The sequence below is a fragment of the Schistocerca cancellata genome, chromosome 2 (assembly GCF_023864275.1).
Source record: "Schistocerca cancellata isolate TAMUIC-IGC-003103 chromosome 2, iqSchCanc2.1, whole genome shotgun sequence".
Taxonomy (NCBI): Eukaryota; Metazoa; Arthropoda; class Insecta; order Orthoptera; family Acrididae; genus Schistocerca; species Schistocerca cancellata.
Window position 1 is genome coordinate 251,757,591 of NC_064627.1, and position 72,089 is coordinate 251,829,679.

The window sequence follows — 72,089 nt, forward strand, 5'->3', positions numbered from 1 at the left end:
AAATGAGAGAATACGTGCTGAGTCCCTCCTACAAGCAAGCAACCAGCAAACCTGCAACACAATGGCGTTCCGAGGCTGGCCACGCTTCACGTACCGTATGCCACAGTAGATACAAGCGACTACAAATCAAACACCGATCCACTCTTTTCTCTTGCATGTTGGTAAATGTTCGAGACAACAGCAACACGTTTTATGGTATGAAGTTTTCCCACAAATTAATTTCCTCTACAATTGTGGAAAATTTTATCGTAATGTATAGCTTATATTTTAAGCTGATCACTAGTTTTTGTAACTGCGACGAACGTTGGCCTGGATTCGCAACAAAGAAATCGCTGACCGATGTACGAAGTTTAGTATTTTATTAATTATCGGCAACTATTGTTCTACGTATCTAAATTGATTCAAATGGCTCTGAGGACTATGGGACTTATCTTCTGAGGTCATCAGTCCCCTAGAACTTAGAACCACTTAAACCTATCTAACCTAAGGACATCACACACATCCATGGCCGAGGCAGGATTCGAACCTGCGACCGTAGCGTCACGCTGTTCCAGACTGTAGCGCCTAGAACCGCTCGGCCACCTCGGCCGGCTGTGTATCTAAATAATCACATTCAGGTGCATTAAAGAAAATAAATTTCTTAACCGGTTTCGGGCACTTAGTGCCCTTCTTCAGAAAGCTGTACAGGAAAGTGCCCACAAATAAGTAGAAGTCAAATAAGAATATTAAAAATGTAAAAATAAAATATGGTTCTTGTATCTGTTGCATTATATGCGAGTGTCAAAAATAAGATGCATACAACAAAATGCTTTGGTCCTAAGAAACATAAAAGCAATAAGTAGTACAATACTGAATCCATTGATACAACAACAGCTAGTAGATAATTAGGCATGCGGTTCATAGTGCCAGTTCAAAACTGGTATAAAGGAGCTGAATAACAAGTCCAGACTTGACGCCATAACTGGAGCTAATCAGCTAATGACATGCGTATCGAAGCTGGTCTCACGGTGGGGGTGAAAGTAAGACAAAATAATAAAACCAAATCGTACACAACTACAGTTGTTACGAGGCAAAAGAAAAATATAAGGTGATATAACCAGCATAGTAAGTAATATAAAACCTAATGATCGAGAAAATAAGTTAATATCAACAAGTGGCGCTATGTGTGGGAAATTTGGGAACTAATTTCCAAACAGCTGTAGTGCGGTCAGTAGCATGCTCGTAGTAGGGAACCTGTCAAAAAAAAAAAAAAAAATGTGTGAAGTGCATCATGAAGCTGGAACTTGTGATTGGAGTAAGTGGAGAGACAATGTTCAATCATTAGCTAATATCAAGTTTCTGAAGATGACTACGGAGGAAACGAAACATGGGCACAGTTGTACTGTATGAAACAACTAGTGCTGGATTATGTGCAGGTCCCAAGCACGTTTCGTGAAAGAATTGTATCTAGCGGCTATTAAACCAATGGTATCTACGCCCGCACGAGTTGCATCAAGGGGCGAGAATCAATAAGTGGAGTAAATGGAGAGACAGTTCCTAGTCAGTAGCTAAAACGAAGACTCAAATTTAACTATAGAAGAAAGGAAACGAGAACATCATTGTATACTTTTGATACAGTGGAATAACTAGCTCAGAAATGTGTACAGTCTTAAATATGCTTCGCGAAGTGTATATAACTAGCGAAATTCATTTAAGATGTATGAAATAAGTACAGTGGGTTTGTCTACCTGATCGTGAATAGCTCATTAACAGTAAACATTAATTGTAACTATAGAGTAAAGCACCTGTAACTTCAAGAATAGAATGTCTGTATGTCAGAGATAACCAGCTATAGCAAAATAAATCACCCCCTGCAGACTGTAGAAGGTTTAGTACCTGCAACAACAAATGGTTACTACCTGGCAATGTAAGTGGATTAGAACTGAAAATGGTTCACTACTTAGAATTGCAGACGCCAAACAACCTGTAACTATTTAATCTGCCAGGAAGTTTCATATCAGCGTACACTCCGCTGTACAGTGAAAATTTCATTCTAGAAACATCCCCCAGGCTGTAGCTAAGCCATGTCTTCACAATATCCTTTCTTCCAGAAGTGCTAGTTCTGCAAGGTTCGCAGGAGAGCTTCTGTGAAGTTTGGAAGGTAGCAGACGAGGTACTGCCGGAATTACAGCTGTGAGGACGGGTCTTGAGTCGTGCTTAGGTAGCTCAGTTGGTAAAGCACTTGATCGCGAAAGGCAAAGGTCCCGAGTTCGAGTCTCAGTCCGGCACACAGTTTTAATCTGCCAGGAAGTTTCATATCAGCGCACACTCCGCTGTAGAGTGAAAATTTCATTCTATGTATTTTATAGGTGATCAATTCACTACAGATAACAAATTTACAAATAGTTAAAGGTGAATTAATAGTAACTTTGAGCAACTGTTTAAATGTGACTTTATGTACGAATAGCAAACTAACAGCAACTAAATGTGACAGTGAATGGCCAATCTATAGTGCATAAAATACTTTCAAAAATTTACTCTTTATAAATAGCAAATTACTGAAAATTTGCGTACAACCACTAACTGCAAATTATTGAAGTTGGCGTGCTGATCAGGACCTACTGACTTCAGTTAACTGAATATAACTGAAACTTGCCAAATGACGATATTCTACCTATAAAAATTAACCCGTTCATATAATTAACTATCTACAATACTGGCCAATAAAACTGCTACACCACGAAGATGACGTGCTACAGACGCGAAATTTAACCCACAGGAAAAAGATGCTGTGATATGCAGCATTCACACAAGGTTGGCGTCGGTAGCGACACCCACATCGTGCTGACATGAGGAAAGTTCCCAACCGATCTCTCATACACAAACAGCAGTTGACCGGCGTTGCCTGGTGAAACATTGTTGAGATGCCTCGTACAAGGAGGAGGAATGCGTGCCATCACGTTTCCGACCTTGATAAAGGTCGGATTGTAGCCTATCGCGATTGCGGTTTATCGTATCGCGACGTTGCTGCTCGCGTTGGTCGAGATCCAATGACTGTTAGCAGAATATGGAATCGGTGGGTTCAGGAGGGTAATATGGAACGCCGTGCTGGATCCCAACGGCTTCGTATCACTAGCAGTTGAGATGACAAGCATATTATCCGCATGGCTGTAACGGATCTTGCAGCCACGTCTCGATCTCTGAGTTAACAGATGGGGACGTTTGCAAGACAACAACCATATGTACGAACAGTTCGACGACGTTTCCAGCAGCATGAACTATCAGCTCGGAGAACATGGCTGCGATTACCCTTGACGCTGCATCACTGACAGGAGCGACTGCGATGGTGTACTCAACGACGAACCTGGGTGCACGAACGACAAAACGTCATTTTTTCGGATGAATCCAGGTTCTGTTTATAGCATCATGATGGTCGCATCCGTGTTTGGCGACATCGCGGTGAACGCACATTGGAAGCGTGTATTCGTCATCGCCATACTGGCGTATCACCCGGCGTGATGGTATGGGGTGGCATTGGTTACAAGTCTCGGTCACCTCTTGTTCGCACTGACGGCACTTTGAACAGTGGACGTTACATTTCAGACGTGTTCCGACCCGTGGCTCTACCCTTCATTCGATCCCTGCGAAACCCTACATTTCAGCAGGATAATGCACGACCGCATGTTGCAGGCCCTGTACGGGCCTTTCTGGATACAGAAAATGTTCGACTGCTGCCATGTCCAGCACATTCTCCAGATCTCTTCCCAACATCTGGTCAATGGTGGCCGAGCAACTGGCTCGTCACCATACGCCAGTCACTACTTTTGATGAACTGTGGTATCGTGTTGAAGCTGCATGGGCAGCTGTACCTATACACGTCATCCAAGCTCTGTTTGAGCACCCAGACGTATCCACACCGTTATTACGGACGGAGGTGGTTGTTCTGGATACTGATTTCTCAGGATCTATGCACCCAAATAGCGTGAAAATGTAATCACATGTCAGTTCTAGTATAGTATATTTGTCCAATGAATATCCGTTTATCATCTGCATTTCTTCTTGGTGTAGCAATTTTAATAGCCAGTAGTGTATGTCTACATCTACAGATTTAATCCGCAAGGCAGCGTACGGTCGTGGCGGAGGGTACCCCGTACCACTTCTTGTCACTTCCTTTCCTGTTCCACTCGAATAGAAAGAGGGAGAAACGACTGTCTGTAAGCTTCTGAACGAGCCCATATTTTCGTATCTTATCTTCGTGGTCCTTACGAGCAATGTATGTAAGCGGCAATGGGAGCGTTCGGCAGTCAGCTTCAGATGCCGGTTCTTCAAATTTTCTCAATAGTGTTTCTCTGAAAGAACGTCTGCTTCCCTTCAGGAATTCCCGTTTGAGTTCCCGAGGCATCTCCATAACACTTACGTGTTGTTCGAACCTACCGGTAATAAATTTAGCAGCTCGCCTTTGAATTGTTTCGAAGTCCTCCTTCACTCAGACCTGGTACGTATCCCAGACACTCGAGAAGTACTCAAGAATAGATCGCATCAGCGTCCTAAATGCGGTGTCAAAATAAATCGAGGTCGACCGTTCGCCTTTCCTACCACAGTTCTTACACACTCGTTCCACCTTATATCGCTTTCCAACGATTCACCCAGATATTTAAACGACTTGACTGTGTCAATCAGGACACTAGTAATACTGTATCCGATCATTACAGGTTTGTTCTTCCTACTCACATGTTTACAAATTTAGGGCTAGCTGCCATTGAGCACACCAACTGGAAATTTTGTTTAAGTAATTCAACTTCGACACCTTACCATACACCACGGCATCATCAGCAAACAACAGCAGATTGCTGCCCACCCTATCCGCCAAATCAGACAACTTATTGGTTTCTATTATTTAAGAAGCGTTCGAACCACTCACATATCTGTGAACTTATTCCATACTCCCATAGCTTCGTTAACAACCTGCAATGGGGCACCGTGTCAAATGCTTTCCGGAAATCTAAAAATACGGAATCTGCATATTGTCCTTCATCATAGTTCTCAGTATACCATGTGAGAAAAAGGAAGGCTGAGTTTCGCATAAGCAATGCTTTCTAAAATCATGCTGATCTGTGGAGCTCCTCAGTCTCAAGAAAGTTTACTATATTCGAACTGAGAATATGTTCAAAGATTCTAAAGTAAACAGAAGCTAGGGATACTGGTTTGTAATTTTGTGGGTCCGTTCATTCACCCTACTTTACTTTCCCGGTCGCTTGGGACTTCGTGCTGGGTGAGAGATTCACGATAAATGCAAGCTAGGTAAAGGGCCAATGCCGTAGAGTACCCTTTGAAAATTCGAACTGGGATTCCATCCGGACCTCGTAATTTATGTGCTTTCAAACCTTTCAGCTCTTTCTCTACGTTAGCTATGCTGATTATCACATCTTCTATACTGGAGTCTGTCCGATGGTCAAATGACGATATGTTTGTTCGATCCTCCTTTGTGAACGATTGCTTGTACGTGAAAATTAAAACTTCGGCTTGCGTTTTGCTGTCTTCAACAGCCTCAACAGACTCGTCAACAAGACACTGAATGGAAGCCTTAGACTCTCTTAGAGATTTTACGTAAGACCAGAATTTTCTGGGGTTCTCTTCCAGATCTGTTGCTAAGGTATGACGGTGGCAGTTGTTGTATGCTTCACGCAAAGATCTGTTCACAGGCGCACGAATCTCTACTATCCTTCGCTTGTCATCGTTTGCGCGTACCGTTTTGAACCGAGAGCGCAACGGCCTCTGATTCATCAGTACCCACCGAATTTCGTTATTAAACCAAGGTGGGTCTTTTACATCCTTTATCCACTTTCTATGCACACAACTCTCCAGACCACGATTTAAAATCTGCTGAAACTTTGCCCATAATTCCTCTACATCCACACTGGAACTAACTGATGCCAATTCACTAAATGGGATACTAATAACTGCTTACTTGCTGTATCTAGCAGAAACATTCTCCTAGCCTTCTTGACTGATTTATTAATTTTCGTGCTCATAGTTGCTATAATGTCATCATGATTGATAATCACCGTTTCTATTGCGACATTGTCGACAATTTACGGCTTATTTGTAGCTACAGGGTCTATGATATTTCCATTGCTTGGGGGCTGCCGAGCGAACCGCTTAAGACAATTTTCAGAAAACATGTTCAGTAGTATTGCGCATGAGTGTCAGTCTGTACCCCCCTCAGTGAATCCATAGACACCGCAGTCTATACTCGGCATGTTAAAGTCGCCTCCAACTAGTATTGCATGATGGGGAATTTACGCGTTGTTAACCGTATACTTTCTTTGAATGATTTTGAACTGTCACAGCAGAATTGGGTTGCCGGTAAAAACATTCAGCAGTTAACTTGGTTTCACCTACACCTGTTATACGAAACCAGATCATTTCACTCTCACACTCAACTTCGACCGCAATAGAGACAATATTTTTGTCAGTTGCAATGAACCCTCCCCCTCCCCTCTCAGAGCTTTCCACTTTGGGTTTCAGCCAGCTGTCGGTCCCAAGAATAAACAGTTCGAGAACTTTCCTAGAGTGCAGTAAATTCGGGAACTTCATCACGAATACTTCGACGGTTTACTGATAAAATTTTGACCGTCAATGTGTCTTTATTCTGAACGCCGCTTAACTTACGTCGTTGCTTATCGACTGGCGACTGTTTATTAGTCCCCATCAAACTGCTGCCTAGCCTAAAAAAAACCATGTGCACCCCACAAGTACTCTGCTACCCGAGTAGCTGCTTCCTTTGTGTATGATGGACCCCTGACCTATCAAGGGAAGTCCTACAAATCCGCACACGATAACGCAGGTCTATAAATGTGCAGACCAGGCCTTAACAGAATCGACGAAGCCTTTGGTTGAGACCCTCCACTCGACTCCAAACCAAAGGATCCCGATCAAAACTGGGAACGACACTGCAAACTGCGAGCTCTGCTAGCACCCAGCGCGCGAGGCCAGCAGTCTTCCCACCTGCGCGAGCCGCCTCTATGAACTGAGGATCGCCTCAGAACACAGTCGCAGGTTCGAATCCTGCCTCGGGCATGGATGTGTGTGATGTCGTTAGTTTAGTTAGCTTCAAGTAGTTCCAAGTTCTAGTTGACTGATGACCTCAGATATTAAGTCCCATAGTGCTCAGAGCCACTTGATTTGAACCCTCAGAACCCACGTGATAGGCTTCGATGGTGCCGACTGAGCTACAACATGCAGACGACTGCACCCTGCACGCTCGATAGCCACAGGCAAGGCCAGCTCCACGTACTGGATAAGGCCCCCAGTAAACGTACCGAGTGCACATTGCCTCTCTTCCAGCCCTGAACGCTATCTGCATAAGGAGCTCCATAATGCGCCTACGACTATCGTTGGAGCTCCCAATAACTAGTAAACCCATCGCCTTGAGCCTACTCTGACCCTGCTGAAGGAGTGGCCAGCTGTCCACTCACAGGAACATCTACACCTAGGGTATCCGGATATATCTACATCTACATCTACATCTACATTTATACTCCGCAAGCCACCCAACGGTGTGTGGCGGAGGGCACTTTACGTGCCACTGTCATTATCTCCCTTTCCTGTTCCAGTCGCGTATGGTTCGCGGGAAGAACGACTGTCTGAAAGCCTCTGTGCGCGCTCTAATCTCTCTAATTTTACATTCGTGATATCCTCGGGAGGTATAAGTAGGGGGAAGCAATATATTCGATACCTCATCCAGAAACGCACCCTCTCGAAACCTGGCGAGCAAGCTACACCGCGATGCAGAGCGCCTCTCCTGCAGGGTCTGCCACTTGAGTTTGTTAAACATCTCCGTAACGCTATCACGGTTACCAAATAACCCTGTGACGAAACGCGCCGCTCTTCTTTGGATCTTCTCTATCTCCTCCGTCAACCCGATCTGGTACGGATCCCACACTGATGAGCAATACTCAAGTATAAGTCGAACGAGTGTTTTGTAAGCCACCTCCTTTGTTGATGGACTACATTTTCTAAGGACTCTCCCAATGAATCTCAACCTGGTACCCGTCTTACCAACAATTAATTTTATATTATCATACCACTTCAAATCGTTCCGCACGCATACTCCCAGATATTTTACAGAAGTAACTGCTACCAGTGTTTGTTCCGCTATCATATAATCATACAATAAAGGATCCTTCTTTCTATGTATTCGCAATACATTACATTTGTCTATGTTAAGGGTCAGTTGCCACTCCCTGCACCAAGTGCCTATCCGCTGCAGATCTTCCTGCATTTCGCTACAATTTTCTAATGCTGCAACTTCTCTGTATACTACAGCATCATCCGCGAAAAGCCGCTTGGAACTTCCGACACTATCTACTAGGTCATTTATATATATTGTGAAAAGCAATGGTCCCATAACACTCACCTGTGGCACGCCAGAGGTTACTTTAACGTCTGTAGATGTCTCTCCATTGAGAACAACATGCTGTGTTCTGTTTGCTAAAAACTCTTCAATCCAGCCACACAGCTGGTCTGATATTCCGTAGGCTCTTACTTTGTTTATCAGGCGACAGTGCGGAACTGTATCGAACGCGTTCCGGAAGTCAAGGAAAATGGCATCTACCTGGGAGCCTGTATCTAATATTTTCTGGGTCTCATGAACAAATAAAGCGAGTTGGGTTTCACACGATCGCTGTTTCCGGAATCCATGTTGATTCCTACATAGTAGATTCTGAGTTTCCAAAAACGACATGATACTCGAGCAAAAGACATGTTCTAAAATTCTACAACAGATCGACGTCAGAGAGATAGGTCTATAGTTTTGCGCATCTGCTCGACGACCCTTCTTGAAGACTGGGACTACCTGTGCTCTTTTCCAATCATTTGGAACCTTCTGTTCCTCTAGAGACTTGCGGTACACGGCTGTTAGAAGGGGGGCAAGTATACACTATATACTAGAGGCTGACGGTACAGCACTTCACTAATAATCGACACTTAATAAGAAAAATGTCAGGCGATGGTGAGGGAGGGGGGAGAAGAAAGAGAGAAGATGAACTATATGTACAAAAATATGTAAGCAGACATACCGCGTGTTTAGGGATGCTTGGGGTGAGTGTTTGCGGAAGGAGAGCCATGATAAGTTGAAAAACCGGATCGGAAGTGGTTGGTACAGTGGGGTGGTGGTGGTAGGATGGAGGGATGGGAGAATGTGATGAATAGGTACAAAACAGGCTTATCACAACTAAATTGCTACAGCTGATAAAACGTCGCAATTGGTCGCTACACTATTATACCAACATTCTACAAACTATTGAAAAGAAAATACTAACTGTAACTTGTCGAGTGCAACTACTCGATTAAAGCTGAAATGGAAGAATTGTGGGAACAATTGTTGTTTGCGGTGGCGTATTTCCTACCCCCACGTAACTGACATCTCTGCGACGTGTTCTTTAAATTCGGTACCATACAACCGAATAAAAGACGCTAGATAATATTCTTTCACGAAAAGTACTTGCGACCTGCTTATATTCCAGTATTAGTTGTTTCACTACACTACAATTGTGTCCACGCTTCTTTTCCTCTGCAGTCCCTTTCAAATACTTAATATTACCTTATGAGTGAGAACTGTCTCACCACTTATTCCAGTCACAAGTTCCAGATCCACGAAGCGCTCCCACGTCGTTTTTTTCGACAGCTTTTCTAGTAGCAGTCTGCTGACCTCACTACGGCCGTTTGGGAGTTAATTCCCAAATTTCACAGCCACAGTGCCACTTGTCGTTGATATTAACTTATTTTATACATCATTAGGCTTTTATATTACTTATAACGTATGTCACCCTACATTTTTGTTTATGCCTTATAACAACTATAGCTGTTGTAACGTTGTTGCTTTATTTGTGGTGTAAGCGGTGGTGATAGACAATAAAAGCGGGTTAAAAGCTGTGAGCTGTCTGGGGAAGTTAATCTTGCATTACTGAGCAACTGTTTCACCAGGTATCCAGTTTAGCTTACCAAATTCCCAACCAGACTAACATGAATTATAATCTTTTAATAGGCATACGATAACCGGTGATATATATATATATATATATATATATATATATATATAAAAGAGAATTTAAATAAAAAGAAATAAATCAGTTTATATTTGAAAATTTATTTTAACATTGATCATTAAAATTTCAGTATATTAAACGTGAGTCATAACTAAGCTGGTGCCTTATTTAGGACTGCGAAAATGTGGGTCTGTAATCTTACGGAACACATCAAATATGGAGCCAAGACTGGGAGACTGCATACAACACTGCATTCATAAAATAACACACGAAGAACGTTGAAACATATGCAAGAGGAAATTAACCACAACCAACCGATTCAATTTTCACCCAAAGAAATTACGTTCGTAGCACAATCCTGTCCGTCAGGTAATTACCACACACTGGTATACTAAATTCATACTAACTCTCTATGAAATCTTCCTAAAAAGAATAGCTGAGGGCTACTTTGATGATTACACCACATGCTTCACGTGGTCAACTTGGTTTACACAAAGCGTATAACTCCACAATAATTTTGATGATTAAAATAAATTAGATCGAAAAGCAATTTACAAAAGAAAAACCTCGAACTGGTTACTAACGTCTTACTATTAACCTGATGGGTCAAACAATTATATAAGCACGTGGTTGTGGTCTCACAAAGTACACCCCACGTGGGTTCAACATAAAGAAAAGTTGCTATATTGAAAAATATTGTCAAGACGAGATGTTATAATCTCACGCACACTCGCATTTAAGATTGATGATCTTAGTTAGAGTTACTGCTCAACACGTGATTCCACTTTACTCACAAAGTAGTAACAAAGCAAATACCGGAAGATATTCTGAACTTCACACGCGAATTACACTGCGTTGCAATTTAAGATAAATTAGCTATTTTAGAGCTAAACCTGAAATAAAGGTGATTAAATTTTCAGTTAGGCTGAACTTAAGAAATCCATTGTCCTACGGACTTAGCAGACACGCGCTTAGCCGGAGATCTTGCCACTTCAGACGCTCGCCACGGACAGACTCACCTGGTCCCTCCTTGAGGGTGGCTCACAAATACAAACGGAAGTGGCCAGAGGGGCAGCTTCCTATACCAAAATGACGGCTGATGGACAGGACCATACTACTGGATAGAAACCTCTTTGCTTTTAGAAAGCGTAGCTACCTGTTCCGACGTTGGTCCTACTGTTCTCTAGCAGACAGGCTTGTCTGCTACCCTCAAGCATGCAACTAGAAATACATTTGCTCATTAATCCTCTCACACAGAAGGGAAGGGGGATGACAGTATCTTATCATATACAGTATATAAAAGAAAGCGGATGTAGGTTCCGTATGAGACTGTGTGACACGAATTACATATAAACTGTGTTTTAAAGTGTAGTAGTGTGATAGATCGTTCTTGTTTATGTGTAAAAGTAACACGTTCCACTACTCAGTCTCCTCCCAGATAGTCAGAAACGCCACAGTAAATTTAGAAGAGGAATTTATGCCGTAAATGACAACAGATTTAAGAAATCAAACATGAAAGGAATCCAACAGAGACCTTTCACTGTGTACGGTTTTGTTTAATTATTTTATCGTACTTTCATACCCACCTTGAGATGAGCTTCATTAACTGATTAGCTCCATTTCTGCATGATGCCTGCGCTTGTTCTTTGGCTCCTTTACACCATTTTTGAACAGGCACTATGAACCACTGTAAGCATCTATGAGCCCACCTGGTTAGCCGTGCGGTCTAACGCAATGCTTTCCGGTCGGAAAGGCGCGCAAGTCTCCGACACGGATCCGCCTGGCGGATTAGTGTCGAGGTCCGGTGTGCCAGCTAGTCTGTGGATGGGTTTTAGGCGGTTTTCCATCTGCCTCGGCGAATGCGGGCTGGTTTCCTTTATTCCGCCTCAGTTACACTACGTCGGCGATTGCTCCGCAAACACTTTCTCCACGTACGGGGGTGGGGGGTGGGGGGGTGGGGGTGGGAGGTGTCCACATGGGGCCGAACCGCAGAATAACACTGGGTTCGGTGTGGGTCGGCGGAGGAGTGAGTGGACTGCTGTAGTCTGTTGTGGGGTTGTGTACCATTAACGCGGGGACGAAGCCTCTTAGGTCCCCAGTTCAATACAATACAAGCATCTATGAGCTCTTATTGTATTAATGGAATGGATTCAGTACTGTATTACATACAGCTCTTTTACTTCTTAGGACGAAGGCATTTTGCTGAAGGGATTTTACTGTTGACGCAAATAACGCGATAGGTATAATCAAGTACAATTTTTTATTTTCAAAGTTTTGAAATTTTTGTGCTTCTTATCCTTAATTTTAATATTATTATCTGAGTTGTATCTGTACGTAGAGACAGATACGGGGAATTACACAACATAAAGAAAAGAGTCTACTGAAGTTGTATCTCTGATTTGAGGTTGCAAGGGAAAGTATTAGGTGTGGATAGATACACCTGACTGAAAGAAGGCGTCAGTAAAAATGTTACATGCAAATTATTGTAAAGCTGTAAGTATTTCCATTGGAACAGTGATGCACCACGTCAGGAAGGCTGTGTTAGCTTAGAACATCTGAAATATCGGATATGTTGGAATAGTGTGGATAATGCATTATCTTTTTTTTATTTTTTTACATAAGGCAATCACTAGTCACAGGTGAGCTAACTAGAGCAAGCTGAAGCACTCGTGAAACTAAGGAGATTCTTGCTTGCTTGATGTGGGGTTCGAGGCGAAGTTTGTTCTTAAGCGTAGGTAAGTACCCGTCCTCCGTGATGGGGCACGCCAGCTAATACAGCAAAGTTCCACGGGAAATCTCTCTTCGCCAGGTTGTGCCTCAGTTTTCGACACGAATACCGGAAAGCGGATACTGAGCGCCCATCCGGCAGAAGCATCCGCGTCAGCTCAAGCTGATCTGAAAGCACCTCATCCGAGATGGCTCTTGACGTAATAATAAAGCTCGACGCAAAGTATCAGCTATTCAGGATAAGAGCTTCATGAACAACGTAACTTTATGGAAAATTCTCATACCGCCGATGAGAATTACGCTGAGAAGATAGCGAAATATCGAAAAGAATATCCGAATTTAGGAAAGGGAGGGAAATCCATTTGTTTCTCGGTAGTCTGTATGCCAATTGATGGTGGTATCGCTTTATTTGTGGATGATAGGAGTGCAAGTATAAAATACGGTAGTAAGATCATAAATGTTGTGCAAATCACGAACGAATAACTGTTATGTTATTTCATTATTTTCAGTTTTTGCTCTTGTACTGTTTTAGAAACGACATTTTCCGGCTGACTGATAAGATACAATACTCCCGTTTCAGCCAAGTTGAACGGTAGCATCGCGATGTGCTGTTCTGTCACCTTAAGACATATATAACGATAGCATACAGACGTAGTAAATGTTCTACTCCTGTCTAAAGGCAGCTTACAACACTCACGGTTTCTACACTCGCAAGTACTTTCAGTACTTCAGATGTTATTCTAGCTTCGGTAATTGAAGCACTTCAACACAACTACCTCCCGAATATCCGCTAGTGACCTCAGATGCCGCGTAATGGATAAAGCTCGGTAAAAAGTGAAGTTACCGTATAGTATTGGTTGCAGCTTTCCTTTTTCGTCAAACTACTTCTTGCGAGTGATAATAATACTGAAAAACACAGTCGCCAGCCGATATGACGAATGGATTGACGTTATTCAACAAATTCACCAAATTTGATCTTTACTATATTTTCGTTCTTATTAAAACTTTTTCTCTTTTAATAATTTCTGTCACTGACGGAACAGCTGAATAATGACTCCTTTCAGAATTGGTCACACGCACACACTTAGAAAGTTTTGGTCCATCAAAACAACGCCGGAACGACAATGATGCCTACTTACGTTTCTGAAGGTAAGATCAGCAACACTGCCTCTGAAAACATGTATTATACACAAGAAATATTTTACGATACTTTTGTTAGTATCGAAATGATTGCAAAAGGTTTTTTATACTTGGTTTTTCTCAGTTTTATTGAAATAGTGACTTCACGTAATTTCTTGGACAGAAGGTCCCAATAACCAAGTTCACACACTAGGTAGAATTGATATTTACTTTAATTTCTTTCAAGGCAATCTACAACTCTCTACATTTACTTTAATGGTTGCACTTGACTGAAAATTTAAATTTACTTTGCAAGAAAAACACTCAGTTGCGCAATAATGTTTCACACCAATGGATTCTCGGTTTCATTCTCTTTACATAGGAGTGATACCCTACTGGAACACTGTAGGTTAAATGATTAGTTTTGGGTAAAAAACAATTAAAATATTATTGAACCAAACCAAGCAAAAAACTTGTCAACACAGCTCGTGTACAGAACTATGGACTGTTAATTTCAGTAGCGTCGTTGTGAGCACACTTGCTGGAGATTTAGGTGCTTTGAAGACACGTACCGTTTTGAGCGACGGAGATTATTACTTGTCTTCGTGGCGTCGACTTATGCGACTTATACCATCGCAAATATGAGTTTGGCTTTTCTGGGGATCTGCGTCATTCTAAGTAATGGATGCCTTACACCATTTCACATCCAGGAACCAACACTCGTTGCATTAAGCTTCACACAGTCAAAGAATATTGTCTTCTGCAGACCCTGCATACACTGCATAGTGTACAAATCTCATTCTTTGCTTCATTACTGAAAAGTCTCTCGACTCTAAAAAGGTCGATAGTGTTACAAAGTACTATGTCCTCTTACACAGATGACAAAAATTAGGTCATGGGCTAGCGATATGTACACACACAAGGGAGGTGATATCGCGTATACAAGGTATAAAGGGACAGTACATTAGCAGACCTCTTATTTGTATTCAGGCGATTCACGTGGAAAGAAATTACCGGGCTTTGAGCGCAGAATGGTTGTTGGAGCGAGACGCATGGGACATTACATTTCGAAAATGGTTAGGGAATTCATTTCGAGATCCACAGTGTGAAGAGAGTGCCGAACATACCAAATTTAAGGCATTTCCTCTCACATTTGACGACGCAGTGGCCGGCGGCATTCAGTTAACGACCGAGAGCAGCGACGTTTGCGTAGTGGTGTCAGTGCTAACACACAAGCAACACTACGAAAAGTAACCACAGGAGTCAATGTGGGACGTACGACGAACGTACCCGTTTAGTTTCCAACTAAATTACATGCTTGGATTAAAAATTAGTTGAGGCAAGGAGAGTGGAAAAAATGCCATATTTCAGAGATTTTACTATAATCTGTCTAAAAAGTATCGGACCTTTGGCTAGAAAAAATATTTCGAATACCTTACGGGGTTGGGACCATAATCCCCAACAAAGTAGGCCCCTTGTGCTTGCACACACTTAGCCCAGCGATCCTTCCACTGCTCGAAACACCTTTGGAAGTCTTCTTTTGGAATAGTGTTCAGCTCCGTCGTCGTGTTCCGCATTACCTCTTCTCTACTCTAAATCCTTCGAATGGCGTCTTGAATTTTGGAAACAGCCAGAAGTCGCAAGGAGCCACGTCTGGAGAGTGGAGAGGTTGGCGATTGCCTGTAATTCCATGTTTGGCCAAGAAATTTTGGATCAAGCGGAAGTGGGATAAATGCGGGGCGTTGTCGTGATGCAGTTGCCAGTTTTTCGCCGTCCACATATCTAGTCTTTTGCGCCGAACTGCGTCACGGAGTCGCCGGATAACATATTGACAGTACTCCTTTGTTACAGTTTGTCCTTCCGGTATGCATTCGTGACCACAGTTCCACGGTCATCAAAGAAGACAGCATCACCTTGATTTTGCTTCGCACCTTCTTCGGCCTTGGAGACTCGGAATGCTTCCATTGCGACTACTGTCTTTGTGTTTCTGGGTCTTACCCGTACACCCATGACTCATCTACAGTTTTCACGGTGTTCGGAAACCCAGGACCAGTGTTGGTGGTGTCCAGAAAGTCCTGCGCAACGTCAAAACGGAGGTCTTTTTTTCCGACGACAACAACTAGCGCACGAATTTCGCAGCCACTCGGTGCATGTTCAAATTATCACGCAAAATTGCATGTGCAGAATCTTTACTCACTCCAACCTCTTGCGCAATCTCCCGCACTCTCAAACGACGATCTGCCATCGCCAAATTTTGAACCCTCTCAGCAACAGCTGCACTCCGAGCAGTTTGGGGTCTGCCAGAACGCTGGTCACTCTCCGCTGTCGTGCAGCATCTTCTCCAAACACCTGCTGAATCTTATGAACTGTTTCGACTTTGAGAATCAACAAGCTTTTGACAAAATTAGATGCAGTATCTTTGCTCAACACGTTCAGTCATCTTGAGAGAATCGGTAATCCGACAAACACGTTGTGTAGCACCTCACAGGCTGGAAGGCTGGGACAAAATTCACGCAGGCGCATAAAGGTCTCTTCCTTTACTGTGTACGGTGGCGTACTTTTTAGACAGACCTCGTATAAATCAGAAAGATGACTGAGAAAACGGTATCCTAGTGTAGTGTGTATCTTAGCACTGAGAATTGTCATCAGCTCCATAAGCGTGTGGTCTCAAACAGTTTGGTAGTATAACAACAGTTGGCCACAAAGGCTATCTGGGTTTTCAGATTAGACATCTTACAATATGTGTCTGAAAAATATCGCCTCCGTAGACGAAGCCACTAATTCACGTCAGTATTGTGTCGCTAAACTCGAAGTTAGCTGGTTCGAATCATACTGATGTAAGAAATATACACCATCAGTACTTTACTGCAAGGGAACCGGTAGTGTAGAGATCCTGATTACTAGACTTAGTGGAAGAATCCTGGATCAACTTACGAACCTCTCCACTGCGATTCGTGTAGGAAATCTGTTGATGAGCCCGTCGGATCGGGGAGTTAAGCTTGGCGGCTCTCTTGGTGCTATTCGGGAGGAGAAAGCTATGTGCTGTCACCGGGTTTCGCTCTCTCCATTCTCTCACAATACAACACAAATGTGACACAACACTACACACTCATCCACTATAGTCACCTAATCTCAACAGATACACTAGACACAACTGTCACACACTACGTCGAAAGGCACGATTTTGCACGAAGAAAATACATTTCCGATTTGGTGGCTCTGGTCTCCCATCTCACCGTGTCACACGACTCTATGTTTTTTCTTTGCATTCGATATATTAATCTAGCGCTCTCTAAGAAATTAATATATATTCATCAGTAGCTGTTCCTGGCCACGAGTTGCTGTGGCTCAATCTGGTTAAATGGAAAGAAGAAAACAGAACGCACACGTTTCTAACACGTACTGGAATTAGCTATACGTCCTAATCTCCTTCTCCCCCGTCCCCCTCAATCACTGTCGATCTCATCTTCTGTTCGTCCATTTCCTCCTCCTTCCCCAATCTCTGTCCATCACCTCCTGTACCTTTTCGCTGCTCATCTTTTCCACCCCATATGTCCTCCTGAACCCTTTTCCTGTCCACCTCCTCCTTTCCCTTGTTATCTCCATTTCCTCCCACTCCTCAGTCATCTACTCCTCTATCTCTGACCCTGAGCCTGTTCATTGTTTTTACATATTCGATTCTGTAGTAGTATTCTAATCATAGGCCGATAAGCCATAAATACAGCTTTTCTGTTTGTTAACAACTTCTAATGATTAGCCTCCGTCCGACCGAATGTTCATTAGGGTATTGCGCAAAAAATTTAAAGTAAATCGGTCAAAACTTTTCAAATTTTTTAAAAATAACCTTTCCCCTTTATGTATTAAATACTTATTTAAATATAATATTTACATATAATATACATTAAAATAGGTCTATAAAACACGCGCGTATCCGAATGCAACGTTTTGTCATAATTTCTAAGCGATGGGTAAAGAACTTTCAGAGATTTAATATTCTGAATGCACGAACATTCACATTTTTATTTATATAGATGTAAACGTTCATTTATGTAAAAAGGATACGTTGTTAGCAAAAATCTCTTGATAGAAAATGAGAGGGCTGGTAGAGTAAGTCATGTCAAGCAAATTTCACATAGCAAATCATATCCGGATGCCTTAGCGTACGGCGCTAGGCCTCGCGCGCCGCCAGGAAAGCAGGCATACAAAGTGCCATCCGAGCCATGATGGTAGCAGGTCTGCAGGGCAACGATTTCACTGTATTTGTGACATCAACGTAAAAGAGATGTCGGGTTGAAGATTTATGAATTTTATTTGCAAACGCTGTAGTCGACATAATTTCGGAAATTCTAGGCGGGACAATACTCCGGGTTTTCCGCCTCTTACTGGGACGTGAACACGTTGCTTTTGACTGTGCAAATGCCTGTTTTGTAGATGTTGCATAGAGGGTAGTACCTGTGCACACGCCCTGCGCCAGTTTGTTGTGATTTTTGTTTTGTGGAGTGGGCAGGAAATGCAGCGCTATTCTTGGGAAGAAAGGGCAGCCACGCACTGTGCTTACGGGCCTACGGATATAATTGCTCACACTGTTCAAAATGTGTACGTTCGGTGGTTTCCGAACAGTCGAGTGCAAGATCCAAGCACATATGCTGCCATCCATGTCGCTACGAGGGAAATGTTCACTTGAGGTACGTTTTCCACTAGCACGTTATCGTAATGGCGCATGTGCATTTAAGACCTACTTCGAAAGCCCGTGTATTCATTTCGTGTCACAGGGGCGCAGGTCTAACGGTCGCAGTCGTCAACACACAGCGCCTACACCACGGCTTGCAGAGGAGGCGTTAGCACTACTGGAAAACACACCCTCATCGAGCACGTGGTGTGTTGCACGAGAAAGAATGTAAGCCGTTCCACAATCTGGCGTGTGTGACATGAAGATGACTTGCACGCCTACCGCGTTCAGAAGGTTCACGCCCTTAACGCAGACGATTTTCCACGGTGACTCGAATTCTGCCAGTTGTTTTCGCAAATGTGTGCCATTCAACTGGACTTCCCCAACCGTGTACTTTTCAAGGATGGAGCATCCTTTAAGTGAGAGGGGTCCTTCAAGAGACACAATCGACACGTGTCGGTACGGAAAAATCCGCACGCCGTCTTTGTTCGTGCACCCAGACCCCTTCGCTGTCAAAATTTGGGTCGGATTGGTAGACGGTAATTGGGTCTGTCCACACACGTTCCCCCAGCGACTGAACGGAAACAGTTACTCAATATTTCTACCAGGAACTCTGCCACAGTTGTTGGAAGATGTTCCACCGAACGTCCGACAGCGCATGTGGTACCAACACGATGGTGCACCTGTGCACTTCTCACATGCAGTGCGAATGCATTTGAACGAAACCATTGGTGAGAACTGGATAGGGCGCGGTGGGCCGGTGGCATGGCTTGACGCCCAGTGATACACCAATTGAGACCGAAGAAGAGCTGAAGCGCTCATTATGGCAGCGTGTGATGCAATTTCGCTTCGCCAGGTGTGTTTGAAGGAGTGCGGCAATCACTCCAGCGTCTTTGTAACCCGGAGAGCAAAGTTTCGAGCAGTTTTGTAACTGTTTTCAAATAAAGGTTATGACACATCACCCCAATTTACCATTTACCTGGATGTCACAAATTCAAATACAAATTTTGCCCGGAAGACCTGCTACCATGAAGGCTCGTATGGCGTGTTGTGTACCTACCCTCTAATGTTTTGTGTCTGCCCGCTATTCAACGACACCAAAGGACGTGACATTGGTTGCTGTGTGAAATATGCTCGTTATACCAGCCTTCTCATTTTCTACATTCATTCCAGATAATATATTCCTCTTCACCGTTTGAACTGAAATTTTGACGCAAAGTAGCATTCGAATGTGCTTGTGTTTTTATTATATATATATATATATATATATATATATATATATATATATATATATATATATATATATATATATATATATATATATATAGTAGCATTCGAATGTGCTTGTGTTTTTATTAAATATATATATATATATATATATATATATATATATATATATATACATATATATATATATATATATATATATATATATTTAATAAAAACACAAGCACATTCGAAATAAAAACACAAGCACATTCGAATGCTACTTTGCGTCAAAATTTCAGTTCAAACGGTGAAGAAACTAAGTAACTACGGAGATTGACGATTTCGTACAAGACGAAAATGTAGGTTTTTATTGATTTTCCTTATAAGTATTACATACTAACTACGCTCCACGATGTTATCTCGTGGTTAAATAGTTTTTTATAGAAAAATTTTAACTCCGAAATTCACTACCTACGCTTATGCGCTATCATAAAAATAATCTTTTCGGGGTACCGACGAGCGAGCCGCTTGCGGCCCGGCAAACCGCGCGACGTCGGAAAATACACCAAATCCTGAGACGATGGGAGAAGCTGACAGAATACACGTCGTTCACAAATCACGCATCTTCTTAAAGAGAAAACTTACCTCTACGAGTTAACTTTCACGGATGACTGTTTTAGTCGCGCTACCTATTCCAAGGGGACAGTAGTCACGTTAGTCATCTCATAGGAACAGTGATTGTTTTTCTAAATAAAAGGTACCCTTGGTGTTAATCAGAGCAAAGGCTATCTCTATTTGAAAGTTCATCCAACTCCGTCCTGCCGCTTCAGCGTGAATAACATGCTAAATGCAGCGTAAATACACTCCTGGAAATTGAAATAAGAACACCGTGAATTCATTGTCCCAGGAAGGGGAAACTTTATTGACACATTCCTGGGGTCAGATACGTCACATGATCACACTGACAGAACCACAGGCACATAGACACAGGCAACAGAGCATGCACAATGTCGGCACTAGTACAGTCTATATCCACCTTTCGCAGCAATGCAGGCTGCTATTCTCCCATGGAGACGATCGTAGAGATGCTCGATGTAGTCCTGTGGAACGGCTTGCCATGCCATTTCCACCTGGCGCCTCAGTTGGACCAGCGTTCGTGCTGGACGTGCAGACCGCGTGAGACGACGCTTCATCCAGTCCCAAACATGCTCAATGGGGGACAGATCCGGAGATCTTGCTGGCCAGGGTAGTTGACTTACACCTTCTAGAGCACGTTGGGTGGCACGGGATACATGCGGACGTGCATTGTCCTGTTGGAACAGCAAGTTCCCTTGCCGGTCTAGGAATGGTAGAACGATGGGTTCGATGACGGTTTGGATGTACCGTGCACTATTCAGTGTCCCCTCGACGATAACCAGTGGTGTACGGCCAGTGTAGGAAATCGCTCCCCACACCATGATGCCGGGTGTTGGCCCTGTGTGCCTCGGTCGTATGCAGTCCTGATTGTGGCGCTCACCTGCACGGCGCCAAACACGCATACGACCATCATTGGCACCAAGGCAGAAGCGACTCTCATCGCTGAAGACGACACGTCTCCATTCGTCCCTCCATTCACGCCTGTCGCGACACCACTGGAAGCGGGCTGCACGATGTTGGGGCGTGAGCGGAAGACGGCCTAACGGTGTGCGGGACCGTAGCCCAGCTTCATGGAGACGGTTGCGAATGGTCCTCGCCGATACCCCAGGAGCAACAGTGTCCCTAATTTGCTGGGAAGTGGCGGTGCGGTCCCCTATGGCACTGCGTAGGATCCTACGGTCTTGGCGTGCATCCGTGCGTCGCTGCGGTCCGGTCCCAGGTCGACGGGCACGTGCACCTTCCGCCGACCACTGGCGACAACATCGATGTATTGTGGAGACCTCACGCCCCACGTGTTGAGCAATTCGGCGGTACGTCCACCCGGCCTCCCGCATGCCCACTATACGCCCTCGCTCAAAGTCCGTCAACTGCACATACGGTTCACGTCCACGCTGTCGCGGCATGCTACCAGTGTTAAAGACTGCGATGGAGCTCCGTATGCCACGGCAAACTGGCTGACACTGACGGCGGCGGTGCACAAATGCTGCGCAGCTAGCGCCATTCGACGGCCAACACCGCGGTTCCTGGTGTGTCCGCTGTGCCGTGCGTGTGATCATTGCTTGTACAGCCCTCTCGCAGTGTCCGGAGCAAGTATGGTGGGTCTGACACACCGGTGTCAATGTGTTCTTTTTTCCATTTCCAGGAGTGTATTATATCTGCACATGCAACAAAGTCATTTGCCCTCTCGTGCGTGTCTGTTACCAGCAGATACGCTAGCATATCATAATCAAATACAGCCTCATGAAAACCCTCCCACGTTCTCTATGTCGTACAGCATTTAAATGACACCGCCATTGTCAGTCTTCAAGTATCTCAGAAGCTATAAGATACGCCTGACACTGAGCTTCTCAAATACAACGAGCTTATATGGAAGTATGGATTAAACGCTTTGAGTGAGGATTGTACAAGCATGATATTCGTTACGTTATGTAGGACATATCAAACAATTAAAGCATATTCACCAGTATCACAGTCTAACGTAACAGTCGTGACACTCAGGTGTTTTTTTTTTTTTCTCTGCTATCGCAGCGCACCAAGCAGCCAGGAAGCCGTACTGTTGAGTTTGGCGTGATCTTATGAAAACGAAAGCGAATCGTAATGGTTTATAATACTCTGTAGAAAAGTTTTTACAAAGGAAGCGTCTGTAGCGCAATAAACTGCAGTAACAAGAAGAAGAAGACATCACTTTTGAACCGCTACGTTACAGAACAGTTTATTTACGATTTTCTTGTAACCTGAAGATATTTACTGGAAAATGTCGTGTTCCTTAAGAACAAAAAATTTGCTAGTAAACAGCAGGAAACTTGACCATGTGCAGAAAGACGTCATAAGGGTACTAAAAAACTTGAAGTTTTCTTCGCTACACATTCAGTCAAATCAGTAAATGTGGAACAAAGGTAACGTATATGGAATGCAACACATGCGGTATTTTTTTTTTTTTACGTAGCAGGTAAGCTACCCAACTATAGCTGAAGGAAAAGCCGCACGGATGAGAAAATAAAATAACAAAAGCAATAAAACTGTATCCCAACTCAGAACAAACTAATTCTACAATTGTTACTGCATCTGAGCCACAAAGGCAAGAATCTTCGACGCTTTCGCTTTTGAAACAAAAGTAATTAAGTGTACAAAAATATTTATGTATTAGATAGTCGAGTGAATTGGAAGACTGTGTGAAACGTTAGGCCCCCTACGAAGTTGTTACATGTCAAGGAAAGTGCCTGTAGTAGTAAGAACAGACAACAATAGAAATATATTCTTCTTCTCTCTTTCCTTGTTTTCTGTGGAGTACGCCGCAATTACACACATATTCGTAAGTATTTCATCATTATTAAGTTGTAGCTTACATCACTGAATTAAAAACATTCGGCTGTTTGTACAGGTATTTCATGAAAATTTACTAACTATTCGGTAAATAAACAGAAAAATGATTTAAAACAAACTTTAATTTACAGATGCCTTCTCGCCGCATGTGGCGCTAGTGTCGCAACAAGTGTCAAATGGTAACACTTTTCACAGCAGTGAGTGTCGCGACTGTATATATTAATTAGACTGCGCCAGTACGATACATTTCAAAAGCCAAAAGTGATTTCGTTTTACGGTCTTCAAATCAAGAAATTCATGTACTACATACTTTTAAAAGTAGGCTATGTGTTAATCAAGGGTATAAGCTAATTCCATTCCAAACATCGTCCAAATATGTCCAACTGTTTCAGCCCGAAGATGTAACAAAACACTCACACAAACTTTCGAAGGAGATGAAGGATACGCTATGCCCCAATGAAGAAAAACTGTTGGTTTCAGTGTTTTTAGAGTGTATAATATTCCCTTAGAGCGCGGTAGTAATACTGGTGAAGCCACATGCACAGTTTATTTACAAACAGAAAAGTGCAAGTACGTCACATGTAGCAATTACATGCTGTTTCTCAATGTTATACAGGTCTGTCTGGGAAGAGCATTTTAGAACATGGCCACGCAGTACTCAGATACATCCAGTGATAGTTTATACTTTCACAAAAAGCTTTAATAATAAACAGAATGCATAGATTAGTAACTAATACAACTAACGCCAAAAACGCACATGCATAGAACCGACGTAAATCACTGCACGCTGCACTATCCTGCTGGAGGGGGAACTGGTTCTTATGTTACTCATCCCGTACTGCAGTTGTAACGTCCTTCCACTGAAGGTCACTTTCTGCATCAGGAGCGTTGCTAGGTGTTCAGTTTACAGGTAGACTTTAGAATGTCAGAACAACCTGCTAAACAGCGGTGCCACTGACTTGGAGAAATCAGCGATTGAGAAGCACTGCATTACAAGCAAGCATAGCACTATACATGACGAGACAATAAATTTTTCAATGCAGCAACTGCAGTTAAGTCATTAGGGAAGCTTCTGAGGTCAGAATGAACAAAAACAACTTTAACAGCGACAGCGGTTATAGAGTCAGTAGTTGATGAAACTGGACGCTCGATGCTGCGAGACTTGAGAAAATGTACGAAGTTACATACTGTGTGAGTCGCTGACAATACTAATGTCTCACCATCGCCGACGTCGACTTAGTCTCTGGAAGCATACGCAAATTTCTTGATTTCTTACCGTTTCAGTCGTGTAAGTTGCTAGACTTACAGTTACAACTGTCACCTCTAAATGAGGACTGAAAAATTGTTCAGAATGGTTCAAATGGCTCTGAGCAATGGGACTTAACATCTGAGGTCATCAGTCCCCTAGAACTTAAACCTAAGGACATCACACACTATCATGCCGGAGGCAGGATTCAAACCTGCGACAATAGCGGTCGTACAGTTCCAGACTGAAGCGCCTAGAGCCGCTCGGTCACACCGGCCGGCGAAAAATAGTTGTTTAATCTATGAAACTGAACGCCAAGCAAGAAAAATCCTAGAGGTAGTATGTTAAGAAATGTGTTCTCAGACGACGCACACTTATTTCTCTAGCAGACCAGTTGATTATCATAAATGAATCTTGATTTTCTAAATAAATTTTTCAGTAGTTTGAAACGCAGCAACTTATGGGGAACAACATCCAGAAACAAATTTTGATGTTGTAATTAAGGTATTATAAATCCATCTTTGCAACTATTTATACTCTGTGTTTATGTTAAGATATACGTTTCGTTTTAACCGAAAACATCGTGCATGATTACATTTTCATTAGTTTTATAGTGGCATTTGGAAGTGTCATCTGCACGTGAATTTCCCAGGTATTTCTACAGACGACACTGGCCTTCTGGCCCGATTTTCACTTTGATTTGCAGTGTTATGCACTGAAGAGCCATCTCGTGTAGGGCCGCCGTAAGCACGCAGAAGTGCCGCAACACAACGTGACATGGACTCGACTAACGTCTGAAGTCTGACACCATAAATCCTGCAGGGCTGTCCATAAATCCGTAAGAGTACGAGGCGGTGGAAATCTCTTCTGAATATCACGTTGCAAGGCTTCCCAATTATGCTTAATAATGTTCATGTCTGGGGAGTTTGGTGGCCAGTGGAAGTGTTTAAACTCAGAAGACTTCCTGGAACCACTCTGTAGCAATTCTGGACGTGTGGGGTGTCGCATTGTTCTGCTGGAATTGCCCTTCAGAATGCACAGTGGACATGAGTGGATGCTTAAGTACGTGTCAGCTGTCAGAGTCGTATCTAGACGTATCAGGAGTCCCATATCATTCCAGCTGCACAAGCTCCATACCATACAGAGGCTCCACCAGCTTTAGCAGTCCCCTGCTGACATGCAGGTTCCATGGATTCATGAGATTTTCTCCATACCCGTACACGTCGATCCGCTCGATACAGTTTGAAACGAGAGTCGTCCGACCAGTCAAGATGTTTGCAGTCATCAACAGTCCAATGTCGGTGTTGACGGGCCACGGTGAGGAGTAAAGCTTTGTGTCGTGCAGTCATCAATTATACACTCCTGGAAATTGAAATAAGAACACCATGAATTCATTGTCCCAGGAAGGGGAAACTTTATTGACACATTCCTGGGGTCAGATACATCACATGATCACACTGACAGAACCACAGGCACATAGACACAGGCAACAGAGTATGCACAATGTCGGCACTAGTACAGTCTATATCCACCTTTCGCAGCAATGCAGGCTGCTATTCTCCCATGGAGACGATCGTAGAGATGCTGGATGTAGTCCTGTGGAACAGCTTGCCATGCCATTTCCACCTGGCGCCTCAGCTGGACCAGCGTTCGTACTGGACGTGCAGACCGCGTGAGACGACGCTTCATCCAGTCCCAAACATGCTCAATGGGGGACAGATCCGGAGATCTTGCTGGCCAGGGTAGTTGACTTACACCTTCTAGAGCACGTTGGGTGGCACGGGATACATGCGGACGTGCATTGTCCTGTTGGAACAGCAAGTTCCCTTGCCGGTCTAGGAATGGTAGAACGATGGGTTCGATGACGGTTTGGATGTACCGTGCACTATTCAGTGTCCCCTCGACGATCACCAGTGGTGTACGGCCAGTGTAGGAGATCGCTCCCCGCACCATGATGCCGGGTGTTGGCCCTGTGTGCCTCGGTCGTATGCAATCCTGATTGTGGCGCTCACCTGCACGGCGCCAAACACGCATACGACTATCATTGGCACCAAGGCAGAAGCGACTCTCATCGCTGAAGACGACACGTCTCCATTCGTCCCTCCATTCACGCCTGTCGCGACACCACTGGAGGCGGGCTGCACGATGTTGGGGCGTGAGCGGAAGACGGCCTAACGGTGTGCGGGACCGTAGCCCAGCTTCATGGAGACGGTTGCGAATGGTCCTCGCCGATACCCCAGGAGCAACAGTGTCCCTAATTTGCTGGGAAGTGGCAGTGCGGTCCCCTACGGCACTGCGTAGGATCCTACGGTCTTGGCGTGCATCCGTGTGTCGCTGCGGTCCGGTCCCAGGTCGACGGGCACGTGCACCTTCCGCCGACCACTGGCGACCACATCGATGTACCGTGGAGACCTCACGCCCCACGTGTTGAGCAATTCGGCGGTACGTCCACCCGGCCTCCCGCATGCCCACTATACGCCCTCGCTCAATGTCCGTCAACTGCACATACGGTTCACGTCCACGCTGTCGCGGCATGCTACCAGTGTTAAAGACTGCGATGGAGCTCCGTATGCCACGGCAAACTGGCTGACACTAACGGCGGCGGTGCACAAATGCTGCGCAGCTAGCGCCATTCGACGGCCAACACCGCGGTTCCTGGTGTGTCCGCTGTGCCGTGCGTGTGATCATTGCTTGTACAGCCCTCTCGCAGTGTCCGGAGCAAGTATGGTGGGTCTGACACACCGGTGTCAATGTGTTCTTTTTTCCATTTCCAGGAGTGTATATGAGTCGCCCTTCGACTCCGACAGCCCATATCGATGATGTTTCGTTGAATTATTCGCACGTTGACACTTGATCGCCAGTATTGAAATTTGCAGCAATTTACGGAAGGGTTGCACACCTGTCACGTTGAACGATTCTCTTCAGCCGTCGTTGGTCCCGTTCTTGCAGGGTCTTTTTTCGGCCGCAGCGATGTCGGAGATATGTTTTACCGTATTCCTGATATTCAAGGCACACTAGTGAAATTGTCGTACGGGAAAATCCCCACTTCATCGCTACCTCGGAGAAGCTATGGCTCATCGCTCTAGCGCCGACTATAACATCACGTTCAGAATCACTTAGTTGTTGGTAACCTGCCATTGTAGCAGCAGTAACCGATATAATAACTGCGCCAGACACTTGTTGTCTTATATAGGCGCTGCCGACTGCATCGCCGTATTCTGCCTGTTTACATTCCCTGATGTAAGACACGGCTTATTATTGTAACACTGCCATAGATAAATGTTAATCTGCACTGTTATGAGTGTGATAATTAGACTTGACGTAGAAGTGCCTACGGATTGGGTGTCAAGTAATGTACGTCTGTTTGCTCACGATGCTGTGGTGTGCTGGAAGGCGTCGAAGTAAGTGACTGTTGGTGGATATACGATGACTGAGACAAAATTTATAGTTAGTGTGATGATTAGTAGGTAGCTCTAAATGTAGAAAAAATGTAAGTCAATGTGGATGAATAGGAAAAACAAATCAGTCATGTTCGGATATAGCATTTTTAGTGTCCTGCCTGACGTAGTCAAGTCTTTTAAATATCTTGGCGTAACATAGTGAAGTGATATGAACTGGAACGAGCTTGTCGTATGGAAAGCGAATGGTCGACTTTGATTTATTAGGGGAATTTTCGGAAAGTGGGTTCATCTGTAAAACAGACTGCCTGTAGGAGACTAGTGCGACCTGTTATTGAGAACTGATATAGTGTTTGGGATCCGCACCAGGTCGGAATGAAGAAAGATATTAAAGCAATTCAGAGGTTTGCTATGAGATTTGTTATCGGTAACTAGGAGTTACACCCTCATATTAGAGGCATGCTTCGAGAACTCAGATGGGATTCGCTGGAGGAAAGAAAAAGTTCCTTTCGAGAAACACTATTGAGAAAGCTGACTGCAGAACTATTCTAATGCCACCAACAGGCATTTCGCAGAACTAAAACGTAGATAAGACAAAATCATTTAGGGCTCATGCAGAGGCATTAGTCGTTTTGTTATGGCGTAAAGCCAAGCGTCGGAATGCCGGTCAGAATTGATAGAGCAGAGAGGGCTGTGACAAGACGGCAGCCAACTGCAACCTCACCGATCCCTCTCCTGGACGACAACGCGACGCGGCGTCTAGGAAGAGGATATAAGCATCGCGCCCAACTGGTCGCCACCCAGTTGTATAGCACCGACTTAGGAATTGTATATACTGAAGAGGCTTGTTTATTTTGTCTGTCGCCCTTTGTTTGCAACACGTCTGTGTAAAACAAAATATAGTACTATATTTGCTCATTTTGTAATGAAACTCATAATTACGATTTGTTTGAATGTTATCTAGTCAACTGTGAAAGAAGATTTCCTAGACACCCGATCTTCGATTTTTCTCTTCATTGCATTTCAATTCCCAGGCTGGCAGCAGCGTAACAGGACACGCTACAGCCTACAGAAAAGTTGAAAAACATAATGAGAATGTAAACAAACAATAAAAACAGGTGATAAAACGGTGACCCTGTAAGAAACTGTAAAATGGCAGAATGTTGTGGAATTTAAAATATAAAAACACGGCGTTGATGATGTGGATGAGGACACACAATACGTAGACAGGTATCTGTTAGCATAAGTTAAAGAACCAAACTAGCGACAGTATGGTGGCTGTTCGCAACACTGACAGGGGACGCACAACACTGAACATTCACTTTAAAAAGCACTATAGAGGCGACACGGCGGCAGATGGGGGTTGGGGGAGGACCTGGTATGATGAGGGGGAAAAAGGGTAGGCCGATGGGGAGAGGATATAGAAAAAGGGGGGACAGGGCTGACGCAGAAAGGATTGGGGAAGGCAGTGGATGGGAAAGCAAAAGGACTTGGGGGAAAGAAGGGAGTCATAGAGATGGCAGGTGGGGAAAAAACAGGATGGAAGGGAGGGGGAGGGAGCCCAGGAAAATGAGAGAGAGAGGTAGGGGGAGGTTAGGATCAGAGTTGATAGGAGGGATAAATGGAGGGAGAGGGCATCATCCAGGAGGGGGAGTTGATGGAAGTCACCTTGGGAAAGGAGATGAAGAGTGTAGAGGTGGAGGAGGGGGAGTTCATGGAAGTCACCTTAGGAAAGGAGATGAAGGTTGTAGAGGTGGAGGGTAGGGGGGATGCAACGGTTAAGGCGTGGCAGAGGGTGGGGTTTGGAAAGGAGAGGAGCAACCAAGGGATGAGGGGGATCAAATTGGCATGAGGTGTAGAGGATGCGGATATGTTCGAGGAAAATGATCAGCTGGGGGAAAGGAATCAGGTCATAGAGGATCTGCATGGGGGACGGGAGGCATATACAGAAGGCGAGGTGGAGTGCTTGGTACTCGAGGATCTGGAGGGACTTATAGAATTTGGGGTGGGGGGGGGGGAGCGGATATGCAGGTGGAACTGGCATAACAGAGGATGGCACAGATTAAGGATTTGTGGGTATCGAGGATGGTAGAGAGGTTCAACTCCAATGTCCGGCGCGAAGTGTTTAAGGAGATGGAGTCAGTTGTGGGCTTTAGATTGGATAGAGCGGAGATGAGAGATCTAGGTGAGGTGACTGTCAATGGTGAGTCCAAGGTAGGTGAGGGTGGGGGAGAGGCGGACAGGACGAGCGCAGACAGTAAGGGAAAACCTATCTTCGATTTTTTTTTCTTTATTGTAATTTTTATCACCTTACACAAGGCGGGCTGTCAGCAGCTGAGTACGCCGCTCTTCAGCCTTGAGATTTACAATAAGTAAGAAATACAGGGGACACAGAGAATACAATCAAAAATGGTGGGCAAAACAATGTAGACACCAAAAAACAAAAAAACACGGAGCCGTTCACGCCTGACGAGAAAACAGCACTGACACTAGTGGACACGGCGCACAAAACAGGGATGATGGCGATGGTACACGTGAACAGTGGCGGCGTTTCGGCGAACAAACACTAAACACAAACGAAGGCACACACACGATACACTAATGGCGATGACCTCCGGCACGCGAATGTTCACTGAATGTGTGCGAGTCCGGGGACCTGCCAAGAGAGGAGGAGGAGGAAGGGGAGTGGGAGAGGGAGAGGGGAGAGCAGAGATGCCATGGGCAGGGGAGAGTGGGGGAGGGAGGGAGGGGGAGTGGAAGCCCGTGGGAAGAGGGGTGGAGGACGGGGGACGGGGGAAAAAGGAAAGAGAAGGGAGGGAGGGTGCCTAAAGGAAAGGAAACAGGGAGTGGGGGTGGAGGATCAAAGTTGATAGGAGGGGTAAATGGAAGGGAGGAGGACATCATCAGGGAGGGGGAACTGGCGGAAGCCACCTCGGGAGAGGGTAAGGAGGGTGGAGAGATGGAGACCGGGACATGGGAATACAGGCGCGGCAGCGGGCGGGGGTGGGAGAGGAGCGGGGAGACGAGCGGGTGAGGAGGATCGAGTTTGCAGGAGGTGTACAGGATCCGTATCCTTTCAAGGAAGAGGAGAAGGTGGGGGAAGGGGATGAGATCGTAGAGGATCCGCGTGGGGGAGGGGAGACGGATGCGATAGGCGAGGCGGAGAGCATGGCGTTCAAGGATTTGGAGGGATTTGTAAAAGGTAGGGGGGGTGGAGATCCAAGCCGGATGGGCATAACAAAGGATAGGGCAGATGAGGGATTTATAGGTGTGGAGGATGGTGGAGGGGTCCAGACCCCACGTACAGCCGGAGAGGAGCTTGAGGAGACTGAGGCGGGAGCGTGCCTTGGATTGGATTGTCCGGAGATGGGGAGTCTAGGAGAGGCGACGGTCGAGGGTGACGCCAAGGTACTTAAGGGTGGGAGTGAGGGCGATAGGACGGCCATAGATGGTGAGATAGAAATCAAGGAGGCGGAAGGAAGGGGTGGTTTTGCCTACAGTGATCGCCTGGGTTTTGGAACCTATCTTCGACGACTAGGCAGGATTTAACACGTTTTCCCCTCTCTCTGCTTGCGAGTGCAGCAGGAAATAAATAGCTACTAGTGGTACAAGGTACACTCCGCCATGCACTGTACGGTGGTTAACATAGTATATATGTACTTGTAGATGAAGTGCAGCAACGAAAATATAAATAACACACATTTGCATTTAACAAACAACCTAGGTTATGAAAGATGTTTGGCCGCTGCACTCGCCTGAGTCACTGGAGAGTGCTGCCCTCTCTTTCGAGTTATTCGTATCAGAGGGGCAATGGCCAGAACGCCAGCCTTTCAACGGCGGCTAACGGGCCACACAACGGCGAGAAGCCTCGTATGCTAAGGGGCGAATATGTATAATTCCTTTGCCTGCGGTTGTTTTCAATATAAGTGCTTTTCTAGATATGTTGTTATTCACTGCAGTCCGAATTTATCCGAAACATTATACAGTCCCTTAACTTCCTGATCCTTCGTAAAATTGATTATTCAAATTTCCATTTGTGAATGCTAATAGATGTATATTATCGAATAAACTAGACACAAATGACCATATATTCAACGCTATTTGGAAATTATTAAGAAAAACATAAGGCAATGTGATAAAAACTTAACACCACGTAAATCGTCACAAAAAAGGCGATATGTGGGCTACAGAGCCAAGTGCTCTCGGAAATACCTTCAGGTTGACGAAAATATGTTCGAGTCTTTCGACATCCAGTTGATACTGCGAAACTCTCTACATTCGACAGTACTGATGCCGATGCTCGCACTTTCATTGGTATAATAGTACAAAAGAGAATTTGTTTTGAAATACGAAAACTTTCGATAACGGAGGGCTCCAAAAGTGGGCAAATGACTTCAGGAACAAATAAAATAATTCAACACGTGCAGTGACATACCCTATCTTGCCAGTGAACAGGAAAAGTTGATTTAACTTCCTGGATAAATCATCTTTTATTTATAAAATAAAATGACACGGTCATGTTTTTCCCTGTGCATACAACCAGACTGCAGTTCCTCAAAAATGGTTCAAATGGCTCTGAGCACTATGGGACTTAACATCTATGGTCATCAGCCCCCTAGAACTTAGAACTACTTAAACCTAACTAACCTAATGCACACCCAGCCATCAGGAGGCAGAGAAAATCCCTGACCCCGCCGGGAATCGAACCCGGGAACCCGGGCGTGGGAAGCGATAACGCTACCGCACGACCACGAGATGCGGGCTGCAGTTCCTCAAAAGTTATCGAGTCGCACTTTCTGGCAGCTACAACATTATAGATTAAAGTAAGATATTTGTTCACGCCGCACGACTCACGAATGCTGACATAATTTCACACTGCGTCGAAACACGTTGTATTAATTTAACTGACAAACGAAAAATACTTCATACAGAATGAGAGCGACGGGTAGTTAAAATTCAAGTTTTCTCTATAACTGTTTCTGTCTCTGCAGTATGGTGTCACAGCGAATATCCCATAACAATATGACCGATAGGCTCTGTAGGTAATTCCGGAAGAAGAAGTAGGGCGTTAAGAGGGTGGGAATGGTGGCAGGAGTTGGCTGTGGTTGAGGGCAGCTGCGGCCAGCGGCAGTGCAGCAGTGGAGCCAATCCCCAGGGAATTCCCTGCGAGGAAACAAACTTCCCGACAGCACGGCTTCTGGGGGATTCGCCGGCTAATGGGCCGCTGATTGTTCGCGCTAACAACGTTCCACACTCCGCCGTTAAGCGCTGCTGGGAAACTGCTCTGGAAATTTTTGACGATACCTGCTGGGCCACACACGGAGTCGTGACGAACAAAATGCCAGATCCTTTCAGTCTGCTGCGTGGCTGTAAATATCAGTATTTGGAATGCTCATATTACGCACACACAATTGCTTGTTACGAACTACAACGTATCGCCTCTAAAGTGGTTCAAGATCACATCTTCACATATGCTGCTCAGTGCATACTCTCTCTTTCTCGTTTCTCTTTATTTGTTGTTCCTAGCGTGCTATCGATACATCCATAATTTTATAGATTGCCAGCCGGAGTGGCCGAGCGGTTCTAGGCGCTTCACTCTGGAACTGCGCGACCGCTACGGTCGCAGGTTCGAATCCTGCTTCGGGCATTGATCTGTGTGATGTCCTTAGGTTAGTTAGGTTTAAGTAGTTCTAGGTTCTAGTGGACTGATGACCTCAGAAGTTAAGTCCCATAGTGCTCAAAGCCATTTGAACCAGTAATAGATTAATGAAACCAGCGCAAGGAATTACTGAGATTCAAATTGCTACCAGTATTGGAACTTGCGTAATGTGTGTACAGAGTTAAAAATAAAGGGGTACATTGGACGAGCAGCTCCTGATAAGCCACAAATACCTCTGATTAATGCTAAGTAAAGCTTGGAAATGGTGCAAAAAGCGAAATCACAGAACAATTGATGGCAGGAAGCGAAAGCAGAACAGAAGTTAATTTTCAATTTTTCGTCAACCCATGCACGAAGAGATTTTTGTTGCAGACTTCTGTAAATACAGAAAACACGCGCAGCAACGAAACATTTAAAATAAACACCAACAGTTGAGATAGTAGTCAAGATCACTTTTCCAAAAGGCAGCTATGGCACTATTAAATTGGAAAGATTGGCAAACATTGTAGAAAGTTTACCTCACGATGTTGGCTCGCCTGTTAAACATGTTCACGTTTAATACGTTATTGACTGAGAGCATGAGTCAGTATACTATTTTTATTTTATCTTGGTGGTGGTGTGGAGGATCATCAGTCTTCCGACTGATCTGACGCGACCCACCATGAATTCCTCTCCGGTTCTGTACTCTCAAAGTAGCACTGACACATTCAAGGCCCTCAATTGTTTGTTACGATATTTTCCATTCTTTGTCTTCCCCTATATCTTTTGCCCTCTATAGCAGTCTCTAGTGATACTGAAGTCATTTCCTGATGTCTTAACAGTCTCATCATCCTGTCCTTTCTTCTTGTCGATGTTTTCCATACGTTCCTCTCCTCGCAGACTGTGCGGAGAATCTCCTTACTTATATTCAACGCGTTTCTACAGTATGAGATCCCAAGGTCATTTCGCCTTGGCTTCGTTGCCTTTTCTTTTTGTTTTATTCTTAAGCGATTTCTATTACTGTATTCCGGTCTTTTGACGAATTTATCTGTACAGCCTTCTTTCATCGAACAGTTGAAGTATTTCTTCTGTTACCCAAGCTTCTTCGCAGGTACCTTACTTGTATTCGTAGTTGGCGGTCCAAAGTCTGTGATTGCCCTTTTTAACAGATTGCTACTCCTGTTCAACTGAAGTGCTCTTTACCTGCGCATCGATAGCCTGACACAACTTCAACCGCACATCATCAATCCTCGGTACTTCAGTATCCCATTTCGTTCCAGTTTGGTTCATCTGGACGATTCTCTTAAATTATAGCTCTCTCTTCATCATTATTAAATATTGATCCAAGTCTATACCTCCTGCAGGGTGCGACTTACAATCTAGTATCTAATATCAGAATCTACGTGTAATGATGTTATAATCCAGCAAGAATCTTCCCACGTTTCTAGATTTTTTTCTAGTATCTCTTCTCTTCCTACGATATTTGAAAAATATTTTCGCTCATACCATCACAAACTTTATTGTACAGCTCAGTTAGACTTTCTAATCTCCCATTTCTAGTACCAATCCCATATTCCTCTGTAGCTCTCAGTTCCTTCTGTACAACCTTGTTCCATACCCCATGATTATTAGATCATCATCGGCCATTACATACTCAGCTCGCTTGTGTCACTCCGTTCATCTAATAGTACCACTTGCAACCTACGCCCTCAGTTACTTGCTGGATGTTTTCCAATCTCTGTCCTCCTCTACAGTTTTTACCCTCTACAGCTTCCTCTAGTGCCATGTTGTCTTAAAGTATGCCCTATCATCCATCATTTCTTGTGAATGTTTTCCCTACATTCTTTCTCGCCGCTTCTGCGAAGGACTTCCTCATTCCTTACCTTATCAGTCCATCTAATTTACAACATTCGTCCGTAGCATCGCATCTCAAATGATTCCACTCTGTTCTACTAGATTTTTTTCACAGTCCATGTTTCACTACCATACCCTGCAGTGCTCCAAACGTGCATTCTCAGACATTTCTACCTCAAATGGCAGTGCAGGTCTGCTACTTATGTCCTCCTTGCTCCGTCCGTCATGAATTATTTTGATTCCAAAGTAGCAGATTCCTTAACTTCGACTACTATGGTCACTAATTTTAGTGTTAATCTAATATCTAACCTCATTTCTGCTACTCCTCATTACATTTGTCTTTCTTCGATCTACTCTCAACCCATATTCTTTCTCATTACATTGTTTATTCCATAATCTCTACTCATCAGTCAGTGCATTCCATTTAACAGATCCTGTAACTCCACTTCCACTGAGGATAGCAATGTCATCAGCAAACCTTACAATGATATCCTTTCACGCTGAATTTTAATTCTAATTTTAATCTTTCTTTTATTTCCATCATTGCTTCTTCGACATGTAGACAGAACAGTAGGGGCGAAAGGCTGAATCTCTGTTTTACGTCACCTGAACACTTTCTTCTTGGTCTTCTACTCTTGTTGTTCCCTCTTGGCTCTCGTACATGTCTTGTATTACCCGTCTTTCCCTATAGCTTACCTCTATTTTCCTCAAAATTTCGTTTGTTGTTGATGTTGGTTTCCTATCGATTCTGATGAAAATAATACTGTAACTCAGGTCTTCCCAACCTTTTCAGCTGGCGGACCCCTTCTTCAGTCGGAAATCCATGGCGGACCCTTAGTCAGTCAAGAGCACAGTAACTTTAAATTTCAGAGCGAAAGCCATGGGAACTGAACATGTAAGTGCCATGTTCCCAATGACCCCCCCCCCCCCCTGAAGTATCAGTAGTCTTTGGTTTAGAGATGAATGAAAAAACTTGAAGGTCAAAAATCGACTTATGAAATAAGTAGTGCACTGACAAAGCAAGTTTAACATTTAATTATCCCTGGGGCCGCATACGTGCCAGCGAGCGCTGTGATTGGTCGACAAAGCTCGCTCCGCTCATGCGTAAAAGGTTTCAGCGCATCTAGCGGCGTGAGCCGGCGCACAAACGACCCCCGTATTGTTGCGAAAAGGTCGATCAGAGAAGCCGCATTCTCCGGCACTATACTGTCTGTGTATGCGTTCTCATTTAGGAACCGCAAAGGCTGCTTGGGAATACGACCTGAAGTAAAAGTACACATGTTTTTCACACGAAAAAAAGTGATAAATTTGTTCACATTTTTATTCAATAATTTTATTCATTATTTTACACGATTTGGTGAAAGGTGGCCGCGGAAGCCATAGAAAGAGCCGACGGACCCCTAAGGGGTCCGTGGACCACACGTTGGGAAACCCTGCTGTAACTGAACGGTTAGTAGTGAGTCATTCTCTGTCGTATATAAGGTCTCTAATTATTTATCTGACTTCAGCTTTCTGTACATGTACCTCCCATCGCTATCTTTCAGAATGTCACCAAATTATGTAACCTTTTCTGAAAGAAAATGGCGATGCCGTCAAGAAACTGCTAGCTTCTGAGTTTTAGAATGTCTCATCTGGTACAGTATTTTGCTGACCTTTGACAGAGATGTTCTCAATGCTATGTTCTTACAACTTGCAATTTAAATTGACACTGTACTAATCTTGTGCACAGAAATTTAGAGTTTAAAATAAAATGTAGAGCTGCATGATAAATGTATATTCTGGTGTGGTGCCCAGCCACGTAATAGGGTAGCCTTCAAAATACCAGTTCGTGGTATAAGATAGTTCACATTCTGAAAGTACACTACTCGAATGCACTCGCAAAGATGGCAGTTTATCGTTCGATTTGCCTTATTCGAAAAAGACACTTGCCAAAACCAATATTTGAAGCATCAGTTGCGAAACAGAAATCCTGATCCATATCAGGACGACGTAACTTCAGACTATGGATACTTTCTTTTTTTAGAGCGTTGAATGTAGCTTGACATATACAGACACATGCTTTTGTCCACTCCCTCCGTACACGTTTGGTAAGCAGACGACTGTCACTCACCTTGTAGACCGGAAACTCCCACTTGCTTGAAGACGAATTACCTTCAGTTATCGCGATCGGGCTAGTCTATGAAAAACTGGTACGCGACTGCGAAATTCGTTAAGGAGATTATTTAAAGACTCTTCAAGCACGTTTAAAATACATTAAGTGTGACGAAGTGATCAGAGACGTTTATTGTCGGGTGAAGTGAAAGTGATTACGACAAAACATAATTCGAACTTTGTGTTAGCTGGGAAAAATACTGTTAGGAAACTATTATGGTTGTGGAACCTACGAAAGTTGTACGCAACGGAAAGCTATAGTTTAGGTAATTCTGCATTTTATGAATTTGTGAAACGCGTGTGCGCGGAACATTAAGAGAATTTTATCCTTGGACGGTTGCGAGGGTAACTGATACAAACAACGCGCCAGCATAAAATTAGTTCGCTTATTAACTACCAGATATTAATTAACGGGAACCTAAAATACTAAAAACTGTGCATACACCGTTAAATTGAACCCTACGTGTGAAAGACCATCACATCGAACATTTCGAGAGCGAAGAATAGACATTTAAGTGCCGAATTGAGAGCCTGGGTCGTGTCGATATTTGGACATTATATGATACGCGTTATTCAGAACACGATATCGACCATTCTAATACTGAAAAGAAGGATAGGATCATCACCTCCAATCCCGATTCATATTTCATATTTAGTTAGTGAATAGAAAAGTGTTAATAAACAAACGACATTTCAATTTTATCCACGATTTTGGCTTCATTACGTAGCCTTGACTACATGATTAACAATATCTGTGGAAGTTGTATACAAAGTATCGTCATAATATTTAGCCAACCAATAGTGTGGCACACCAAAAATGTAATTGCATGAAATTGTTCTTACAGCGGATGTATAATGTGTGAGTGCAACGAACTATATTGAGGAACTGAACATCCATTACTTACTTGCATGTTTATCTGCGAAAATGGTCATTGTCGGTACATCAGCACAGAGTTCGAATAGAATCGCTGGAACATTGCAAACCATTCAGATTAATCGAACATCTAAATTCGCATAATGCTGGTATCACCAGGATGTGTTCTTTCTCCTCACCCCCGTGGCAGTAATCGAATTAAGAGTCAGCCGGGAATAACATTTAAATCAATTGACGACCATTGAGCTAGCGTCACGAATTTTCAAACGTCCACTGCCATGTATGAAGGTGAGTGACACCACGAGTGCTAACGTTGATCGAGGGGTGTCGTCGTGATCGTATTGAATGACATTGAGCGGTCACGCACGAAGCAAAGCAAATGTAATCTGGTGATACATTTTCACAGTGAAAAGATATGTTACAGTCTCAACAACAGGGATGAAATGTACACTTATAGGTAGATAAACAATAAGTAGGATTGTAGCTAGCTTCCTATTCTAGACTAGTCGAACTCAGGATTCACTATTTTCTACTAATGCTGATATTACGAAATTGGGATTATAAAGCTTATATGCGTACAACTATAGTTAAAACTACAGGCCGCACAGGAAGTCATACACCAGGAGAAGAATGACTTAACTGATCACAAAATAAGCACTACGCGTTTAGGAGTTGTTTCCATCTTCAGAAATCCAAGTGCAGAGTTAGCACAGAGAGAAGTGCGCTACCAGTTGTGTACGTAACGTGAGATGACAGACTACTGTGTAGTCGCCCTTTTCATTTCAAAACGCGTCGTTCACCTGCTGTTTGGCTTTTTTATGTGACCTAGCCAGCTACACTTATTTACTGGAATGATCGCTAGCCTCCTGTCACTATAAATTTCATTTTACTCAGTGCCCGCAAAATTGATTAATGCCTATACTGGTTTCAACTGACGATCTGTCAACAGTCCACTGTTCCTGGCTGGCCGATGACTGCTTCAGAACTGCGTTTCGGAATTGTTTCCATCTTCAGAAATCCAATTGGAGAGTTAGCACAGAGAGAAGTGCGCTACCAGTTGTGTACGTAATGAGAGATGACAGACTACTGTGTAGTCGCCCTTTTCTTTTCGAAACGCGTCGTTCACCTGCTGCTTGACATTTTATGCGATTTTTTATGCGACTTATTTATTAGACTGGTCGCTAGCCTCCTATCACTATAAATTTCATTTTACTCAGTGCCCGCAAAATTGTTTAATGCCTATACTGGTTTTTACTGTCGGGCTGTCAAAAGCCCACTGTTTCTGGCTGGCCGATGACTGCTTCAAAACCTGCTGGGTGTCAGCATTTCGGTGAGCCTTCTCCCGGACGCATTCGGTGCGCAGCCTGCTCGACCGCCACCGCATGTCAGTTCCCGTTACCGGCCGCCACGGCTGAGTAAGCCGCTGTGCTGGCAATGGGAGCGCAACCAGCCGGCTGTGATTCACGGCGGAAGGTCGCAGAGTGCTGTGCGCCCGGCCCCAGGCGGCCCGCCGATACTCCGTTACGTAGTCCAGGCGTACCGCACGGCGCGGAGCGATGCGAGATTCGCGCAGTTCGCCAACACCCGCCGATGCCCCCGGGGCCGGGCCAGCCAGGCGGTGCTTTCACTTTCTCACGCGCGGTGGCGGCGCGCCGCGGCCGTGAACAGCCGGCAGCCGCCGGTCAAGTTCCGCGTCCGTCGGGACTCCCCGCTGACTCCCGCAATCCGACGCCAGCCTGTCTTCCCTCCGCGAGTTCTTCTTTGTTCGGCTGCCAGTCTTGCTGTCTCTTTCAAGTGCCGTGGCCTTTGCGGTAGACAGGAATGCCGACGTAGACACTTCTCCGTCCGCAAGTAAATGCCAAGATAGATGGTCTTCATACCAGCGCTGCTGCCATACCCGAAGAACATATTGGCTGAAAGGAACAAAATTTAGGTGGTTCTTCAGGGATATTGTGTCGTACATACCGCAGTGCATTGCAGATCGTGTTTTTTTTTTTTTTTTTTTTTTGCACATATAGAAATCGGGTCGTGGCTGTAGCTGCGCAATCTGGTACAGGGAAAGGTTATCGTCTCCACAAGTGGCAGCTCACAAGTATGCATTCTGGGTGTTCAAAAAGTTTTATATTCAGATGAATTTGAGAGTATGAAATTAATATCATCTGATTCATAACAGCTGCTTACGAACAAATTTATACAGCTATAACCACTGCCAATAATAATAATAATAATGACATGCATCACTTGTCTAACAAAAGAAACACGATAAAAGGACAGAACTCTCCTGTCAATAAATGGCACCAGGAAGTGTGAAGTATAGAAATAGTCTAATATTTAATGGCTCACTTATTTTTTTTAAAAAATCTAACAATGTTGTAGTCTTTACCCATGCTGACTTCTACAACTGATATTACACCTATTAAAATTGTAACTGCAAAAGATAACTAATGAATTAGATCACTATTATAAAAATATAGGTGGAAGTGGTCGATCTGTCGTGAAAGTTTGCCCTCTGCGACAAGGTAGGCAAGAACTGGCCATAATCTAGTACAAATATCGTATACATCATCAGTCAACAACGGTGATGTGAATATCACTCACAATCAAATAGACTAGTTATTTTCATGGTAATGAAAGTGGTATACAGTTCGCCTCGGGTAACGTCAGTTTGAGCTTGAAAGATTCGGACTTATGGGCTGTGAAATTACATTTAATGTTTGTGATGTACAAGACTGTATTACCAGTCCTCGTGATCATTACACTGATTTATGAAATTCGAGTGGCTCACACGTGGGATGGACTGTGCTACATTGAAAAATATGTTTCCTTCGTTAACTTGGACCAATAGATAAAATGACATAACATTTCCTAGGAGACTTCATTATTGCAACTACAATACCAGCAATCCCCAATGCCACACTGAACTTTGCTACTACAAATTTAAACATTTCAGGATCTGCAGTGGATTTTAAAATCAAGAATGGAGAATGTTGTAAATGAAGTGGAAGAAGAATGTGGCCTTAGAAAAGGCAGATTACTGTGTAGTCAGCACCTTTACCCTATGACATATCATCGATAACAGAACGGAAAGACATCTAAACAGTCATTTGGTCTTCATAGATCTTGATAAAGCGTATAACACAGTGCCACGAAAACGATTGTTCAAAATGCCGTGCTCAGGGGACCAGCCAAAAATTTACGTAAAAGTACCACTAAGCTCTACTAGTCAGCAGAATGAGTCATTGTGGGGAAAGAAATTTCTAGAAAGGTCTCCAAAATAATTAAAGGGCTGAAGCAAGGTCGCTGTCTTCCATACTCTTCCAGATTTGTGTGCAAAAGGCATTAACCCTCCATGGTGTGGAAATTGCATGGGCTTAGGGACTAAAGCAGGATACCAGCGTTATGTACACTTTTTTTGTGCTGGTCATAAGGTTGCTGCAACGAACGATAAACAGGATATATCTTTCGTGCTTAGAAAGTTGTTGGGACAGTATATAAAGGGTGGTTTGACAATTAATTTTGAGAAGACGGAATATCTGTGTTGTGGAGAAGAGTGAAATAACTTGGCCATTGTCGAACGTCATTTTTAAGGGCGTAAGGAGTTTGAGTACCTGATTATTGATGGAAGATGAACAGAGATATCCAACAACAGATCAGGCAGGGAAGGGCAGCTACCCAAAAATTAAATCCTGTACTTTGGTCCTTAAAATTTAGTCTAAAGGTTAAAATACATTTGGACAAATCCACCGTGGAACCAACAACAAGCTACGGAAGTAAGTGTGAGAACTCACAAAAAGAAAGAGAAAGAGCCTTAGAAATGGACCGCCGGAGAAGATCATGTGGAATTTACTGACTTGACCTAGTAAATAAATGACGATATAAGAGAAAGGACACAGACTCATTACAGTATTACGGATAGAATATAAGAAAGGCGCCTAGGATGGTTTTGGCATATCAAAAGAATGGATGAAGACAGATGGCCCTGGAAGGAGAAGAAGAGGAAGGCCATGGGAAGTGTAGCTAAATGATATCGAAGAAGAGATGAAGATGATTGGCGAGACCGTGGCGTTTGCCGGCAGAAGTACGGGATGCAGTGACAGCTGTAGACCTCTGGAACAAGATCTACAGAGAATTTCAGGGGGGCAACGTGAAAGCTTCGGAAGATACGGGGTAAACAGACCTCTTCTCGAACAAACAGTCATAACCAACTGCCGTCTGACAAAATTTATTCTCACAGCTTTTCCAATGTAGCCTTAAGTTGGAATTTCACTTATGGTGTTGGTGCAGACAATAATGTATCGCGACAGGATTCCCTATGTCAATATTTTTTGGTAGATGGAAATGGGACGGGGTACTATTACAGTATTTTCTGAATATTTCGGTATTAGTAGACAGAACGAAAAGAAATACGCAATAGCATTACTAATAGATGTAGCAGGGGCAATTAATGGTGACCCGCGATGTTGTCACGCCTTTGAGCTCACGGAGGTCTTTCTGGCTATTGTGGAAGTATAGTTGTCGAGTGATGAGCGGGCAATCAAGAACATCACTAAGAGATACATTCAGGAGTCGATGTGTGGGCTCGTTTTCTGGAAAATTGCTGTTAAACACCTACTAATTTTAAGGTAAGGCGGCCATCGCAGAGAAGGAGTAGTCGCGTATTCTGATGACCTCATGAGAATACCCGACTCGAGAAGCGAAAACTTCAGTAGTACTACAAACCATGAGCAATTGGTGTCCTGAAAAGAGACTCGCTATTGCTAGAAATAAAATCCTCTACAGTGTTGAAAGGAAACTTAAAAAGAAATCGTATGATCAAACTAGTTGGATATAGCGAAAAAGAAACTTGGTTACAAGGTACTTGTTCTTATATATGGACCAGAAATCAAATGTAAATCAGCACATACAAACAGCGGAAGAAACGGCATGCAAATGTCTGCGTAAACTTACGAAGAAGAACACAATAAACAACGAATTACCCGCAGCTACAATACGAAGATAGCACTGTGTTTTCTTTCTAAGCTCTAGGTACTGCTTCGCATGTTGGCTGCCAGCTGTAAAACCAAAGAAGAACGAACATTCACATTCCTATGGATCTCTTATGAGCGATGAATGTCAGCAAAGGACGTAACTGATTTAGACGTTCGAACTTATATTATTTGATATGGGCGGTTGCCGGTAATGAATTGTAAAATGTAAGGATTTTACATTATTTATAAGATGTATTATATATATATATTTTACCTGTAGAGCTTGTAATTTAGCTCTGTTATCCACCCGTGGTCTAGGGGTAGCGTCTTTGATTCATAATCAAAACGTCTTCGGTCCCGGGTTCGATCCCCGCCACTGCCTAAATTTTGATAAATAATCAGCATTGGCGGCCGAAGACTTCCGGCATAAGAAGTCAGCCTCATTCTGCCAACGGCCTTGTCAAAGAGGGCGGAGGAGCGGATAGAGGTTCAGGGCACTCTCTTGTCCTAGGGGTGGGAAATTGCCCCTAAAGGCGGAAGAATCAGCAATGATCAACGACATGAGGATGCAAAAGGCAATGGAAACCACTGCATTAAAGACACCTAACATGTATCCACAGGAGATGTGGCCTGTAATTGAAGAAGTGTCATGATGATCTCTCCATTGGCAAAAGATTCCGGAATAGTCCCCCATTCGGATCTCCGGGAGGGGACTGCCAAGGGAAAAAGGTTGAATAATCAACGAAAGGATAACGTTCTACGAGTCGGGACGTGGAATGTCAGAAGCTTGAACGTGGTAGGGAAACTAGAAAATCTGAAAAGGGAAATGCAAAGGCTCAATCTAGATATAGTAGAGGTCAGTGAAGTGAAGTGGAAGGAAGACAAGGATTTCTGGTCAGATGAGTATCGGGTAATATCAACAGCAGCAGAAAATGGTATAACAGGTGTAGGATTCGTCATGAATAGGAAGGTAGGGCAGAGGGTGTGTTACTGTGAACAGTACAATGACCGGGCTGTTCTAATCAGAATCGACAGCAGACCAACACCGACAACGATAGTTCAGGTATACATGCCGACGTCGTAAGCTGAAGATGAACAGATAGAGAAAGTGTATGAGGAAAGGGTAATGCAGTATGTAAAGGTGGACGAAAATATAATTGTCTGGAATGCAGTTGTAGGGGAATGAGTAGAAGAAAAGGTCACAGGAGTATATGAGCTTGGGACAAGGAATGAAAGAGGAGAAAGACTAATTGAGTTCTGTAAGAAGTTTCAGCTAGTAATAGCGAATACCCTGTTCAAGAATCACAAGAGGAAGAGGTATACTTGGAAAAGGCCGGGAGATACGGGAAGATTTTAATTAGATTACATCATGGTCGGACAGAGATTCCGAAATCAGACACTGGATTGTAAGGCGTACCCAGGAGCAGATATAGACTCAGATCACAATATAGTATTGATGAAGAGTAGGCTGAAATTCAAGACATTAGTCAGGAAGAATCAATACGCAAAGAAGTGGGATACGGAAGTACTAAGGAATGACGAGATACGTTTGAAGTTCTCTAACGCTATAGATACAGCAATAAGGAATAGCGCAGTAGGCAGTACAGTTGAAGAGGAAAGGATATCTCTAAAAAGGACCATCACAGAAGTTGGGAGGGAAAACATAGGTACAAAGAAGGTAGCTGCGAAGAAACCATGGTTAACAGAAGAAATACTTCAGTTGATTGATGAAAGGAGGAAGTACAAACATGTTCCGGGAAAATCAGGAATATAGAAATACAAGTCGCTCAGGAATGATATAAATAGGAAGTGCAGGGAAGCTAAGACGAAATGGCTGCAGGAAAAATGTGAAGACACCGAAAAAGATATGATTGTCGGAAGGACAGACTCAGCATACAGGAAAGTCAAAACAACCTTTGGTGACATTAAAAGCAACGGTGGTAACATTAAGAGTGCAACGGGAATTCCACTGTTAAATGCAGAGGAGAGAGCAGATAGGTGGAAAGAATACACTGAAAGCCTCTATGAGGGTGAAGTAATGTCTGACGTGATAGAAGAAGAAACAGGAGTCGATTTAGAAGAGACAGGATATCCCGTATTAGAATCGGAATTTAAAAGAGCTATGGAGGACTTACGGTCAAATAAGGCAGAAGGGATAGATAACATTCCATCAGAATTTCTAAAATCATTGGGGGAAGTGACAATAAAACGACTATTCGCGTTGGTGTGTAGAATATATGAGTCTGGCGACATACCATCTGACTTTCGGAAAAGCATCATCCACACAATTCCGAAGACGGCAAGAGCTGACAAGTGCGAGAATTATCGCACAATCAGCTTAACAGCTCATGCATCGAAGCTGCTTACGAGAATAATATACAGAAGAATGGAAAAGAAAATTGAGAATGCGCTAGGTGACGATCAGTTTGGCTTTAGGAAAAGTAAAGGGACGAGAGAGGCAATTCTGACGTTATGGCTAATAATGGAAGCAAGGTTAAAGAAAACTCAAGACACTTTCATAGGATTTGTCGACCTGGAAAAAGCGTTCGACAATATAAAATGGTGCAAGCTGTTCGAGATTCTGAAAAAAGTAGGGGTAAGCTATAGGGAGAGATGGGTCATATACAATATGTACAACAACCAAGAGGGAATAATAAGAGTGGACGATCAAGAACGAAGTGGTCGTATGAAGAAGGGTGTAAGACAAGACTGTAGCCTTTCGCCCCTACTCTTCAATCTGTACATCGAGGAAGCAATGATGGAAATAAAAGAAAGGTTCAGGAGTGGAATAAAAATACAAGGTGAAAGGATATCAATGATACGATTCGCTGATGACATTGCTATCCTGAGAGAAAGTGAAGAAGAATTAAATGATCTGCTGAACGGAATGAACAGTCTAATGAGTACACAGTATGGTTTGAGAGTAAATCGGAGAAAGACGAAGGTAATGAGAAGTAGTAGAAATGAGAACAGCGAGAAACTTAACATCAGGATTGATGGTCACGAAGTCAATGAAGTTAAGGAATTCTGCTACCTAGGCAGTAAAATAACCAATGACGGACGGAGCAAGGAGGACATCAAAAGCAGACTCGCTATGGCAAAAAAGGCATTTCTGGCCAAGAGAAGTCTACTAATATCAAATACCGGCCTTAATTTGAGGAAGAAATTTCTGAGGATGTACGTCTGGAGTACAGCATTGTATGGTAGTGAAACATGGACTGTGGGAAAACTGGAACAGAAGAGAATCGAAGCATTTGAGATGTGGTGCTATAGACGAATGTTGAAAATTAAGTGGACTGATAAGGTAAGGAATGAGGAGGTTCTACGCAGAATCGGAGAGGAAAGGAATATGTGGAAAACACTGATAAGGAGAAGGGACAGGATGATAGGACGTCTGCTAAGACATGAGGGAATGACTTCCATGGTACTAGAGGGAGCTGTAGAGGGCAAAATCTGTAGAGGAAGACAGAGATTGGAATATGTCAAGCAAATAATTGAGGACGTAGATTGCAAGTGCTACTCTGAGATGAAGAGGTTAGCACAGGAAAGGAATTCGTGGCGGGCCGCATCAAACCAGTCAGTAGACTGATGGAAAAAAAAAATCCACCAATATCTGTCATACTGCTTTCGACCAGTTTGATTGATTCCTAAGCTTTAGGCTCCATTTGTTTCGCGATGCCTAAAATCTTTTTTCCTGGACAGTCCGTCTGGTCTCTTGTTTCACTACCCTCGTTTTCCTTCTAATTCATGTTTCAAATATTTCAATTGTGTTTTCAACCTAATTTCCGTTGCTGCTGTCGGTCCCTTCATTATGCTCCGACCAGTCTTTATTTTAGCTTCAAGTTGGTTTTGAGGTGTTTCTATTTCATCTTTCATTTCTATTCGGCTTTTTTCCATTTAAGATTACGGCTTGCTTTGACCTGATTTCATTTCAGCTTCCACTTTACTTTTACCTGCTTCGATTATGTTAAATAGCTGACTCAACATAAAATTGCTTTCATTCTCCACAATCGAACTTACTTCTACCTTTACGTTTCTTCTTGGACGGCATTAGCTATACCTAGCTGTTCTGTTGTTTCTTCCACTTGTGACACATTCCCTCCTTTTGATGCAGCTTGTGCTCAGGTACACATAAACTTCCGTTGAGTCACTAGTTCCAATACAACTATTGTTGAAATGATCTAATACAGTCACTGTTGTAATAATAACATCGCGCTGCTTCACCGTCGCCAAATAAAACTAAGATATTTCCTTCACAAGCCTCCGACCATATGAGCGGTCTTTAGCACACATATCATCCCATGCTAAGACCATTACGTAACAATATGGCTCCCTGTCAGAAGAGAGTAAATACTTTGGGCTTCCTGCAGAGACAGCCCTGCTGCGATACAGATAAGAGGTGCATCACAGTGTTTGATAAAATGTCGCAGTGACTGGAAACTTACTCCAAAGTTGAAGTTACCGGGCAGTCCGATTCTTGTGGGCAAAGCATCTCACTTTAACATATCATCATCATCATCATCATCATCATCATCATCATCTACATTCGTAGACTAGGTTCGAGGATCCTTTTCCGACTTAACCTCCTTAGCTCCATCGTTTCCTGTCCCTTACCACGGTATGTACTTCTTTTAGGATATCTGCCTTGTTCTTTTTATATGTGGCTATTTTCTCTACTGTTCAAAAATATTTTAAGCTCACTCCTAATCACTTATTTTCTTGGTCTGTCTTCTAGGTACATCCTTCAGTACATCTGAGCAGTTTCATTTCAGACTCATATTCGGTTCATGTCTTCCTTGTTTGTTATCAAAGCCTCAGCTCTGTCAAGTAGCAATTGAACAGCTAATATTTTATAGACTTCGAGCTGCGTTTCTTTATTTGTCTATTTGTTTAAAGTTGTTTTAATGTTCCACAAACATCCTGAATTTCTGCCTTTTATTCCTTATATCTTTATTTTGATCAAAAGAACTGTCACAGCCCAAGTGGTCAAAATTACTTACTTGTTTTTGTTTTCACTCACTATGGTTGATGTCATCTGTTTCCACTTGGAAGCCTTAACTTTCGTCTTTTGTTCAGGTATCTATAAATTAATTATAATTTTCACTAATTTGGTTTAATTTAAAAATGTTTCTTTCTAATTCCTCTTCTGAAGTGGCAACTATAAAGTGGCTCTCAGGTTATGTTAAGGTTTTATATAACAGTTCTTATGTAGTTTTATTCTGTTGTTTTAGTTTGTCTCCTCATTCCAAATTTAATTTGATCAAATCAGGGATAGACTTTAAACTTGTATTGTTATACAGCTATTTTATTTATTTTGCTCCATTTCTTTATTAAAAATTTAGTTTAACTGTATAAGCTATTTACAGCTCATGTCAGATACTACAGAAATACCATTTTCTTGTATTAGTGACCAAAGTCTTCTTCTGTTTAATCTGCAACCATGTCAGATGTTACAGAAATACCATTCTCTTGCATTAGTGACCAACATTTTGCTCTGTTTAATCTGTCAAATGCCTTGATATAGTACATGGAAGCTACATGTGTCTCATTATTAAATTCTCTTCTTTTATTTATCAGTACCTTCAAAGTGAATGTATTGTCCATCTTTGTTTGTCTAGTCTTCAGTTAAAATTGTTTCAACTATCCGTTTTAATTTTGGCATATACTTTATAGCTAGCTGTTAAAACTCTTATTCACCTGTAATTATTACAGTCTTTTCAATTTCCTTTCTCAAAAATTGAGTACTCAACAGCTGTTGATCAGATTTCTGAAATCCTCACTTGCTGTGAGAATAAATTTTGGAGCATAGATTTAGGAAATGTCACAATCTTAAATTAAGTAGAATTCTGCTGTATTTTAATAATTTGCTGTTAATTCTGTATTCATCTGCTGCCTCTTTGTTTTTCATTGTTTTTAAAACCTCTTTTAATTCTGCTAATATTAGTTCATATAGCACTTTTCCAACTTCATAAATTTCTGCTTGTTCCATAAAGTTTTGATTACACCACACCTATTGTTTGTTGTTAATTGTGTTAAGATATAATATACTTTTTCTGGTTTGATTGCTTTAGAGGTAACTGCCGGTACTCTATGAATGGCATTTTCTAAATTACTTACCCCAGTACATCTTTCCCACATTGCTCTGTGTGCTTTTGTACATTATCATTCAGCAATTGCTCTATTTCTGTTATATATTGTTATTACCTGTGACGTTTTTTTTGGTAGAAATATTGGATATGCTTCTTTTCTCTCCCTTATTACTTTTTCTACTTTTTCACCCCAGATTTTTAATCTTTTCTTGTCATATATATAGTGATACAGTAACTTCCTTCTGAACAGGGCTTCTTATGCATAGTTTCCCATTGTTCATGAACGTGTTCAGTGATGAGTTTCATTAGCAATTGTTCATTTACTATATTTTCATATAGCTGTATGCTTTTAACTTGTAATCGGTGTATCTTGGAAGTTGTTTCTTTTTTTCTGGGTTATTATTCTCTCTCCTACATGTTAAAATATTCATTTTAAAAACTATCAAATGATTGTTGGAACAGACGTCACTTCCTCGATGTATTCTTGCACCGGTTATCTGTGATGAGGATTTCTGTTCTGTTAACTAGCATCTAATCAGTTAATGACCTTTGGCCTCGAGCTGAAAGTGTGTACTTTCGAATATCTTTGTTTTAAAAGAAGCGTTAGTAACTTTCACCTTACTTAATTTTGCGAATTGCTTCATTCATACCATTTTTGTTTAAAATATTTTGCTATTGGGGGACGATAACGTTAGTTCTAGATTGGTTCCCTACTTATGCGCTAAAATCTACAATATCATTTTTATTTTGCTTGTCTATTCCAGCTCTTGTTTTCTTCCTTTCCTTCTTCCGATGCATATATTGCCTCTATTCACTAGTACCCTGTGTTGTAATTTAATTTTATAGTCTTATTCTTCCATTATTAAAGGTACGTGAGTCTGTTTCAGACGTCCATCTTTGATCTGCAAGCATTGCGACTCCAGCTTGATCTCTGATGGCTTACGGTACTCCACTATAAAACATCAACACATCGTTAATCACGGTTAGTCCTTCTAACTTTTTCTTCGTTTTCGTTGCAGCTATAACTATTTTCCTGCCTTCCATTTCTGTAACTAATTCTGATTATTTTTTATCGAGTCCTCTCACATTCCAAACTGCAACCTTAAGTTATCTTGTATTCCACATCATCTCTTCCTGAGCCTTTTCATGCTACTGCATACAGAATCACTGTGAAATTCTGGTGGTACATCGACCAAATGCCGTGACGCGTCCAGCTGTAGTGAAATGGCGCCAACAGTTTGACCAGGGCCGCGTAGATGTGAGTGATGCTCATCGTGAAGGAAGGTCAAGTACGTCGGCCACAGACGACAACGTCCAGGCAATCGAAGAACTGGTTTACAGCAGTCGAAGGTTATACAACGATGAGGGCGTTCAAACAGTGGTTTTCAAATGGCTCCGTGATCAAGAAGAGGAACTGTATAATCGACGAACTTAACGATTGACAGAATGCTCCGAAAGTTGTTTGCAGTGGCTTGATGAATATTGTGAAAAATAGTGTCATGTACCTGTGTCACAATGAAGTGTAGTGCAGCGTTTAATAAAAGTAAGTATGCCTGCCATAATCATGTGTAACTAACTTTTTGAAGTTCTCTCGCACTTCCTGTTTCTCCAGTTTTATTATTGTAATTGAAGTAAACCCTGCTCCAACTAGCCTGTATCTGGATAAAATTAACACCACAGAAAAGTATATCAGCGGCCTTTGGAAACGCTGTTGTCAGCCACTAAATAGATTTTCTATCACTGTGCTGCATTCAGTTCCTGTCTATCAGAGTTAACCGTAAAGTGCACACACACATAACACACGCTCTCTCTCGATCACACCTCACAATAAGATAATCAAATAACAAGCCACAGTTTTAAAGTAACATATAAATAAATATTAGTAATGTAAGGTATAATGAGGTCAGATAAATGTGTAAGCTGAACAACGGAGGATAAACTACTGCAAATATTTAACTAAATTATATCAGGTAAGCAACTAAAATTTACAAAGACCTCACCCGGGAGAATATTTAATTATCTGGCACTTTAAAGTACTTGTTAAACATTAACAAATTCCTGTTCTGTTTTAGCTATGTGTATGAAACAGCAAACAACGTTGCAGTGCTAATCAGTTTGAGTGGTTCGTCGAATGCTGATCGCAAGCTGCAGTCAAATACTTCGCCGCGATAGCTAAAGCTGATTGTTCACATTACTTAATCTTCTACAATTGATCATTTACTATTTCTTATATTTAATCCAAAATGAATTTTTCTCGAAAGTGGTAACCTTGTTACCCTATTACTAAACTGAATTCTGATTCTGCTTTAGTAGTTGTAAAGTTCACACTCGTAAATAAGCATTGGCTTGCGAAGTTTTTAATAGCTGTGCCGTAAAACATTGTCACCGCTGACAATACAGTCCTGAAGAACAATTCACGGTTGGATAAACTTCGCATTTATTTAACACAGTTCACAGTTTGTATCAGAAATTGTCACTTATTAAACTACACCTGCTACGCAGTCCATTTACATGAACGTAATTTTCCAATAATTTTCAAGTTTAATACAGCAGTAACCTCCATTTGCATAATAGGACGTTTTGCATAAGTGCTCCTCAGCGTCCACGACGTCTTCACTTAGCTAATACAACCACAGGATCTCCGCGCAACCACTTCCGAAACTGCTCATGGCCCACACTCAGAACTCTTACGAAAATATCTCACACCGCAATTAAAATGTCTGCATAGCGCACCTATAACGTTCGCGTACTTCCACCTCCCGGCACACTCATACTGATTCTTTGCTTTCAGTGTAAACATCTCCTTAACCTAGACAACGTTTTACGAAGAGAGAATGTACAACGAGATGGGCCTATCCCTAGATGCTGAATAATATTTTCAGATCATACGATTACAACCAGTATAATACACTGGAGGAAAAATAAATCGCAACACTACCAAATAGTTATTGTAGAGCAATGAAATTTCGGGAATACGTTTGTCTAGGTAATATTAAAACGTCCCCTCTGAACATTTATACATGACTGTGCTAAAACTGACACACAATATTTTTTAGCGCAACGCAATCTGAGTTTCAGAAATCCCTACAAAGGAATGGCCCTGACTAACATTAACCTGTACCTTTCACAAATCACTTACCTCACAAAAATCTTCGTTACTCAAGCTACTGCAATACAGCGAGCGCCACTACTGCCAGCTAAATAAACGATTCAAACTACAGAAGGCACTAACTACTGATAGGCATAGTTAGCAATTGAAAGATGTTAATAGAGAACAATCAATGTATTTACCTTAATAGTCATAATATATATAGTAGTTCATGACATCCAGTGTTACAAATTTCAAAACTCCGCCATCTCTCTCCACACATCCACCACTGCTGGCGGCTCACCTCCAACTGCGCAACGCTACGCGCTGTTCACGTCCAGCTGCCCAACACTACAATGGCAGACAACAATGCAAACTAGCCACAGACTACACACAGGACAGCCAGTGATTTTCATACAGAGCGCTACGTAACGTTGCCAATAAGAAAACATAAACAGCCTACTTACAATATGTTTAAGTGGTTAACGTTGCAAGAGCACAGGGCAATGTAATTGTAAGGAAAACCATTTCAAATGTGAAATGCTGGTCCACTAATAACCGGTGCAACCACCAGAACGTTCAATGCAAGCATGCGAACGTGCAAACATTGTGTTGTACAGGTGCCAGATGGCAGTTTGTGGGATGGAGTTCCATGTCTGTGCCACTTGGTCAGCCAATACAGAGACGGTTGATGGTGGTTGCGCACGATTTTGCAGTTGTTGTCCTATGATGTCACATACGTGGTTTATTGGAGACAGATATGATGATCGAGCAGACCAAGCCATCTTGTCGACACACTGCAGAGCATATTGGATTACAATAGCGGTATGCAGGCGAGAACTGTCGTTTTGGAAGACACCTCATGGGATGCTGTTCATGAATGGCAGCACAACAGACCGACGTACACATTTGCGGTCATGGTACGTGGGATAGCTACGAGAGTGCTCCTGCTGTCATGCGAAGTCGGACGCCAGACAATAGCTCCCAGTGTAAGTCCAGTGCGACTACCAAGCAGATAGGCTGGCTGCAGGCGCTAATCTGACCTTATCCTGACCATATACGGTCATCATTGGCACCGAAGCAGAACCTGCATTCATCAGAAAACGTAACAGACTTCCGCTCCACCGGCCAGTGAGCTCTCGCTAGACACCACAGAAGTCACAAACGGCGATGGTTTGGAGCCAGTGGAATTCACGCTACAGGTCGTCTGGCTTGAAGACTGTTTGTTGTGTCACTGTGCTGCTACAGACGCAGTACGACACGCCGCAGCCATGCGCCGAACACGACGGTCTTCATCCCAGGAGTCCTGCTTGGCCGTCCGGAACTAGAGATGGGCAAAACTGTTCTTTTCAGAGATCGGATCAGAACTGTTCACTCCCTGAAATGAATTAGCTCTTTTTCATGACTCACCACTCATTTACAATAGAAAATAAATGGAAGGCACATTGCCCTTTAAACTTGGTTTATTCCAGTACTATACCTGTATTTTGATCTTATTTGATCCTATTTTGAAGTAACACAGATAATGAGTAAGAATTTTGTATTGTTTATTGAAATTTCCACGATATGACAAAGTTTTTGATTATTGATTTATTTTGCACTATCGTGGGTTTTTGGGTGATCGGAAAATGTTGTAACTTGAGATTTACATTAGCAATATATTTGGCTATGATGTATTAAAATTTCATTAACCTCATACAAATACATCGCAAGCCATATATTTTTAAAGTGAACGTTTCCTTCCGAAGACGCCTAAAATCGCAAAATCCGTACCAGAATAAGAAAAAAATATATAAATTTGACTGTAAAACGAAAGTGCTGCATATAGCCTTACGCAGAATAAAACAAGGAAAATATTGGTGTATCACATTTTGCGATACGTTTATTGGTTCGCTCGTAATTAAAGCGTAAATTCCAGTGTCCATAATAAAAATCCTGTAGTAAGAGGAGTCGTCAGGAACCTAATCTGATCAGTTTAAACAAATAAAAATAAAATAAAAACAAATGATGTATACATAACATAATAATGTAATATACATAGCAGTATTACTACGAAGAACAATATCCAGTAGAGACGAACTCCGATGCAGAAGCACTGAGTCGAGCAGGTCGAGCCGCGAGCTGTATTACTGCGTGAGCTAAGACCGCAGAGACCAGAGTGACACCTGAGTTGCTTTGCTCAACGCTCTGGCTAGAGTTGAGAACGGTGGGGTGAGCGTTGAGCGGGCTAGTTCCGAGGGTGGGGGGAGCGGTGAACTCACCCGCTCCGAGACAAATCGTCCGTTCCCTTGCGAGCAGGTTGTTGCAAGTAGTTCCTATGTTATCCGCTAGGTGGCTCTCTGTCCTGTTGCTCGCATCAACTGCCCAGAGGGCAGGACGTGCGACTGAAACGATCGCCGACAGAGTGCGATGCGAAGTCAAGCTGCGCCAGACACTGCACGCGGCAGACGACGCACAGAGATGGCATGGCATATGTGAAACACAAAATCCAATGGGGCACTGCACAATGCAGGCAGCCAAAGTAGAAGCAGGGCAGAGGTCAGCGCTGGCTGTGTTGTGTGACGTGCACTGTGCTGTGACCAGCAGAGGCGCTGCTGATATGCTCCGTCTCTCTCTCTCTCTCTCTCTCTCTCTCTCTCTCTCTCTCTGCCATGGGAAACGTTTGGAACTACCGTTCTTTTTTTCTGAATCACTGATTGTTCACTCCTTTGAAAGATTCAACTCTATGAATCAGTTCAAGAGCGGATCCCACATCTCTATCCGGAACACGGTCTTCTTCCGACCATACCTTCCCGTGACTGCCATAGCTGGCAGTCATGTACAGTGGCAACATTCCCTCCACGTCTTTGGTTGGTTGGGTGCTTTGGAGAGGGGGGGGGGGACCAAATAACGAGGTCATCGGTCCCATCGGGTTAGGGAAGGATGGGGAAGGAAGTCGGCTGTGCCCTTTCAAAGGAACGACCGCGGCATTTGCCTGAAGCGATTTAGGGAAATCACGGAAAATCTAGGACCAAGTCTTTCTACAGTTTCATCGAAGGAACATCTAGCGTCTCGTAACCCTATTACACGGCCTCCTTCAAACTCAGGAGCTGTCGTAATGAAGCCTTCGTCGTCTTAAAGTAGTTACTGACTAAGGTATTTAAAGAAAAAGCCGGTTTGTATTCTCACAGTACCGGTACTAGTGCCACTCTTATGCGACTGGCGCATAATTCAGATAGATGTCATCTTTCAGATCCGGAAACATACCTACCAACTTCCTTTACCTCGCACGACTCCTTCTTGGTGTTCAGAATTTTTTCCTGTCAGTGTATTTTACACATGTGAAAAGGAGACTGCCACTCTACAATCTAACACAAGACGTAAGTTAGCAACGTAAGGAATATTGTACGCAATGAAATTGAAGAATGAACAGATGACTGCATATATTGATCAATACATACATTGTAATAAAAAAAAGTCAAGTTCGTTTCGATGTGTGAAGACTTCACCGTTACCTACTATTCGGTTAAATTAACCTGTGCTATCAGTAGCAACGAAGCCGCAGTCAGTTTAGCCAAAGAAGGCAGACAGATCCGCTTTCCGACATGTGCAACGCAGAGGCTTGATACAAGATTGGCATTGGAAATGAAAGGAAACAACAAGATACAAAGGCAAGAAGTGCGCAATAATTTGCACGTAGTCTCATGTTTCAAGAAACGGCATAATCGTGAGATGTCTAGGCACCCCTTGCCTGTCTGATAATCAGACTCAGATTTAACCACTAACGTTCCGCGAACATTTTCACGGCTGCACATCGTGCAGACACCTTACTGTTCTGCGGAGAGGAAGAAGAGGACGCTGATCACTTTCTTTGGGTGTCGCAGTATACATGGAAGTAGCACAACAATTTTACAAGAACTTCTGAAGCTTGGGCATCCGCTGCGATCAAGCGTGATCACTGTCTTAGCAGCACAAAATTGCGATGTACAGACTCATTGTTGTCAATTTAATGACAGGCAACATACCGTATAGAAGTGTTCTTTAATGCTTTATAATGAATTCTACTGTACATGTACCTGTAGCTATTTATGTTCTTAATTTTAACCAACATAGTAAGGAGGTAACAGTGATCATTTCTTGATGATCATGTACTAAACATAGCCGATATCGCAGAATATCTCATTTATTACAATGACCTATTTCGGCTCGCTTAATAGGACACTTTCAGATTATGAGCACTGTTAAGATTTGAAAGTGCCTTTACAAAGTATATGTGAAAGATAAGACATACTGGAGTGTGATATTTGACTGGACTCTTACATAATGTATACAAAACACCAAGAATATTATAGCGTGGTGTTTACCAATTTGGCCCGAGCTGGCGGCGTGATGAACAGCTGTGTGTGGTCACAAGTACTTGCTGCTAGTGGCTAATCTGCCACGGCTTAAATGGTGTACGAAGGCGCCCGAATTTGCTGCATTACGTCGCCTGCAGCCAACAGGAACTTAATTTACATGCAAACCATCATAACTTGTGCATAACATGTAAAATTTATGGGCAATATTGTGTGTATAGCCTTACACAAATATAAATGTTCAAACAAATAATGTAAGTCTTTAATAATCTCGGTGCAAATTTATGAAAGAACAGAATAGAAACAGTTGTATTACCAATAACCATCCTGTCGATATTTCCATGGAAACGGCCTCTCTAAAAATACCAAAAAGCATCAACAGCAGGCGTTCAACGATCCTACCTCTGTTTCTATTGGCGTTTCTATTAAAGACTTGTACAAGACTTCTTTGTATAATGGTATACTTACAACTGTCCTATTATTTTTACATTTCATTCAAAACTTATAACGTTTTTTTTACGTAAGGTTCCCATTGATTGCAACTGACGTAATGAAGCAAATGCTCGCAACTTCTTCACTATATCGCAGAATATCTTATTTATTACAATGGCCTATTTCGGCTCGCTTAATAGGACACTTTCAGATTATGAGCACTGTAAAGATTTGAAAGTGCCTTTACAAAGTATGTGTAAAAGATAAGACATACATTTAACACGTGGCGGAATAGCCACTAGCAGCAGGTACCGTAGTGACCATACAGCTGCTGACCACGCTATCAACTGAAAACAAATGAATTAATATCACGCTACAATATTTTTGATTTGTATACATTATATAAAGCTCCAGTCAAATATCATGTTACAGCATTTCTGATATTTTGTATATGTTACGTAAAGGCTAACGTGATTCTAATCTGAAGATGGCCAATTAAACGTGCCGGAAGTAGTTATTTTAATAAGTGAGATATTCTGTAATCTTGCCTGGTTTGACTAATTGATATTTATCTTCTGTCTACAACTAAAACGTCTCTCTCTGTCTCTCTCTCTCCTCTCTCTCTCTCTCTCTCTCTCTCTCTCTCTCTCTCTCTCTCTCTCTGTGTGTGTGTGTGTGTGTGTGTGTGTGTGTGTGTGTGTATGGTGCTCAGTCAGACAATTATTCTAAAATTGATTATACACCAACACCCGAATATTTTCTGGAAAAGTAAGTTGGCTAAAGGCTAACTACAGTTTTAAAACCATCAAATGTAAAAACTAACGTCCTGATAACTTAAGTCTTCATCTAACACCAAAACGTTTTCTTTTTTTTTTTTTTTTAAAAAAAAGGAACCCTTCCTCCAGTGATAGTGCTATTGTTATTTCCCTAAGTGACCTTAGCGCCAAAATAAACAGAGAGGGTAACGTATCTGTGGGTAATAAGTTCACATATTGTTATTTTAATAAATACAGCACTAGCTAAACTGGCTGGTTTGTTTGGTTGCTGTAATTCTTACAATAACAAAATCACATTCACCGAAATTCAGTAACCAGTAAAATGGATAAAATATCGTCACTAATTGTTAATTGTATTTGTGTAATATAAAGTTCATATTGCCCTTCGGTCCACAGAATAAAATTTTCAGGATTTTCCTAATTCAAGAATTGAAGAAAGAACTGTTGTCCTTCAGTCCGAGCTTGTGCTCCTTCACCAGCGGCCTCGACGTCTACACGACATCAGACAGAAATCTCCTTGCTTCTTCGTAACAGTCACTGTACTGTGGCTTGGAAAGTTTCAGTGAACAATGGTTGCACCGTCCCACTGACAATTTACGATGCACCCGCGCATTCCCATTGTGAATGCCGGCAGCCGTACAGTTCCGGAAACAGTAACTCCACTGCGCCGCGTGCTGTGTGTGTCCTCCATTGTCCCTCTCAATGACGGAGCCAATCATTTGTTGCAATTGCTAGAAATCACGCTCTGGGCTCCCGCAACAGGCAACAGGCACATCGATCATGCAGCGGCCGACGGTGCTCTGAATCAGAGACAACGTACCCGCCCCATTCCGCCAGAGTTTCCCGGATATCGCAAGCAGGGCCTCGCTACTTTAGCGGCGAAGGTCAGCACGAGAGAAGGGAGAGGTTCTCTAGGGCGGATCGGCAGACCTTGGCTGTTAATGTGGGAAACTCATTGTATCCACACTGTGGGTGGAGAACTGCAACTGTGATTTAAAGTGCCAATCTATTTGGGTTCACCGTCGATCCAGAAAGATCTGAGACTAAGTTTATTCTTAGCGTACAAGCGACGTTAGCGCAGTAACTTGGGTGGCAGATTGAACTAAAGGCTGTAAACAATACATTACTCAATTGTAATTGGGCAGCGTTGAGTAGTGGACGTGCGACCGTGGTGTGCCGCAAATCGCTACGAAGCAACACCCGACATTTTCCGGCATGTTTTGGAGAGCAGAAATATTGTGGAAAAAATTTGTCGCACGCATCTTGACTCCCGGGAAAAAAAAAATGAAATGCAGAAAGGCAAAATCATCGTGTGTGACAAGACTTACTGTTATCAGTACTTAACTTGCACGAAGCAACAAAGTCGGCAGAAACTGACATGAAGGATCAGTACATTGCTGACATAATCGACAGCGTAGCTAATGTGAATTGCGAGTCGAACAACATTCGAAAGGACATTGCTGACAGTTTCACACGGTTGAATGACGTCATGTGCGTTGTGCTCATATGCAGGGAGACTATGTAGAACAGTTGAAGCATGAAAACCAGAATCTTAACGTTTCTGTGTATTTTATTAGCCCAGTCACGAAACTGATGGGGTTATGTGAAACTGATCCCTTTTTCGTTTTTTAATACGATTTATTCCATCACTAAGTAGTTTTCAATTGACTGCAGGCTCAATAGTAGACAGAGAAGCTACAGGAACATTACCCGGATCATGTACAGCAAGGTGCTACAGTCGAGGTGCTGGGAAAAATAACGGCAATTTTGCTAACGAAACGTTTATGAAACTAAAACCTCTTTATACTTTAGGAAGCCGGTACAAACATTCCTTACAGCCCTGAGGTACCCGTGACAAATTCATTCTGATAAAGTATATATTTCCATAATACACACACACACACACACACACACACACACAGTGTTTTGGTGCGAAGATATTTTGAAATTCTGGAAGAAGAAGTTCTATGTTGATTCAGTTTGCTCGTAAACAGTTTTTTGAGGTGATTTTAGCTTGTGAACGTAAATCTGTAACTGTTTGTGGAGGTTCATCTGCAACTTTGTCAGCAATTTGTAACGCCGAAAAGTTGTTGTTGATATCACCATCAGAGTGTTTATAATGGGAAATGTGTGACGTAAAGCTGCACATGTTTGAGTTTCCGGGTCAGAGGGCATCATATTGGAAACTTCCTCCCTGTTTGTCCTATATACACGCACGAACAAGAGGATGTGATTTTATATATATTTGACTTCTGAAGGCAGTGTCCAGTAATTTTATTATTGTGAATGATTTACATTTGTAGTGTAAGGAAGTATTTTTTATATTATGTATTCCAAACCGATTACCAAGCGATGTGGCGCAGTGGTTAGCACGTTGGACTCGGCAGGACAACGGTTCAAACCCTCGTCAAGCCATCCAGATTTACGTTTTACGTGGTTCCCTAAATCGCTCCAGGCGAATGCCAGGATGGTTCCTTTGAAAGGGCACGGTCGATTTCTGCCCCATCCTTGACACAATCCGAGCTTGTAATCCTTTTCTAATGATCTCGAAGTCGATGGGACGTTAAACCCAATCTTCCTCCTTCCTGTCTTCCAAAAATATTTGAGTAATCGTTATTTTGAAATATGGTTCAGTATGTTCATTTCATTACATCATCTGCTTCATTGATGTGGACTCAGTGCATTCGGTTCATAGATGAGCTAAACAAGGCGATTTTATCTCTGGTACAGACAGCGAGAGACATTCATGGCAACCTCAGGGGAAGTGGATTTCCTGTACAATTGGAAAGTATGCTTGTTCTTGTTACTGGAAATAGTATTATGAAGGAAATTAATTCCTTGTGTTAGCTGAAGTGATCACTGCATGCTTCATATTTATATTACCTGCAGAGTTACCTACTTCTTCCTTTGCGCTATTAAAAAATATTATTGTCTACAAATCTTGTGCAACGTAAAATACCATGTGTAAATGTGTTCTGAAGAATTTTTGTTCCAATACTTATAAATATAATAGTTACGTGAGAGGGTTTACTCCAGTAATATATTGAGTTCATAAACTTTCGTGTAGGTGTTTACTGTGTGAAAGGAGACAAATCTTGATGTGCCTGGTCTGGTACCGCGCACCGCGGAATTTGAATCCGCGCCAGACGTCATGGACTTCGAAGACCCATAGAGGTCTCTGCACCGTCGTGCCGAAAGTTGTGGCGGCACGCGCCTCCTGCCCCGCTTTTAGTGTGGGGGCGCCACAGTGGAACACGTGGTCCCAGCGGCCAATAGCGGCGCCCCCGATGGCGTACTTAAGCGCCGGCCTCTCGCTCAGCCAATCGGGAGTGTCATCTTTGTGCCGCCGCTTTCGTGCAGTGTTCTACAGTGAGTGTTCCGTGTTGTGTTTTTTGGGAAGTGTTCCGAACGGCCATCATACTGTCGCTGGATGTGCCTTTTATCTCTTGCAAACAGAAACCAGACTGTCGCCGTGTTTTTTTAATTGTGTGTGTACTATGTTACTTGTCTTATTCCTGTGTCTTTTATTAACGTTGCCAACCCCTTTTGCTTTTTGTTTTAACTTTCCGCATTTTCCGCCATTTTACACTTGACGTCACCGTTTTATCGCCTGTTATTTTTGTTTCTTTTCTTCTTCCGTTTTTTAAAATAAAAGTCTGTAGGCTGTAGAACAGCGTACTAAGCTGCTGCCAGACCGCCCCCTTCGGGGAGATTTGAAAATCAAAGCTCAGCCAACTCTCCCCCACCCTCACCTACCTTGGATTCACCATTGACTGTCACCTCACCTGGATCCCTCATCTCCACTCCATCGAGTCCAAAGCCCACAACTGCCTCCGACTCTCCAAACTCCTCTCTGGCCGGGCATGAGGGTTGCACCCCTCTACCATCCTCCACATCTACAAATCCTTAATCCATCCCATCCTCTGTTATGCCACTTCCGCCTGGATCGCTGCCCCCCCCCCCCCAAATTCTATACGTCACTCCAGATCTTTGACCGTCATGCACTCCACCTCGCCTTCTGTATTCGCCTCCCTCCCCCACGCGGATCCTCTATGACCTCATTCCATTCCCCCATCTACCCCTATTCCTCGACCATCTCCGCCTACTCTACACCTCCCGCCGCCTTGATCCTCCTCGCCCCCTGGTTGCTCCTCTCCTCTCCCACCCCCGCTCCCTGCCACGCCTTCACCGTTGTGTCCCCCTACCCTCCATTACACCCTTCATCTACTTTCCCATGGTGGCTTCCCTCAACTCCCCCACCCAGGATGATGCCCTCTCTCCCTCCATTTATTCCTATCAACTCTGATCCTAACCCCGTCTCCTTTCCTCCGTCCTTTCCCTGGGCTCCCTCTTCCCCCCTTTCAACCTGTGTTTCTCCCCACCTAACCTCTCCTGCCTCCCTCCCCCCCACCCCGAATCCTTTGTATTCCCCTCCTCTGCCTTCCCCACTCCCTGTCGCATCTGCCCAGCACCCCCCACCCCTATTATTGGTCCTCATTCTCCATTGGCTTCTTTCCCCCCTCCCCCCTGTTTTATTTTCCCATCATCTGTCCAGTTTCCCCCCACCTGCTCTCGGCTGCGGTATGTCATATTTGTCAACCTTTTAGTGCAGTGTTCCAGTGAATGTTCAGTGTTGTTTCGTCTTTCCAAGTGTTGCGAACAGAAACCATGCTGTCACTGGGTATGAATTTCATGTCTTTTGCGAACAGAAACCAGACTGTCGCCGTGTTTTTTAATTGTCTGTCTATTATTTTACCTGTCTGCTTCATATGTATTTTATTAGCATCATCATCCCTTTGTTCTATGTTTTAAGTTCCACGATTTTTTCGCCATGTTACCATTTAAATCTCCGATTTTATCGCCTGTTTTTATTATATATTACCTTTATCTTTTTAAAACAAAGTCTGTAGGCTGAAGTGCGGCATACTAAGCTGTTGCCAGCCCGCACCCTTCGGAGGGAATCGAAAATCAATAAAGAAAAAAAAAAGAAAAAAATAACTCAGCCAGTCAGTCTAATCTCGCTTACGTCGGTTTACACCTCGCTTTGCGCTAGACTGCTTACTTCCTGGTTCGTGTACGAGTGGACGTGTTGGTTTCCTTGTGACTCTGTTGTTCGGTCTTGTCGTATTCGTTCTGTCCTACGTTGGTCGTCTCCGTCCTCTCCCGTCGTGTTGTTGTTCGCGGGCCTCTCCGCGGGTCCCGCCGCGCCTTCCGTCATTGCTACCCCGCGACCGTCCTGGTCGCAGTTACAACACCTGCCACTGTTTGGATCTTAATATCACTTATTTAGTCAATACTATTGCTAATTTAAAGGTTATTTTCAAAAGTGTAAATTTTCTGCAATATATCACGTTTTCTGGCAACTTTGTGTCTTGGGCGGTTTAGGGCATTTACTATAGGATGAAAGGGATAACTAGTTTTACGAATTTTATTGTTAGATCTTAGCTTGGAACCCTGTGGATAAATTACCACATACTGCTAGATTTCATTATTGGTCAGCCCAACTTCCTACTGCAGACGAAGTAGCATGCAGGCCTTGGATAAGAGTCGTTCTCATTGGTAGGCAATCTGCTGCAGTGGCGCTTCTTAGCTAGCCGGCCTCGGCGACGTCTTGTCTTTCGTGTTTTCCCGGCGAGAGCCTCTCTGCCGCTCAAGGCTCCGGCACTCATTACGGTAATTATCCGGTGGGCGCAGTGTGCAGATGAATCCCTACGATACGCGGACGACGACAAAGGACTCCCGCCGCGGAACGAAGCGCCCCGAGACGGGCACCGAGCGCTTCTGGCTGCCTTTTCATCGGCCGCCCCACGAGCCCACGACAGCCGGCGGTCCCGCCACAAAGGCGTGCCAAGAAGGACACTGGCCGTTGTCCTCACTCTCCTTATTCTCGCGCGTTGACCTCTTCGCTGACGAGCGCCCAGTGCGGAGCCGTGTCTGTGTCTGTGTGTGTGTGTGTGTGTGTGTGTGTGTGTGTGTGCTGCGGCTGCTGCGGCTGGCGTTCGTGCGATCTAGGGGCCAATGACGTAGGGTCGACTGGCCCGGCGCTGACTGTAGACCTGTCCTTGATCCCCCGTTCTTTGAGGAGCTGGGCTGTAGCAGATAGTATTAGAAATGAATTGTATGACATTCACAGAACTTATGTTATTTGTTTTTCAAACAGCTGAGCAAAACTGAACGTACTCAGACATTTCTCTCTTTACTTATTCTGATCATCACTAAACTGACACACTTTTTTTTTTTTTTTTAGCGCAACGTAATCTGACTTTCAATAATCCCTAAAAAATAATGGCCCTGACTAACAATAACCCATACCTTTCATGAATCACTTACCTCACAAAAATCTTCGTTACTGGAACTATTGCGTTACTGGAACTATTGCAATACAGCGAGCGCCAATACTGCCTACTAAATGAAAGATTTTAACTACTGAAGGCACTAACTACTGACAGGCATAGGTAGCAAATGAAAGATTTTGATAGAGAACAAACAATATATTTACCTTAATAGTGTTCAAAAGTCATTATATATATATATATATCAGTTCATGACATCCAGTCTTACAAATTTTCTTTTTCTGACAGACACACGTCCAGACCGTCCGCTCTCAAAACTCTGCCATCTCTCTCCCCACATCCACCACTGCTGGCGACTCATCTCTAACTGCGCTTCGCTACGCGATGTTCACATCCAACTGTCCAACACTACACAACCGAATATTCCAGCAATGAGTGCAACCAGCCACTGACTGCACACAGCACAGTCAGTGGTTTTTATATAGAGCGCTACGTGGCATTACCAACATAAAAACCTAAACAGCCTACTTACAAGGTGTACCCACATATTTCATCTTATAAACTGTATTGCTTAATAAAAATAGCTATGATTAAAAATTAAAAACCATGTCCAAAAATGAATAACAATGCACACAATAATTTAAAGAACTTCAACAGGTTGAATTCGTTAGTAAAAAAGAACCTTTACAATCTATAACATTAAGAATGGGGCTCGAAACCTGGAATATACGTTAGTGAGCAAATGCAAGTAAGAAGTCACACGAACTAGAGGTGACTACAAGCTAGTTCAAACAAACTGAGTTTACCAGTAACATAAATTACAAATGACTGCCACTGAAGTCACTGACAGTTCCCAACCATGGGTAAAACATTAATCAATAGAAAACGCCCATACATAATACAGTAAGGCTAACAAGTCACCCCAATGATTGTGGCTGCTGGAAATATCTTAAAAATTCTTAATCTTAATAAACTCCCTTAAGCAATAAGATAAACATACCCCGCCTCCCAAAATACAAGAAATGCTGGGAAAGCATACAATTTACGAGGTCCGATGGGGTGCGAAATGGAACCCACAGTGAAAATCCGATGAAGCTTTCCACAGATGCGTTGGGCAGCGTCTCTAGTATCCCCGTCGATACCATCATGCCGTTCTTTTCAGTTCTGAGCGCACAGTGAGTGCGTAAAGATGCGTAGAACAATAGTGTCTCCCGCCAACTATGAGGGCCTGGTGTGAGATTGCGCCTGACGTCGTGCAGCACACATAACATAACTGTCATACGTTTCGTTCTGCATCACAATTCTCAGCCGCACACTGAAGGGGCAATGAGATGCTCCAGATGCGTTTGATCAGCCACAACAAAGCCCGTAATTGACTCGTCCTGAGTTTCATCTCTGCTCACATCAACCGCTAGATGCGAAGACAACTTTCTGGCACACACAGCGAGCTCTAGACCAGCGTAGAGAATTGGTTCAAATGGCTCTGAGCACTATGGGACTCAACTGCTGTGGTCATAAGTCCCCTAGAACTTAGAACTACTTAAACCTAACTAACCTAAGGACATCACACACATCCATGCCCGAGGCAGGATTCGAACCAGCGACCGTAGCGGTCGTGCGGGTCCAGACTGTAGCGCCTTTAACCGCGCGGCCACTCCGGCCGGCTCGTAGAGAATTGGCAGGAAGCACAGGCGGCTTGCTTCTATGGCGAGGGTATTGGAAAGTTGGTGCAACTCTACGACAAATGTATAAATCTGTACGGCAACTATGTAGAGAAGTAGCTGGGAGGTGTGGCTAACTGTTGCAAATAAAACGTTGTTGATCTTCTCAGTGGTTTCAATTTTTACGACCGATCGGATCTTATGATCTAAATAAGCCTCGTAAATGTGACTCCCAGCTGGTACACGCCTGCACAAGCATTGACGATGACCCTTAAATAGACACACAATTCGCCAAAATACAAGAAAAAATGGCAATTTATCGCAAGCGGCTACACAGCCACCAGGTAACAAGCAGAAAAGTTTCACAATGAACAGAGTTAGCTAATGACTGTGGGTAAAGAAAGAAAAAACTCGACAGTTCATACTCAGAAACAAAGGGCAAAATATAACATGCACCAGAACTAGCAATAAGAGTGCAAGGTTTAAACAAGTAGCTATAGAGCAAAAAAATGAAATGAGGATGTGGCATTGTTGGCCAGGACGCGCAGTCCGGGGAAGTTCGGGCGCCGAGTCTTATTTCAGTCGACCACACATTGGTCGACTTGCGCACCAGTGATGAAGTTGAAATGATGAGGACAATACAACACCCACTCAATGAGCAGAGAAAATCTCCAACCCGGCCGAGAATCGAACCCCGGCCCGCTGCGTAGGAGGCAACACGTCACCACTCAGCTAAGCAGGAGGCCAACTATGGAGCAAATATTGTGCAAAGGGTTGTGGACTTGCAGGACACACTTTAAACCTCATGTGCTTGCTGAATTCACAATATTGAATAGGTCAAGAGTTCCGGAATTAACTGTCGACACTCTGCCATGCAACGTATCAAAGATCAGGTTTACTTAACTTGAGCCAACGCGATGCAGCTTTTATCTTAAAGGAACATACAAAATTATGAATATGAACTTCGACAGCGCTTCTGAAAGACTGCACTGAATCCTGGGGCCGCTTGATTAAGATAAATCTGCAAATTTAGTGTCAAGAAATCCCCACTCCTGATTGCGGGCCAACCTAGATGTGCGATGACGGAAGTGTCGCCGCAACAGAAAGAATCACATCTCTGCTCTGGGCGCAGGAAACAGAAACGCGTCGTCCGCTACCAGATCTATCCTGCCAACACACTTCAGAAGGGAACAGTAATCTGCCCAAATAAGGTTACAGACGACAATGTCTAGAATGTAGGCAATATCAACTTATTCTGGAAATGACTACAGAAGCAAGTTACAAGCTCAACACTCCTTAAAATTGCTTGAAAATTAACAAGGTGAAATATCAGCGTCTGAAAATCCAATTACTAGGACGTACCCATCTAAAAAGGTGCATTCCCCTCGACACACACCATGTTGCAATTTCAATTTCATTTATTCAATTTACAACACAGAATGCTCATACTCTTGCAGAGAATATGGCCTGGAACAACCAACTAATATCAGCTATACTGATCGATGACCACACACACAGTCACTGGGAGGCGCGTTGATATGACAGGTCTAAGTCCATATTAACACAGACTTTGCTTTACGACAACAAGTGCCAATAAAATGAACAGTTAACTCCACCCAGGTGTGAAGGGACCGTGACTTCCAGGATTCCAATCCGTACAGGCGATATCCAGGTGACGTAAAATTTAAGCCTCCACAGACGGTCAGGAACTTGCTGACCAGCTTGCATGCGGCGTCCGCTGCTCTTCCCTCAACTCGCCGGTGTCAATCCTTAATCCAGCCGGCGGAGCTTGCCTCCGACCGATTTAACCACTCGCAGCTTCTCGAGACCCGTACCGGACAGTAGGAGTCCCACCAAAAACAACTTCCCAGCCACATGCCCTGCATTCAATGGGCAGTATAATGACCCCCCTCCTGCCCGAGGCAGGATTCGAACCTGCCACCGTAGCGGTAGCGCTGTTGCAGACTGAAGCGCCTAGGACCGCTCGATCACACCGGCCGGCTGGTGCTCTTCGAGAGAAATAGGCTATGTGCCGGCTAAAGTTCTCACCCTCTCCCTTCTCTCATCATCTGCAACAAGAACATGACACTGCACTATGTACTTACACCCATCACAGTCACCTGCACTTAACATACAAACTTATGTACAGGGCTCTCATGGTTCGAGAAGGAAAGGTGGCTTTGGGTGCGCGGAGGAATGAGAAAACATTTCCAATTAGGTGGCTGAACCTACCGTTCGGGATCTCCCAGCCATTCATGCCATACGACTGTACTTCGACTGCCATTCACCATCTAGAGGAGATGTTGAGTCTCAGAGTGGCGCAACAAAAAGACTGCTATACATGTGAGCTTTCTGCCAAAACACCGACTTCTGACGTACAGAACACACACAATTTAAAGTGTAGAGAGATACGTAAAAATGAAGTATACAGCTCTTTAAATCTTGTGTGCAGCTGATCTGTTAGGTACGCTGTCGGGTTTTGCATTGCTAGTGATTTAACACGCGAAGTGGTTATGCTGTTCCACTATAGAATTGTTGTTATATAGATTCGATGTAGTTTCTCCGCCATCGGAAAAGTCTAGGTAATTGTTTCGTCTCATACCGCATCCTTGGAAACTAACAAGTCCTTATTTATGTTGGAACAGATAAAGTCTAGCCTTTTCTTCTCTGACACCTGGGAGGGATCGATGTATTTAAGCCATTACATTTTTCAACGTTTCGTCTTCAATGGAACACCTCTATCAAGTACTTCCCTTTGTAATCAAAGTGGGGATTTCTTGACACTAAGTTTGCAGGTTGATCTGAATCAAGCGGCCCCAGGATTCAGTGCAGTCCTTTTGAAATGCTGCCGAAGTTCATGTCGATAATTTTGTATGTTTCCTTAAGATATATTTTCTTGCAATGCGGTTGTGGATTGATGGGTGCGACTATACCTATAATGAATGGTGTGGCAGCGTCTACAAAGGATAATTTCAAAAATTTCGCCTCCATGCTTACTAAGATACCACTGCCGGTACACTGCACGCTGTTTGTCAGGAGACTGGAATTGCTATATTTACGTTAGAACATGTTAATGTGAGATACTTTTTGCTAGCGATCGTCGACCCACATATTCTGCTCCCGTAGTGCTGATTTCAGAGATCGTACTCTAAATACCCAGTTCGGTTAAACATCGAGGTAGTGCGGTGATATACATTCAATGTTGTTTCCTGGTTTCTGGTTTCTGATGGGTACAGTCAAGGTCGAAGTATGTGTTCCTTGTCTGATCCAAAAATCTGACTTTTTACAATACGTCGAACACTCGCAGAAAGCAGCTGTCTGCGGCTGTGTGCTGACGATGCTGTGGTGCGTGAGAAGGTGTCATCGTTGAGTGACTGTAGGAGGATACAAGATGACGTAGAGAAAATTTCTAGTTGGTGTGATGAATGACAGCTAGCTCTAAATGTAGAAAAATGTAAGTTAATGCAGATGAGTAGGAGAAACTATCGCAGGGTCAATGGAAGCATCCGATTCCAACCGTCTACATTGGCCCTTGACGTAAGGGTGTTGCGGTGTGTGACGTCATTACGGCTAGGAGTTAATGAATTTGTTGTGTTTGTAGAAGTCGTCCTGTTATGTTTGATATTGCCCTCTAGTGGCGTGTGTGTGTATGTGCTGAGTGTAATGTATTGTAGGGGATCGTTGGAGCCTTGGTACTGGATGCGTGAAGTCGTTGACAGCGTTTGCAGTTCCAAGATTTGGAAGCTTTTTCAATGCGTTATCAATTTATGTGTTTACGTGTTTGGCGTTTTCCTTAGGTGTTATTGATTTGCTGTTTGTGGTGCGGTAAGACGTTTAATTTATAACATACCGGGTGGACGGGGGTGTGTGTTGGGGGGGGGGGGGGGGAGGTTGGATGGGAGTTGCGGTGGCCGACCGAGTTTTCAGCGCCGCAATTTCTCGAGTTGTGATGTTTTGTGTATTTATGGTGTACTGAATGTGTTTTAATTTATGTAGCTTGTTTGGTTTTGGGATGTTTGACGTGTTGTGGTTTTTCTTTTATTTTTCGTAGTTGTATATGTTGGTTTTTTGGTATCGATAGTTGTAGTTGATTTATATAACTCAAGGAAAATGACCGATTCTAATTTTCGTAGTTTTAGTTGAAGGTGTTGGTGTTTTGATAGCGTCAGCTGTGGGGGTTAGGTTAGTGGTGTTTAACGTCCCGTCGACAACGACGTCATTAGAGACGGAGCGCTAGCTCGGGTTAGGGAAGGATGAGGAAGGAAATCGGCCGTGCCCTTTCAAAGGAACCATCCCGGCATTTGCCTGAAGCGATTGAGGGAAATCACGGAAAACCTAAATCAGGATGGCCGGAGACGGGATTGAACCGTCGTCCTCCCGAATGCGAGTCCAGTGTGCTAACCACTGCGCCACCTCGCTCGGTAGCGTCAGCTGTGGTTGACCTATAGAGGTCAAGAGAAGTGTCATATACCTGTAGATTTCGTTGGTGTAACGGAATGTTGAAAGTTTTTTTCCGTCATTTTGTGTGTTTCGGGATCATGGTGTGTATTTAGCTCGTCTCCAATCTGAAACCGCCGGTTTCCCACGGTGTCCCGTTAGTTTGATTGTCTTTTTATAGGGAGATTCTATTGTCATATTTATATGTATTTTGGTGTTTGTTCCTTGTGTATGTAGTGACGTCACAGGCGCCATATTGGAGACGCTTAGAATATCCGTTTTCGCCATGCTGATGACGTCATAGGTCGAAGCAGACGGGTTGAATCGGACACCTCATTAATCCACTATCCCACAATGCTCGAGTACAGCATTAGTAGTGTACTTCTTGACATAGTCGCGGCGATGAAATATCTAGGTGTAACGTTGCAAAGCAGTATGAAATGGAATGAGCATGTAAGGTGTGTAGTAGGAAAGGCGAACGGTCGACTTAGCTTTATAGGAGAGTCTTAGGAAAGTGTGGTTCATTTGTAAAGGAGACCACATATAGGACACTAGTGTCATCCTTTGTTGAGTGTTGTTCGAGTTTGGGATCCGGTCGGATTAAAGGAAGACATCCTTGTGTATGTAGTGACGTCACAGGCGCCATATTGGAGACGCTTAGAATATCCGTTTTCGCCATGCTGATGACGTCATAGGTCGAAGCAGACGGGTTGAATCGGACACCTCATTAATCCACTATCCCACAATGCTCGAGTACAGCATTAGTAGTGTACTTCTTGACATAGTCGCGGCGATGAAATATCTAGGTGTAACGTTGCAAAGCAGTATGAAATGGAATGAGCATGTAAGGTGTGTAGTAGGAAAGGCGAACGGTCGACTTAGCTTTATAGGTGAGTCTTAGGAAAGTGTGGTTCATTTGTAAAGGAGACCACATGTTGGACACTAGTGTCATCCTTTGTTGAGTGTTGTTCGAGTTTGGGATCCGGTCGGATTAAAGGAAGACATCGAAGCAATTCACAGCCGGTCTGCCAGATTCGTTACCGGCACGTTCGAACAACACGCAACAAGAGCACTATTCAGAAAATTTAGAGAAGCAGCATTTGAGGCTGACTGCAGAACTATTCTACAGCCGCCAACCTGCGTTTCGGGTAAGGACCGTGAAGATAAGATCAGAGAGATTATGACTCAGGAGAGGCATACAGATAGTTATTTTTCCCTCGCTCTATTCGCAAGTGGAACAGGAAAGGAAATAACCAGTAGTGCTATGGGTACACGCTGCTAAGCACCATACGGTGACTTCAGAGTACGTATGAAAACGTAGATTTCCTCACCCAACCCTGGGCCACGTGTCAGGTACACTTTACATTCGTATCACTACGTACACGATATAGAGTTGCCAGGCCAACTTATGGTAAAACATTATCATCGTGTGTCACGTTGTTTCGTGGAACTGGGAAATTACTTTTCGACATGGCTATTGATTAAACATAGAATGTGGTCATCATCTATACATGCCGTTTTGACAGCACATTATTAAGCAATTTCAGGGGCGCTGCGCACAAACTGCGAAAGTTCGCCGCAACCAAAATCATTTTTTCCGTACGCGGTTAGGCCTAACCGTGATCCTGATGAACGGGCTG